This window comes from Opisthocomus hoazin, chromosome 2 (genome assembly GCF_030867145.1).
Source record: "Opisthocomus hoazin isolate bOpiHoa1 chromosome 2, bOpiHoa1.hap1, whole genome shotgun sequence".
NCBI classification, from domain to species: Eukaryota; Metazoa; Chordata; class Aves; order Opisthocomiformes; family Opisthocomidae; genus Opisthocomus; species Opisthocomus hoazin.
This window is the reverse complement of record NC_134415.1, coordinates 24,504,135-24,573,534: the sequence shown is the minus strand read 5'-3', so window position 1 is coordinate 24,573,534 and position 69,400 is coordinate 24,504,135. Positions and strand designations below refer to the sequence as shown.

At 40.7% G+C, this 69,400-nt stretch overlaps 1 protein-coding gene and 1 non-coding gene across 3 annotated transcripts; one reads left to right on the top strand and one right to left on the bottom strand.

The window, feature by feature from the left end:
- Positions 1–13,098: 13,098 nt before the first annotated feature.
- On the bottom strand, positions 13,099–50,806 carry HAAO (3-hydroxyanthranilate 3,4-dioxygenase). Of its 2 annotated transcripts, XM_009932850.2 has the most exons (10): positions 50,611–50,806; positions 46,317–46,395; positions 37,996–38,079; positions 36,262–36,368; positions 33,286–33,375; positions 32,533–32,576; positions 20,905–21,050; positions 19,684–19,752; positions 15,642–15,724; positions 13,099–14,384 (listed from the first exon to the last, which is right to left on the bottom strand). In XM_009932850.2, exons 1-10 carry the CDS (start codon positions 50,688–50,690, stop codon positions 14,306–14,308), a joined length of 861 nt encoding a protein of 286 aa, XP_009931152.2. In that variant the 5' UTR covers positions 50,691–50,806; the 3' UTR covers positions 13,099–14,305. The 2 variants fall into 2 exon arrangements, with proteins under 2 accessions (XP_009931152.2, XP_075269011.1); XM_075412896.1 differs by lacking the exon at positions 33,286–33,375.
- Positions 50,807–56,616: 5,810 nt separating this feature from the next.
- TRNAI-UAU (transfer RNA isoleucine (anticodon UAU)) lies at positions 56,617–56,710 on the top strand. Its single transcript has 2 exons — positions 56,617–56,654; positions 56,675–56,710. It is a non-coding gene; the product is annotated as a tRNA-Ile (tRNA).
- Positions 56,711–69,400: the final 12,690 nt, after the last annotated feature.

Sequence of the window (69,400 nt, the reverse complement as noted above, 5' to 3'; positions counted from 1 at the left end):
TACTGAGTTAGGTTAGCTGTGCAAAGAAAGACCACACCACAGAGCACCATATATCAAACAGATGATATGTATAGAACGATTAAAGAGAAGATAATGTGGTATTGATCACTAAAATGTTGTCTAATAAATCTAACTCAAACTCTCTTAAAGTAAAGGCATAAATACTAAGGGGAATAAAAACCTATTAGTGTATGAGGGTAACAGACCAAGAAGCAATAAGCAGGACAGGCTGGTGATGGAGGAAAAATCATGTCAGATAAACTTGATTAATACTTTTGAGATTGAATTACAGATGGCTGCAATGGAACAGATGTAATTTGTATGGCTGTCAGATCCTGCTCCTATTTATACAGATGGAAATCCTGACTGACTCTGTTGACATCCATTGAGTTTTTGGTGATTGGACTCAGAACACGGAACACATCACTGAAACAACATTTTCATTGTAAATATTCATTCAAATGTGCCTATGCATGTTAGCATATTCAGGTAAACTTATATATCATAGAAAGAGGATAAATGTATAGATGTGTGGTTGTGGGGGAAGTAGGAAGTGAGCTGCGGATAAAAATAATGCAAGCTTGTTTTGACTTGAAAAAAACATGGTCCAAATGAGAACTTCCTGAAAGATAGTATGTTTACTGAGAGGACGTGATGCACTTGAGGAGCTTGTGCCGCATGTTTTATGGTCTGGAATGTGGTATGAGGGTATGCCAGGAGTGATGGAGAATGCAAACCGTGGTGGGGTAATGCCAGAGGATTGCAAAGATCGGGGCAAGACAAACCTGTAACCTCATTCATACTGCAGGGAGTGGTCCTTAGGAGTGCTCTTCCCTCGAAGTACTCCCGAATTTTGAAAGGTGCTAGCTGGAACACCCCAGACAGAGCTGGGGGCTGAGACTGTGGACAGCTCTCCGTCTCGCTTCCAGCACTTGCCTGTTCAGCAACAGAGACGCATCCTGAGTCACGGGGTAATCCAAGACAGTTTACTGAATGAACTTGTGCCATGCTCACAGTGCCAAAATCTGAGAAGGTTCCTTTTTGCAATGGGAATTAAGATCCCCTAGACAATATCTGAACTACTGATAAAGTATGTATTCAGATTATGAAGGCTATTAAGGTGTGGGGTAGTGACAGGACAGTAATATTGCAGAAACTGATCTGATTAAAGTAGAAATATGGGTAAAAATAGAAAATTACTTCACATAAATTTATTTTTAAATGCCAAGGAATATTAGGGTTATTCTGAAACTGGTTTGGATGATGCTGGATTTCAAATTCCCTGTAGCAGATTCCAGTGGAATGTGTGAGAGAGCCATCAGTGTACAAACACAGGTCTTGAAGTAACATTCTGGCTCACTGACTCCCATGCTACTGCTGCCAGTCATGGCATACAATTGTCTCTGTAAAATAGAAACACAAGTGCTGATAAGCTTCAAAGTTATGAAGTTAGTACAAAGGGATAGAATAATCAGAAGTTAATTGTGTCTACAGCATAGGGATATTTTTAAGTATACTTAGTGCACAGTGCGCCAAATACTGAGGAAAAGACAGCAGGACAGGAGAGTACATAGTTGTTTCTGTATAGCTGGAAGGAATTATTTGATTGCTCTATTACTGCTCACCCTGAGAATATAGCTAATTTGATGTTTACAGCTCAAGTGGTAATACCTTGGTACAAATGCAATTAAAGTGGCAGGAATCTTTGTCTTAGTCATCGTTGTTCTACTCTAGATGTCTTTTTCTCAGTCGAGCACCTAAATTTTCACAGCATAGAGTGATTAGAGAAGCAAAATTTTAACACAATAATTCCTTAACTCGGAGGGCTATGCAGTCTTTGTTTCTTACTGCTGCATACTTAGAAGTACTGAGCATACAGACCTTCGGAAATGCCAGCCCTGAGAAGAAACAAACATATGCTGTGGGTGAAGGAAATGAAGGGCTAATGAGGCTTTTGTCAGATGCTTTTCTCTGCTTGTTGTGTAGCTCCCTTTCTCTAGCTCGCTATTTAGCCTACAAGCCTCAGGGAAACAGATTGTCTCAATCTAAGTTTTAACAGTGTCTTGCTGAGCATGGGAGCCTTACATCATAGAGTATTTGCTTTATTGATCATTCAAATATAGTGGGATTTGCCTTCTGTGCAGCTTTTCTTTTCCTTCATGGTCTCCAGCAATAGCACAAGCCTAAGCAGAGGTAGGGTTAGCTTTCTCCCAGAAGACAGGGAATCCGAAAGAAAAACTCCTCTGAGCATGCAGCAATAGCAATGTCTACCCAAGCCTCAAAGGACCACACTATGTCTTATCCACATGCTTTGTATGTGGTAGTGAATGCAGTAAAAACCCTACACATAGCATGTTCAGAAACACAATATTCTCATCCCTGTTGAAGAAAAACACTTAATGAACTCAGTGGGAACAAATAAAGACAAGGAACATATACCATTCTCCAGTGCCCAGGTTGAGCGGCAGTGACATTAGCTGCGGGGGCCAGTGAGAATAAATATCCCCTCCCCACTCAGCTCTGGCAATGGAGAGGTTTCTGTGCCCAGTCCCTGCTTTCAGGACAATAGCTGATGAGCAGGTATAGGAACCTGTGCATTAGTGCTGCCTTTGTTCTTCTCATCCCATTTGAAGGGCCCTCATAGCAAAGGCTCTGCTGCCTATCACTGCAATCCTGGGACGAGTCCCTTTAAACCTTGCCATCTTCCTTTTTCCTGAGAGAGCAGAAGTTAAAGTATTTTTCAGTGCTAAAAATAGGCAGAGTAGAATTGTTGGAGTTCATGTGCAGCCTGGATGTACTTGGCTTCCTCCAGCTGACGTGTCTGCTGACAGTCTGACTCATTGCTCTTCCTTGATAGGTTTCTCCAAGACTATTATGTCTTTCATGAATGAGTCCTTAAATGTCCTTTAAAAAGAACAATATGGTTTTGTCATTGTTGACCAGTCAGAAGATAAGGAGATGAGATGGTATATCACAGAGAACATTTATTTTCAGGCACTTTCACTGTAAGAAACTCTCACTGTGAGCATAGCTCTGAATAATATATCTTCCCTTATAGGAAAAAAAAAGGACATTTGTTCAGGACTTCCATGAAGCGACAGTTATAGGAAATTAATGGAGAGAACTTCCAACAGGAGACTATTAAGCATTCCTGAATAAATTAATGTTATGCAGTTTTAATGGAGGTCTGAAATAGATGTGAGAATTAAAAAGACTATAAAAACTAGGTAATCTGTGGGGCTTTACTTGAGTTGATATAAAATTCTCTCTTTCAGATGATGCATAAAAGTAAATTGTATTTTTCAAGCTGGCTTTAATGACCTATATCAACTGCACTATGCTGCAGAAGGAGACCTTTTAAAGTATGACTTTAGCTGATGAGTAAAGGTATCAGCCATCGGCTCTTTCAGATGAATACATTCAGCTGGATCAGGCAATCACCGTGAAGACCAGGGCTGAGAAGAGTTAGCTGGGGCCAAGCAGTTTTAGGACTTGTTCCCTATCAGCCCCATCCCATTATAAATTAACCTTGGATTGTGTCTATGATGGCTGGTTGTGATCTCTAAAGAGTCTGCAGGTTGGGATTGGCAGAGTGTGCTTAATTTCTGCCCCTAACTCATTCATGCCTGGTAAAATCAAGACTGCACCTGGAGGGAAGGGAAATAGGTATGAAGGATCTGGCTGCTCCAGTTTTGTGTTTGCTTAGGAACGTATCAGATTATTCTTTTTTTTCCGCATTGCACCAATGCTTATTCATTTAGGTTCTCCTTTTTGCTGCTGTATCATACCAGAACTTCAATTTGTTGTAGCAGCTTCAATATACTGGTAAGTACTTATTTTTTAAAAAATTTTTAATGACCACTGAGCACTTGTCATCTCTTTGGAATCTCTTTGCGGGTGAATTTCAATGCACTTGGAAATGTTCTACAAAATCTGATTTGGTGCCTCTTTGGGCTTACCTTGGTATAATATTCTTCATGTAGACTTTCTATAGGCTACCTGATGTACTGTATACTAGGTAATTTAAGGAACTCCTTATTTCAGCTATATGTGCATAGGTAAATTCGTTATTGTTTCTTGTAAAAAAATTGATAGAAAACATAAGATTTTTTTAACTTAATGAATGATTCTGAAGTGGGTTCCCACAGGTGAAAAGAAAAGTTAGTTTACTTGGCCCTGAACAAAACATCTCTGTTTAGGTAGCTTACGTGGTATTATTACTGTAGCTGATCATGTCCCTGGGCTCTCAATTTCAAAAATGAACGCTTATATCACTTTAAGTAGTTGCCATGGAAATCCTCACAGCATGAACCTCTTCAGTGAAGACCTTATGGCAGATAACTTAATTATGTCTATTATTTCCCTAAACACATCAGGCTCTAGGCTGAAGGGGGTTTTGCATGCTTTTAATACATGTGCACAAGAACTACTGCTTGCTTGTTCTAGCATATGTTTCCTAACCTTAATTCTTATAATTGGATAAATGAATGTCAGATTACAATAGTGTGCATTTCTTTGAGAAAGCAACAATGAATTCAAAAATATCTTTTAGCTCCTAGTCCCCAAAAATAGTTTCAGATGAACCTCTTTCTTTTTAAAAAAGACTTCTGTATGCTGAGTTTTGGGGAATACAAATATGGGACACACTTCTGCATTTGAATGACTTCCGTTGCTCTACTGTAGAGTCTGCTTTGAGCAGGTATAATCTTTGCTAGGGCAGAGTCAAATCTAAAAAATGGAAAATATGAATGATATTTCAATTTATAACTCTTTTTGGTTTAGATGATTAACAAACTAATTTGTTGGTGGATGACAAGTAAACCATGATCAGTGTGCCCTTGTTGCCAAGAAGGCCAATGGTATCCTGGGGTGCACTAAGAAGAGTGTGGCCAGCAGGTCGAAGGAGGTTCTCCTCCCCCTCTACTCTGCCCTAGTGAGGCCCCATCTGGAGTACTGTGTCCAGTTCTGGGTTCCCCAGTTTAGGAAAGATGAGGAACTGCTGGAGAGAGTCCAGCGGAGGGCCACAAAGATGATAAAGGGACTGGAGCATCTCTCCTATGAGGAGAAGCTGAGGGAGCTGGGCTTGTCTAGCCTGAAGAAGAGAAGGCTGAGAGGGGACCTTATAAATGCTTATAAATATCTTAAGGGTGAGTGTCAGGAGGATGGGGCCAGACTCTTTGCAGACTTTTAGTTGAATTCCAAAATAATGAGAAAGGAGTTAGTTAACTGATTCTTTCTTTTTGAGATGTTCTCATTGCTCTCCAGTGCTGTCTTCTCCGGGTGTCTAGATGTTAATGTCGACATCTGGAAGCTGTTCCTTTTCAACAGAATGCAGCTAATAACGTCTGGTTTTTTTAACATTTCTGTAAAGACTAACTCAGCTGTAATACGGGTGATAAAGCACCAAATGTTTTGTTCTTTTATCTTGAATAAGGCACACTATTAGAGTGAAGCTATAACCTGCAGATTAGAAATGTTATATTGGGGTCTACCTTGTGTTAAGCAGCCTTCATGTGCTGATGCAGTTCTATCATTGTGTCAGGCTTTAGCTATAATGCCTATGTAGACAGAGAGCCAAATTGTCCTCTGTTGCAGTGCTGTGAGATCAGGGTAATTCCATTAGCTACATATTTACACAAATACAGCTGAGAATAGCGTTTGTCCCAATATAGACACATGAGGAAATTAATAAAATGGGTTCAATGCAAAATGTTAAGAAATAATTATGGAAAACAGCAATCTAATGACAAAATACACAGGCTGTGTAAAATAATCAGTAACACAGTTTTTCAAAATATTTTCTATGGTTTCTTTGTGTCTTGTTTTTAAGCAAGATGAATATTAGAACTTTTCATAAATATTATTTTTGAGTCCTGCAGGGCAAGGAACTTGAAGATGACTGTACATGTGATTATACGAACTGTATTTATGTCTGCCCAGCTCCCGCTGCACTGATACTGATGTCATGGAAATAGCATCTGTGACTAACCTGGTGCCAGCTGCAGTAAAGGCCAATCTCAAACACAAGTGGAGATGGCACCAGCGGCGGGTTAAAGCACACAGATGAGCAACAATAGAAAAGAAGTTTGCGTTGCCACTTAACACACACACACCCCCCCCCCCCCCCCGTAGCAGATAAAAGGAGTACTTCATTCTCCTGAGCTTTCAGTCTGCCTCTCCATTCACTATATTCCCTTTTAAAACTGAGTCTGTTTAGCTTCCCCTGCCAGACACTCTGGCACAGCTCCTCAGGCACTTAAATATCATTGCGGATTTGGGCTTCCGAGCCTACATCTTATTTCCCTCTGAGGGGGAGGAAGCTTTGCAAGTAGAGTTAATTTTGCTATAGAGGAAATAAATGCCATGAAACCTTTCTATTCGATTAAAACTGGTAATAAAAAACAACCTTTGGCCCTCAACAAGGAATGTCTGTGAGCTGCACGGCCCCACTGCCTGGGATGCTATGAAAAGGCTGGATTAGGTGGAGCATTTAGTGTAGTTGGCTTCCAGTGAAGCCCAGGATAGTTCTTCCCACTGGTACGATCTACTTTTTCTGTCCTCCAGCAGTATGTATGGAGTGCATCCAACCCACAGAGAGCACAGATGTAGCTGCTCCATAAAAGCTTCTGAAACATCCTGTGTCTGACATAAATAAAAATGACCTTTAGTATCAATCTCTATCTCTCTGACTGCCAATAATGGGCTAGTCGTGCTACAAAATGCCAGGCACACACGGTATGCTTGGCACAAATTTCACCAATATGGGCAAGATGCAACTAATTACTGCATAAAAATACTCAGACGGCATATATATATATAGGTGTCTTTGTGTGTGTGTGTATATATACAATATAAATAATCTCTATGCAACTAAGCAATGGTATTTTGGGGGGTGCAGAACACAGCAAAGCAATGTTTGCATTATTGTAGTGTGGGAGCCCCATTCTGTTAACATGCTGGCGTAAATCGGGGCAGCTGCCTCTGAAATGGCAAAGATGTAAGTAGCGGCAAATTGCTTACAGTGAAGAATTTGGTGCAAATTGCCTTATACCAAAAAGATGGAAGAAATAGCTTTAGATAACTGAACATTGTCTTCCCTGTTGGAAGTAGAAGTCAGAGGTGCTTAATTTTAATTTTAAACTCAAAGTCTGATGCGATAAGGCAATCTGATTCCTGATTCTAGTACATTTCCAATCTTGGTTTAAAAGTAAAGCTAATCTAGTAGTTTTTACCTAGTAGTGGATAAAAATAATGAAATGAGTTCTTGTCACTCTGTGAAGTTTTTACTCAGTTTCACTCATTCATTCTCCTCCTGAAGAGACTAAGAAGATGCTGTCTGATGAAGAGACCTGCACATTGGATATTTATTTGCCACTCGGTAATAAAGCAGGGTTTGAACCATGTGGGTTGTTAGTCACCAATACCAGGAAGCAATCAGTAACTGCTAACATTTTTCTCAGGTTGTCATAAACAAAGCTGATCTATTTGGGTTTGACAATCTGCTGATGATTTTTCCCCAAGTTAAAATGTGTTGTTCACCTTCTTTTGAATGTATGCCAAGATGCTATAAACAGCTCAGATCACAAATATGTTCAGGCAAATAACTTCCACTGAAATAATGGCTTTGTAATGATATGTGCTTTCTGTCAGTTCTTGCTTCTGTTTTATAGAGTAATATTTTCTGTACCTGTATTTGGGGAGTAAGAATTATCCTCTAGCTCACTAGCAATACTGTGGTGATTCCTGCATAGCTCAGCTCATCTTGCTGCAAGCTGTACCAAGAGGGGGTGGAAATGCTTCTAACAGCAGACCCTGTGACTGGGATGTTTCTGCAGGACAGCAAAGATTTGAGTTTGACTTCCTTCTCCTGTGCAGAGATGGGAGCTGTTCCTGGGGCTTTTGATTTTTGTGAGACTGCTCTTTTCCTGGGACTACTGGGTAAAATGAGGTTATAGATCTCTGCCTGTGATTTGCAAGAAGAAAATTAGCTTTGCTTGGCTCTTGGAAAAAGTTAAGTACAGGGCCCTGTGGCTCCTCAGTGGAGGTGGCTCTCTGCAGCACCCTGAGAGCAGAGTGTGGCAGGGTGGCATTTAAATGACCCTCCAGGCATTTCCTTGTGGCTCAGCCGTGGACGGCTGTGTGTTGTGTGTGCAATGCTCTGCTTAGCACAGTGGTTATTATGGAGCCTATTTGCAGGTGCCGAAATCTGCCTTCTGCATGGAGTCTAGGCACTGCCCTAGTTTTGTGTTTTGTTTTGGTTTTTTTACAGAAAGAGAGAGATATCAAAAAAGCTAGGTAAGGTGCAATGACTGTATTTCAGGATCAAACCCCAGTAGTATTACTGGGGACGAGTGGCTGGAAAGCTGCCTGGTGGAAAAGGACTTTGGGGTGCTGGTTGACAGCCACGTGAACATGAGCCAACAGAGTGCCAAGGTGGCCAAGAAGGCCAACGGCATCCTGGCTTGTATCAGGAATAGCGTGGCCAGCAGGAGCAGGGAGGTGATCGTGCCCCTGTACTCGGCACTGGTGAGGCCGCACTGCGAGTACTGTGTTCAGTTTTTTGGCCCCTCACTACAAGAAGGGCACTGAGGTGCTGGAGCGTGTCCAGAGAAGGGTAATGAGGCTGGTGAGGGGTCTGGAGAACAAATCTTATGAGGAGCAGCTGAAGGAGCTGGGGCTGTTTAGTCTGGAGAAGAGGAGGCTGAGGGGGGACCTTACTGCTCTCGACAACTACCTGAAAGGGGTTGTAGTGAGGTGGGTGTGTGTCTCTTCTCCCAACTAACTAGCGATAGGATGAGAGACAATGACCTCAAGTTGCATCAGGGGAGGTGGTGTTGGGTTGGCAGTTGGACTTGGTGATCTTAGAGTTCTTTTCCAACCTTAATGATTCTGTGATTTGTAAATTGCATTTTGAAGTTTCACGCTTCAGTTCTATGCATTGGCACATGTTTAGCTGCTTTACTCAATTGGATTGTCAAATTTATTTTCAAACTATAAAGCGTATGGTTTGAATTTATGGGCAACTTATCATATAGAAGAGTTCGAGTCTCTGCTATGAGTGAAGGATAAGCTTCATCACCTACATGCTTTAGTATTGCCTTCTAAGCAAAATAGTTTCCTTCAAGGGGAAAAACATTAAAGCATCTTTAAATAACATTTTTGCTATAGTTGTACAGCATTGCAGAAGTCCTATTTTTCTCTGATATAATAAAGATGTACTCGAATTCCTCACTGAAGCTCCAAATGTGCTTATGCTTAGTTTACTTTGTCATATGGAATAGGTTGCCCAGAGAGGTAGTAGGTGCCCCAGCCCTGGAAACATTCAAGGTCAGGCTGGACAGGGCTCTGAGCAACCTGATCTAGTAGTAGATGTCCCTGCTCATTGCAGGAGGGTTAGATGAGATGACCAGTAAAGGTGCCTTCCAACCCAAACTATGCTATAATTCTATGATCTTTCTCAGTGGCTTATGAGGTTATATAATGTCATGGTTTTCGAACTGAAATGATTTTGCTCCAACTTAAGTATAATTTATCTCCCAAATCAGGGACGTAATTTTTTCATTTAGCTGTGTAATGGCCAGGTACATGCATCTATTTAGCAACTCTAAAAATACAAAGCAGTGTTCAAATCTTCCAGCATGTGGTCCTGATGCAACTTACAATGAATTACCGGGCCAAAGATCTTGGAGGTGTATTTAACCTAGAGCAACAGCAATTTATAAAGAATTGTTCTAAGATTTGTAGACCCTAAACCAGAGAGCTGTGTCAGAAGGGAATCTGATGTCTGCATTGGGATTGATTTGCCTAATCACTTTGGCATTTCAGGGCTTGTTTCTGGAAAGGTGCTGAATATAAACTGTTTGACTTTGTGTGTGTGTGTATTACTCTAGCTTTCAAGCTTCAATCAAAATTCTAGTAAAATTTAAAGGGAGAGTTTTTATGCACTTCCATACTTTCTGGACAATCACTGACAATATTGCTCACTGGAACCAGCATAAGATCTTTCTGTTCCAGATAGCACTAGGACCTGTAGGTCAAGTATTGGCTCTGAGCTGCAGGATGGATATTAACTTTGTTGTCTTCATTATTACTTTAAAATCAACAATTTTACTTTGAGTCCAACCCACTATTATTCTTCATACTTTGATTTTGAAGAGTAGCTCTGCAAGTGTGAAAGAGTAGCTCTACAAGTACTTGTGTATTCAGTCAGAAACAGATGATGACCTTCATTAGCCTGAATTGGTCATTCAAGTGCACTCTGGATTATTAACTGAAAATAAAATAAATAACAAGAAACCCCAAAGCCACTAAATGCCTGCATTAGGAATAGAAGCTGGTTTTGTAGGATAGCTTGTTAAATAGCTTAAGTAATTTTCCTTCCTTTACTTGTATGCAGTGATGGTGGGAGGGTTGCTTTCTGTGCATCTGTTCTATAAAATAAATGTGGCTGGAGAGCTGAAATCAGAGTACAATGAATGCTTTGAAAATGAAATGAATGAAAGCATTTATTATCTTAATGCAACAGGAGAAGATTGGTTTATAGGTGTGACTAAATGCTGTGTGGGTTTGAGAAAAGAGTTTACTACAATACACCTGATTTTACCAGTTTACTGGTTCACCTAGCCTAGTTTTCTGTCTCTGGTAGGGTTTTTTAATTCAAAGGAACAACCAAGATCTAAAAATAAATAAGCATGGAGGAAGAGGAGTTCCTCTCTTGACTTTCACAAGTTGTATGCATTGCAAGATGAAATGTAGTTAGCATTAGATCATTATCTTGCCTTAGCTGTTCTGTGTTATTTTATTTTTTGTTTAATTGGGCAATCTTCAGCTGTGCTCTTGATCTCCAATTTGTTTACTACATGATCTGCGAAGGTCATTGCTTTATAGTTCTCTCAGAACCACAAACATATGTGTTTTGCATAAAGTTGTTTTTTTGTAAGTCTTATTTTCAATATTACAGAAACAGCTGGTGAAGACATAAGCTTTATTTACTGTACCAGGATTATTTCTTTTTTTTTAAGTTTTATGATTACTTCAAGCAATACCAGTTTTCTAATCGGGATTAAACATTTTAAAGCCACTGAACAGCTGCAGCCTCTTTTGATACCTTACTCAACAACTGGCAGGATTAGACCACGTCACCTCTTTGTTTGAAGAGGAAAGCTCTTGCTGACTTCCAGGATAGGTGAGATTCAGGCTTGGAATGACTCTCTGTGGATGCTTGTAGGTAGACTCAAACTCCTTTGTGTTTGTAAGCTTTCAAGTCAGCTCCAGCTTGTGATTCCAGGCAACCTGCATGTGTTTTAAGGCAATAATTCATTTATGAAGCATGGTGCAGGTATGGCTGGTCTGTGTAGGCTTTATTGTAATACTGCTTAGAATATATATTTGTATAAAGGCTTTGCTTTTGAGTCTTGAAGAAACAGTGATCAACAGATAGACTGTCTATGCAATACTGTACTAATGAGGTTAGCACAATCCTGCCAAAACATAATAAATTTATTAAGTATGAGGTGACACCATATCAATATGATTCAGATAGAAACTGGGTGCCTAAAACAGGGTGCAGATGCACCTTGTATAGAAAAAGCTATAAAGAAAACCAGTCATGTATACACACAGGAGATGGTTTTGCACTGGTGTGCTGTCATGGACATACATGAACAAGCACGCTGCCAACAGGAGTGCATTAGGGCACTATGCAGACAACATGCCTAACCAAGCCTTTGCCACTGACCTAAGCCTGGAATCAATCTTTATGAGGCAAGATTAGCACTGGAGTCCCTAGACTGTGATCCTAACAGCTCTGGTGCCAAAGTATCTACTGAGCTGACCATGCATACACAGATACAGCGTCTAACAGCTAAAAGGACTCCAGGAATCAAACTTCCATCTCGCCAGCTTCCTTGTAAACAGAGATGCATGGGTTCATCTAATTATAATTTACCATTTTTGGGGCAGTTTGCAATATATCTAATACAGAGGAAGAATAAAGCACCTGAAAAAGATTCACTGACTGATCAGGAGTCCCCTGGAACTATCTGAGGACTTGGAAGAGGAGATGTGCAGGTTTCTAAATCACAGTAGTTAAGCAGCTTGGAAAGAGTGAATGACAAGTTCTCTTTGCTCTCATTTGTGCTGTGGCTATCAAATAATTATTGAATTGCGGGGGGGGGGGGGGGGGCAGCAAGGAGTGAAAAAAAACAACTGAAGTAATTTTCAAAAGAAACACCACAACACAAAATTCTCTTCTCCCAGTACTTGGTATCTAAGCCTTTTTATAAATCTCCTCATACTGGTTTGATCCTGATTCTTAGGCATACTTATGAGACTGGATGCCTCTTACCTAGTTTTTAGATGACAGCAGCTCCTCAGAACTTAATTGATGACCTGCTCACTCCTGGTTTCTGAGCACCACAGGCAGTGGCAGAACTGCCTGGTCAGGTCCTTGCTCTGATTTGAGGCACCTAGCACAGGACTTTGGTAGAATTCAGATGTTCAAGAACAAGCTGTCATAAAAGGATGTCATCACAAATATAGTTTGAGTGGAGCCTTTATTTTAAATCCTGGGACATATCTACTCCAGAGGTGCCTTAATTTTTATTCTGAAATTTCCATGGCGCTCTGCCTCTGGATCAGTGAAGAGCTGTTGATTATTCTGGACATTGTTCTATGTGTTGCTGTGTTTTATTCACTTATCATTCATTGTGAAATATGGAAATAGTTCTGTGGTTACCCTCTAACTGGTGGACTAAAAATATAACACTTTGGTACCCTGGATCCCTCAACCATAGATGTTCACTCAAGGAGCAGGCCATTTTGCAGATGCATAGACACACCAATACCAATGGTAATCAAGGGACTCCCTTGTTCAAAGCAAATGTTACAGCTCCTTTTCACATGTCATACTTCACACCCATAATAGCCTTAAGGACTAAGCTCAATTTCTCAAATTAGGTTCCTCTGTTATTAGGAGGATGTAGCAAAATTCTACTGTATGCTTTACTAGAAAAGCTAGTGAACTTAAATAGAAGTTATAGATTAAAGCCAAGCCATCTGAGACTCTCTTCGGAAGAATGAACACTTGAATAAAACACATATGACATCTCAGTTTAATAAGCTTTGTAAGTGATAGATATATTAAAGAAATATTTTCTGAACTTAGAATGACAAAAAAAATCAAGAAATGTAACTTTCTTTCTCAAACTTGTAATTGATAATACCTGCAGACATTTAAGCAACCTGTTTCCTGATGTTAGTAATGTGAAAAACAATTAAAAAACAAACAAACAAAACCCCAAAACCAAAAAAACTAAACCCCCTCTGGAGAGTTCCTGGAATAAAATCAGGAAATGATAATTTGACACTTGTTATTTCTTCAAGAAAGCTCATTGTTCAAAAAGAAGCAGCACTTAGTAGAAACTGACTATAATAATTTTTCTGCTGCCTTGTTCCCCAACATGCTTCTTGGGCTAATTTGACTTGAGATTTCTGCTGCACAGGAATACCCATGACCTGGATGCCTCCTGCATTAGTCATACTGTAGTGCTATGTTCTTGATGGTGTAGTGTATAGAGAGCATCCAGCATGGTGTGCGTGACACGTTACTGATAGCTGTGATTGATGCAGCAGTGCTGGATTCGGTAAACTGGTAATAAGTTACCTGAAGCAAGTACAGTGATAATCTAAGTAATGCTTGATGTTGTTGCAGGTGCTGCTTCCTCCTTTACTAATGCATCTTCCTCCCTTTCACAAAGCACTGAGAACCTCGAGCAGTGCAGCAGATAGTTTGCTTTGTTTTTCAAAGGGCCTTTTAGCCAAATATCTGTGAGCTACTGCCAGTTAAAGCTCCCTTACTGTGGGCTGGGTAACTAATGTTATACCCAGTTTATTACAAATGACAAAACTGAGACAAAGAAATGAAGGCTGTTACCTAAGTAGGCATAGCAGTATCTGTCCTATCTCCATTTCTACATCTTGTGGCAGAGACTTGCATTTGAAAAGCCTTTAACTTATTCTAGATAGTATCATATGTATTACTGTATAAGTAATCCTGCTACTTGGATCTGTTTTCATTTCCTTTCGGATAAGAACTATTGTTCTGTTTGTTTTTAAAAAAAATTACTGATGGTAGGTTGTATTGAAACTTTAACTACTCAGGGGGAAAAAAGCACGGCACTTGACTCCACTTAATTCAGTGTAATCATTGTGTTAGACTAGTCAAAGTTCCAGACATTCTGATTGAAAGATCATTAAGATAAGTAGGTTAAAATGAAGTTGTCATCAAAGTCAACTGGCACAGGAGCTAGGTATAAGGCTGCTTGCGTTTTGGATCCTGAGCAATGCAGAGCGCAACACATTCTTCTGTTCTCTTCCAGCAGTACCTGGAAAAATAGAGAGATGATCCAATGTATATGTATATTACTCTTTGCCATCACTAACATAAGCCAAACATCACGACATGGTGGGGAAGAATGTGTACCTACTTATGGATGAACCAAGGGGGAGGGCATCTGTTCTGATTCTGGTGACGTGAGGATTGGAAGGGAATCACCCCAGTACAGATATTATTTTAATGAAATAAGAAGTTCAATAGTATTTTTCTTGTGGTCATCACTTTTGTATTAGCTGTTTCTGTGCCAGTTGCAGATATGGCCAAAGATCAATCAGCGTGCAACAGCGAATAAAAGGTTCCTGCTGTACAGATCTGATAAATGTCTTAATGCAGTATGGACTGTGCTGGCAGATCTCTGCACATGCACCGTGCCATGATTTTGAAAATACAGGCTCATTGACTGGACTGCAGGACTGGGAATTAATTTAAGTGATTTCACAGAAGAGATGGAAGTAATGGTGAAGGGGGGAGGTGGCTACCTGTTGGAATCATAGGTGCAGAGAACAGTTTGTGCACAGCTGGATGGTTTCAGCTCTTTCAGCAATGGTTTTCAGTGCTGTACAAAAGGTGCAAATGTCAGCGCTACTATTTATTAGATTTTTTTTCCTGTAGGAAACAAGGCCATCTTTATCACCTGTCTATAGTCTGCTGCATTGCATTACCAGTGAGTATACATCATCCTTCATCTTCTTCATGGTGGGCACTTTATCAGCTTATGCCACTCCTCACAAGAGCTGGCAAGTACTTTCCCTTTCCGTTCTCTCTGGAAACTATTTTCACTATTTTTTTCTTTACATATATCACATGTGTCATGATTATGAAACAGCCATATGCATCCTGCTCCAGGAAGAGAGCTGTGTTCTCATCTTAAACCCCAAATCTTGCTGCACTAATGTTGATTATGCATGGTCTGAAGCTTAGAGGATCTGCTGTGATTGCCAATTGGTGTATTCGTGCCATCTACATTTATGCATGGTCTTTTGCATGCTGCTTTTTCTTGGTAGTGCTTATCTTTTTCATTTTCCCCAGATTTAATCGTAAGAGGTGAACTAGAATGAATGTCTGGCTTTGTTTCCTCCTGAAGACACTTCTGCCCTGAGGAATAATGGAGGCTATTGCAAAGGCTGCATTCACAGACGTGTTTCTGCACCAGCTGGTGCCCAGCCTGATGTGGACCAAATAAACAGAATTTATGTTGTTGGAAGATGGGAAGTCATGCACTGAACCGCTGTTCATCTCTACTCACGTAGACTGGGCACGGACAAGCAGGCTGTCACCAGCAGATAGAGTCAGGGTTTTACCATCCATGGTGACAGCTGATGCGCCCTCCTGAAGGGAAAGAACAGATAAGCAGCTTTTAATTTTCTATGTCCTCTCGCTAGCAGAAAGTGCTGCAGGTAAGCATGGAAATCTTTCCAACTAAAAGAGTACTTCAAACCTGCTCTGTTTCATGAGGCCTAGCGAAATATGCAGCTGATCTTCCCTGTACGACACTATTAGCATCAATAAAAACATGCTTCATGGCTCATTGTTCCCCATCACAAAGCAGCAACCCATTACAGAATCACAGAATCACAGAATAGTAGGGGTTGGAAGGGACCTCTGTGGGTCATCTAGTCCAACCCCCCCTGCCGAAGCAGGGTCACCTACAGTAGGCTGCACAGGACCTTGTCCAGGCGGGTCTTGAATATCTCCAGAGAAGGAGACTCCACAACCTCCCTGGGCAGCCTGTTCCAGTGCTCCGTCACCCTCAGAGGGAAGAAGTTCCTCCTCATGTTCAGACGGGACTTCCTGTGCCTCAGTTTGTGCCCATTGCCCCTTGTCCTGTCACTGGGCACCACTGAAAAGAGCTTGGCCCCATCCTCCTGACACCCACCCTTCAGATATTTGTAGGCATTTATAAGGTCCCCTCGCAGCCTTCTCTTCTTCAGGCTGAACAAGCCCAGTTCCCTCAACCTCTCCTCGTAGTGGAGATGCTCCAGTCCCCTCACCATCCTTGTAGCCCTCCGCTGGACTCTCTCCAGTAGCTCTTCATCCTTCTTGAACTGGGGAGCCCAGAACTGGACACAGTACTCCAGATGAGGCCTCACCAGGGCAGTGTAGAGGGGAAGGAGAACCTTCCTTGTCCTGCTGGCCACATTCTTCTTGATGCACCCCAGGATCCCATTGGCTTTCTTGGCAGCCAGGGCACACTGCTGGCTCATGGTCAACCTGTTGTCCACCAGGACGCCCAGGTCCCTCTCCGCAGAGCTGCTCTCCAGCAGGTCCACCCCAAGCCTGTACTGGTGCATGAGGTTGTTCCTCCCCAGGTGCAGGACCCTGCACTTGCCCTTGTTGAACCTCATCAGGTTCCTCTCTGCCCAGCTTTCCAGCCTATCCAGGTCACGCTGAATGGCAGCACAGCCTTCTGGTGTATCTACCACACCTCCCAGTTTGGTGTCGTCAGCAAACTTGCTGAGGGTACATTCTAACTCTTCATCCAGGTCGTTGATGAAGAAGTTAAACAAGACTGGGCCCAGTACTGACCCCTGAGGGACACCACTTGTCACCAGCCTCCAACTAGACTCAGCGCCGCTGATGACAACCCTCTGAGTTCTGCCATTCAGCCAGTTCTCTATCCACTTCACCGACCACTCATCCAGCCCACACTTCCTCAGCTTCCCCAGGAGGATATCATGGGAGACTGTGTCGAAAGCCTTGCTGAAGTCAAGGTAGATAACATCCACGGCTCTCCCTTCGTCTACCCAGCCAGTCATGTCATCGTAGAAAGCTATCAGATTGGTCAGGCATGATTTCCCCTTGGTGAATCCATGCTGACTACTCCTGATAACCTTCTTTTCTTCCACCTGCTTGATGATGGCCTCCAGGATAAGCTGCTCCATCACCTTTCCCGGGATGGAGGTGAGGCTGACCGGCCTGTAGTTCCCTGGGTCCTCCTTCTTGCCCTTTTTGAAGATTGGAGTGACATTGGCCTTTCTCCAGTCCTCGGGCACCTCTCCTGTCCTCCAGGACCTCTCAAAGATGATGGAGAGTGGCTCAGCAATGACATCCGCCAGCTCCCTCAGCACTCGTGGGTGTATTCCATCGGGGCCCATGGATTTGTGGACGTCCAGATCGCTTAAGCGATCCCTCACACAGTCCTCCTCGACCAAGGGAAAGTCGTCCTCTTTGTAGGCTTCTTCTCTTACCTCCGGGGCCTGGGATTCCTGAGGGCCAGTCTTAGCACTGAAGACTGAAGCAAAGAAGGCATTCATTAGCTCTGCCTTCTCCGCATCCTCCGTCACCAGGACACCCTCCTCATTCAGCAGCGGCCCCACGTTGTCCCTAGCCTTCCTTTTGCTGCTGATGTAGTTGAAGAGGCCCTTCTTGTTGTTTTTGACATCCCTTGCCAGCTTCAATTCCAGGTGAGCCTTGGCCTTCCTCGTCGCATCCCTGCATGCTCTCACTACGTTTCTGTACTCTTCCCAAGTGGCCTGTCCCTCTTTCCACATTCTATGCACCTTTCTCTTCTGCCTGATCTCCGCTAGAAGCTCCTTGTTTAACCATGCAGGTCTCCTGCCTCCTTTGCTAAATTTCTTTCTCAGGGGGATGCATTGCTCCTGTGCATGGAAGAAGTGTTGTTTAAAAAGCGACCAGCACTCATGGACCCCCCTGCCTTCGAGAGCCCTGGCCCACGGGATTCCTCCCAGTAGCTCCTTGAAGAGGGCAAAGTCAGCCCTCCTGAGGTCCAGGGTTTTGATCCTGCTTATCGCACTGCTTCCTCCACGCAGGATCCTGAACTCGACCATTTCATGGTCACTGCAGCCGAGTCTACCTCCAACCTTCACGTCCTCCACCAGTCCCTCCTTGTTTGTTAACACGAGGTCCAGCAGCGTGCCTTTCCTTGTTGGTTCCTCCACCACTTGCATCAGAAAGTTATCATCGATGCTCTGTAGGAACCTCCTGGATTGCGCCTGCCTAGCTGTGTGGTCTTCCCAGCTGATGTCAGGGTGGTTGAAGTCCCCCATGAGAACCAGAGCCTGGGACTGTGAGGCTGCTTGCAGCTGCCTGTAGAAGGCCTCATCAACCTCCTCCTCCTGGTCAGGTGGCCTATAGTATACACCCACCGTAATGTCACCCGTGTGGGCCTGTCCCTTAATTCTAACCCACAGGCTTTCAACTCCTTCTTCACTTGCCCCCAGGCCAAGCTCAATGCATTCCAGTTGCTCCCTCACATATAGAGCAACTCCCCCACCTCTCCTTGTTGGTCTGTCTTTCCTAAAGAGTCTGTAGCCATCTATGACAGCATGCCAGTCATGCGAGTTGTCCCACCACGTTTCTGTGATGGCGACCAAGTTGCCTGACTCTTGGGAGTACGCTGCTACCAATTTAACCTAGCAGCCTGCAAGCTGGTACAGCTCTGGGAATTACAGAGATAACCTCCTGGAGTACTTCAAGCTCCTCTTCAACGTTTCTGATTGCTAATATCTTTTTAAGTCTTGACATGCAGTTCACAAGTCAGCAGGGAGCTTACAGAAATCGCTAACAGGAGTCCATCCACACTGGAATAGACTCGTCATTATCTTGTCAAGCAGAGGGGCCAGGTTCTTGCCAGATACAAGGTCTTGAGTGCATAGGCTGCTGTAAGCTGCAGCATAAACAAATATCTTTCAAGATTGTTATGTCTTTAATTAGTATTTGATGGTCCCTGAGAATTGCAACAGAACAGGAGTGGATAGAAATATCTGCCTCCCAGGCTAGCCTGACTTGTGTAAATGAAAATTAGCTTTTCTGTTTTTCCCGTGGCTGCAGATGCTTCCTAGGAGCTAGCTGGATGAAGGGCATCTATATCACCTACTGCTGTGCTTTAGTATAAACAAGTTCTCAGTTAGACTTTTTTATTAGTTTATTCTACCTGATTCCAGTTTGACTTCAGTATGAGAGCAAATGCTTTAAGGCAGAAGTAACAGGTGATGCTTTTCCGTCACTTGGAGGCATTCTGATATATTTACAAGATATACCCTAGGGAAGGGTATATTAAAATCCCCCACCAAGACCTGCTGGAGGATGCCAGTATGTCTGTCCTCAACATACAAGATGAGGAAGAAGAGAGACTATTTTTATGATGGCCGTAGTTTACAGTTATTTTTCATGACAGTTTAAAGCTGAAGGGTAGTGACTGTTGATGATCTTTTATGTGAGAAGGAAGGCAATTTTAATTTCCCTTTCTGGTGTTAGAAGGCTTTACTACTCTTCAGTCTGAACTGAAACATGAACTCATCAGTTAACAAGTGTGAATCGCCACGTACCAGCTGCCATATCCAGATATCTGAATTCTTTTTACTCTTCTCAGTTGTTCCTGGTCCATAAGCTATAACCTTAGAGGAAAAAAAAAAAAAGAAACAGGGAAGAAAAGTAACGGATCCATGCCAATGACCAAAGTGTACATATTCATCTTTCTACAGCATTTAAAATATGCTATTTTTACAGAAAAATATTCATAGAAGATGGCGTTATTTTTACAGACATTAAAATTCACATTATGTTTGGTATTCTCATATTGATTCCTACTGATAAAAAGGGAACTGATCACACCTGCCACTCCTTATGCTCCTCTGCGTCCTCACTTATCTATTCCTTCTGCCTCCTCCCACTCTCAGCTTTGAATCTATATCCTTCCTGCTTCTGTTCTTGGAACAGGCACTTCCTCCTCATGAACTCTGGGCCCTGTCAAGAGCCTGTTGAAGTAGAAAACATTCTTCTATTAACATTACAAAAAGCTGCAGACTGGACCTTAATTTTCTCATTATCTGCCCTTTCTGTGTTCTTCCTGACAGTCACACGCTACCTGTCACTTTGCTGTCAAATGCATTGGATTCCTCAGAGTGTGACTCCAAGTAACCCAGGGAGAGAATAGGTTTTGTAAACTGTTGTGCATACAGCACAGATATCAAATGGTGACAGCTTCATTTACCCTCAAACTAGACTGTGTTTGACTAAACTGAGAAGTGCGATGCTTTAGCGCAGCCCAGGCTCTCTGGTGCTGTCCAGTTTTCCTTGTTTCCACTTCATGTAGATTGAAGGGGAGGGGAAAAAAGAAGTGTGTTTACACACCCAGATTAGACTTGGCACCAAGAATGCTGTTCAAACATGTAGGGAAGTTGAACACGCTTGTGAGTAGTATTTACATCACACTGGTGTTTCTGATTTGGGAAATATGGGGGGGTATGGGGGTGGACAGTGAGCTGTTTTAATCCCAAAGGAAGTGAATGGAAATAAGGTACAGGTTGATTTTGCAAATGGAAGTATCTGAGCTAGGAAGCCCCTGCCCTAGGCGAGTCAAGTCAATGGATGAAGACAGGGACTTCTGAGGGGCAGGCTAAGCCTGAGTTCTGTTCGGGGTGTGTAACTTTCTCTGCTGACTGCATATTGTTCCCAGGCCTGGACTCGCTCAGTCTGAACAGTGGGCACCTATTCGCTGTATCTTTAAAAATACCCTTCTCTTTCAGAGAAATTAGACCCCCCCCTACCTCTGTTTCAAAGTTATCTCCAAACATACTCAAGGATTTCTTCTGTTTTATTTCGCCACGATGATCATTCAGCCAGCCTTGGAAGGAGAATGGCTCCATCACAGAAGTGGAATTTAGAGGGAAAGGTGTTTCTTTCAGGAGCTCATCTGTGAGCAAGGCAAAGCACTATCAGTGACACTTGCTTCCCCTGATCTTTGCAAACATTTTACTGTTGTTTACAGCTTGAAGGGTTCAATTTACAGGTGTTATCTAGTCAAAAGTCAGTTGTAACAGCAAACAGTGCTATGGTCATTATCAGGACTTCTTACATGAGGTTGTAAGATGCGTGTATTCTTTGTGTATCTTTATGGAGTTGCTTCTTTGAAGCTGTTGTCAGAACTGTTGTGCACCTACGCTTGTTAAAAGTGCATTCAAACAGTATACAAGAGACTACCTAGTTCTTGCTGGTATATTCTTCATTCTCTTTCAGCCCTGCTTTTGGACTAGTAAAATCTGATGTACAGTCTCTCAGCATTTGCTGAGTCACCCCTTACATATCCCCATATAGGCGGAATTAGACCCGTAGAATCAGCTTACTCTTTCATGTTGTTAATCTTTCATGTAGTTAGTACTGGCTTTTATGTTTCTTCTCCCCTATGTGTTTTTAAATACACTGACCACAGTGAAGCAAACTGGTTATCACAATGTTAAATTTAATCAAATGCCTTTTTTGTGGTGTTCCTGGACTTGTAGCTGGATTTATTTTACAGTGATCCTCCTTCATAACTGATTGGATTTAAAATAGCTGGAGGACCAGTGTAGCTGACGAAATTTGAGATTTGTGCTCTGTGTTGCTGGTATATGAAATTAGCTTTAGTTATTTACCAGCTCACAGTGAAGTGCAGAGACACCGCAATTGCCTTGGTGATCCTAAGTAGTTTGTTCTGAGATGCCACGGGCGAACACCCATAGAGTAATTTCAAGTAATAATGCCGACTAGATGTCAGAAAAACTTGCTAGATGGCTGTCTCCCCAGTGCATTGAGGCAATAAACTCACAGCCAAATCTTAGTCTCGGTACTAGTAATAAAGTAGGTCTTTTTAAAGTATTAGTGTATTCATTATACAACGTTCTTCTGGTTCTTTTCTAAAGCTGTATTTCACTGCTTTGCAGTGTTTTGAATGTATCATTTCAATTTTTCATGGAAGGCCATTTTGTATGCAATCTCTGAACAATATGTGAGAAGGTCAGCACATCCAAGGGATAGCACTGTACTGAATAAGCTACTGCTGTCTAATGGATCATAATAAGCACTGAGTATCTACATCCATCTCTAGACAATCTGGGTGCGATGCTAACCCTTATATTGTAAAAACGGGTTTCGCCATTCAAATTTGTTCTCCATTATATTAAATTAAATGGAAGAAGTCCATGTTTCTTCAAATGACTTGTCTCAGCAATGCCTCTTTCAGGAAATACTGAAAGCAATCTGAAGAAATCTGCAGCAAAAGAAGGAATTTTTTGATTGAAAGATTTTTTCCTTCAAGTTTTTTCTATAAAAAGGCTTCCTACTTTTACACTATTTAACTCAAATACTTAATATGATTTTATTGAAAAGCAAACCCCTCTAGAGAAATTAAGAAGCACTAGAAGGAAAAAGAAAATCTTTACATTGGATTTATTCTAATCTGGGTCTGGAAGCATTAACATGATCTAGTCTGAACATTCTATATTATATTGTTTGATAACACTAAAATGCTGTGTTAAGGTTATTGGTGATGTATTTTCACACTGCAATATGTCTGCTTGTTTGGGGTTTTTTTCCTTAATTTTCAGAGGTTCATCAAACTTGCTTTGGAGGGAGTTAGAAATACTTATACACTTTGTTCTTAAAATATGGAATGCTCAACTATAGATGTTTGGCTAGGGCAAGATACAAAATAAAGGTCTAAAATATGATATATATTCACACACAGCAGAGGAGAAGAAAAAATTAAGACAGAGGTACTCAGTGCAATTAGTATTCCAACAGATTTTTAAATATTTTGTTTCACTAATAGCAATCTTTACCTTCTAAAGTAATATGAAGACAACAGAGGTTTTTTCTGTTATCAGAACAAAATAGGTCAGTCTCGAATTTAGAAAAGCTTTTTGGAATGCAAGAAAGTTACCCATTGGTAGGACTTTCTACTAAAACACATGTCCTAGCTGAGATAGTTTAAAAAACAAAAAACCCCTAAACAAACAAAAACCCCAAACAAATGCAAACAAAAACTACCAATCAAACACACATTTCCCACCCACCCCCCCACCCCCCCCCCGATGGTATATAACACCCGGTAGGGTAAGAGACATATACCAAGAAGCCATGGGTATCCTGTTCAGCTCAAAGGGATACATCTTTTTCACAGGTTAAGAATTCCAGCATCAAGCTAACAAATAAGTTCAGGCTTCAAGTGCTGGAGAATGGACTGCAAAAAGCTGAGTCTCCATGGTGGGCACTGTGATGTGCAAGCAGAACTATGAATGCTCCCCATGAGTTGCAAGGAATTTGGGGTAAAAAAACCACAACGAAGTACTTGGCTTTGTTCCGACCAAGGAGCAACACAAATCTAAAAAAGAAAAGTAACTATAAACTTCAAAGTTTGTAGCTTAACTTCTGTCCCCTATTCCCTATAAACATAATTTTTCTAGTTTTCCTCTTTCTAGTGATCTCTGACTCCAGCTGTCCTGATAAACAGGGACAACATGCACAGGACAACAGTCAACAGTGACCTCGGTGTACTTGGAGCCAATATAAAGTGTAATACATCCTACACTGACTATGGAGTGCTGTACTTTCTTGGTTGTGTTGTACAGGCACTTTCTTACAGTTTCATTTACTTCCAAATAAAGGTGGACTTTTTTAATTTACACTTGAAGTTCTTCAGGACAAGAGCTGTCTTGTGATGCTTGTCCTGTCAGCGGGCCCTAGTCTGTGATAGGGTTTTAGCTTATTACGAATTTTGATGTTAATGACACTTGCCCAGGGATAGAATAACAGCCTTTGAAAACTGAGTCTGCATGAAATGAACCTTTATTGTGATCCAGTACGATGGTTTGATTACCTGTTACTGCAGAACAAATAAGAGAGCACCGAGATGATGAAGTACATGACATATATCTGATGTTATTAATAGCCTACTTGACTGAGTCCTCATTTAACCCTGATACTTATCCCTCGCATGGTGCTGAAAGCTGCAGGTGCACTTGTGAACTTGAGCTAACGAGCTACAATGAGAAGGACCCAATATTTTGCGATCCCACACCTATCAGAGTTGAAGCCTGGTGCTTCCTAAGGAACTGAGTGTTTTTTATCAGGCTAATGGCTTATATTTAGATATTGTTGCATATATTTCTGCTTAGCCTGTACATTAGCTTTCAACAGTATCTCATGAAGCATGAGTTGGTGTGTTCCTGAAGTTCTTATGCGCTAGTAATACTGTGAGGCAAGGAGACAACACGTTCAGTGATGGTAAAGGTAAAAATATGCCAGCAAAATGCAAGAAGATGGCAATTCTAAACCAGTCAGCTAAAAGTCATGTGTATGTATCTCCAAGTAATATACCACAAAGTGGAACATCAAGTCTAATATTCTCTTACATGTTCAGGAGATCTATTTAAATACTTCAACAGTAAAGTCCATTTTTGTAAATCATTACTATTAAGTATTCAGATCACAGCAATGTGTTCTTTATGGGTTTTATAGCTCTTTTCAGCTTTAAATTAGATTGTGGTAATATCATGTTAGGCTGAAAAACACATCATGTTTACCGAATTAGTTTGTAAATATTTAAAAAAGGAAATTACAGGTTTTAGAGGAATTTGATTTCAGTTAAACAATAGAGACTGTACTGAGACCAAGAATACAAAGCTGTGCAAAAATGGAGAGAACAGCTTGCAAGAAAACAGCCAGTGCATGTGCAGGTAGCTACAGCCTCAACAGAGACAATCTAAGGAAGAGTTTGAAGTTGCTGGGAGTACTGTGCTTCTGATAGTGATAAAGAGGACAGGAAAAAGAGGACTGCCACTGGCCTACCAGGTATATGTGGGTGTATTTGCTTACCCCAAACTTGCATGTTACATGGAAGCTCCCCCTTCCCTACCCCAGTGACGTGCCTAAGCTTTCTTGTCAAGAAATCGGACGCCCTCTTTCTCCCAGAATGTTTCTTGAGCCCTACTATCCCCAAGCTCTTCCCATAGCTCTCTTGCAAACCTTGTTTCTTCAAGATTTGTTGCAAAGGAAAAGAACAATAAAGCGCATGAAATACAGTATATTGAAATAGTGTCAACTAACAAACTGATTACACGTTGGCTTTATGAAAAACTGTATTTTTCAGTGACATGCCATCCTGCGCTTCTAGGCAGCACATACTAGATGGAACAATCTTCAAATCTTTAAATCACCTTATATGTTCTTACTAATTATGAAAGCCCCTCCATCCTAAGTCACTGGGCTGCCTCAGAAACAGTCTGTCCCTGCATGCTGTGGCCCCACCTCCACGCAAGGCCGTGAGAAAGTCCCCTCACAAATGGTGTCTCCCACTGTAAAAGCAGAAGACATCCTTATCCAAAGTGGAGAAGTCAGATCCTATTTATTTTTTCATCGTTTATCTGAGCATAAAATGGTCCAGACTAGGGATAAGGAGCTACAAGTTATTTTAGAATTATGTATTCATTTATTTTTGTCCACTTTCTAATCATCCCTTCCATCTCTTAAAGAATATTATATCATAATGAATAGTTCTGATGTGCCAGTTTTGCAGCTTTTCATGTTTAATTGCCAGTGCCAGCAATAATATACACCCTAGGATGTTTTTCTCCTATGTGCCTACCTAACTGCTGTGAAAAGTCTGCTTTATTTTCAGTGTTAACAGAAATGTCAATGAGACTAGCAGGAATTTAATACCTCTGCAAATAAAACCTGTGGACTGAGGGACATAATTTCAGGCACCTGGGTTTTAAAAAACAAGTAGTTAGCTCATTCCATATAAAAATCCAGAGCGAAAGCACTGATGGTGACTGATTACTTTGGGTGTACTTGGTTCATTTCACTGTTGTTGAGTATAGATGCAGAAACATTTAGCTGAAAATACAGCACTCACTTGGTGTAATCTTACATTTCCCTGTGTAACTGTATTTGTTTTCGTAGCATTCCCTGAGAATTGGCATGACTGCTAATTTATGACTTGTCCCTGTAATTATTTCTAGGCACATTATTCTTTGTGTCATTAAATCTATGCTGGAAACGAAAAACATTTTTTTTTTCCTAATTGAAACAAAGAAGTTTGAGAAAAGCTTTGAAAAATATTTTTGTAATAAAGAAATATAGCCTCTTCAAAAGGAGGTATCAGCAGCCAGAAGGAAGGGAATAAATCAGAACAACAAAATTGCAAGATTTAGGCCATATTTCTGTTTAAAGGCTCTTCACGATATGACTAGGTCATTGTAATTAGGAATGACAAATTGTATTGAGAAATTCTGACCACTGTTCCAATCCTATAATCAGGAATCTTAATTTTTGTTTCTGAGTCTGTCTTTTACATGACTGTGGGCATTTCATTAATCATCTTTGTGCATATCTTCTGCTTCCAAAGAAAAGGAATAGGATGTTTCATTATAACAAGTGTTGAGACCTGACTACATTTGTGAGACAAGGATCTGTACAGCATGTGTGAGCTATTACTACTAAATAGCCTTAGAAACACTAGTGAAAATGGCAGACTGACTCCATTAGTGAGTTTTCTGTTTCAGATGTTGTTGTCTGGGGAGCATGTAAGAGTGTAAGGAAGAAAAAAGCTTTCATATTAGAGAAGACGTACCTTCTGTGAAACTGCTCTGAGCTTTAGAGCTGTTAAAAATATTAGATTCTTTTTTTCACTGAAGCCTGAACAGAAAGGAAAACAACTTCATAGGGAATTTTTTCCAATTTCCCTGATAGATTTATTACATACGTTATGTACTAAAGGTCAGTAGCAGCCTGGTTCCCATGAGGGAGTATTAGGAGAGCTCCTGGAGATTAGAGTTTATGTTCTGCCTCCCTTTGAGAAGGCTCAGCTGAGAGTATTGCGGGAGAAGTGAATTTCTTCCTGGAGACTTTTTTTTTGTTTTTGTTTGGTGACTGTGGTCCTTAGGAGTTCTGGGTTCTAGGAGCCTAATGAACTTCTCACAACTTTCCTGGCTCCACAGAAGGTGCAGCCTGCGGTCCTGGGTTTTGGATGATGTGTTGTAGTTTGGGATTAAAAGTTTAGCAGAAGTTTTCATATGGCAAATTATACAGGATTGGAGGTGTATATTAGATGATTCTATTCCCTTCTTCCACCTGTATATTCTTTGAAGTTCAGGTGGACTTCAGGAGACATACGAACATGACTTGCAAGTTACTTAAAGGATTTAGGTAGGATGGGATAAAGATGAATAGTGTATTTAAGTGGGCATCTTTGCCAGAATAGAGACAATGAGGTTTACATGAAAAACGGGTAGATTCAAGTTGTTGATAAGTTATAGAGACAGTGTCTTGGAGAATTGTACAATCATGGTGGGTCTAGACAGTTTAAAATTATTGACTCTCTGTACTGGTTTGAATGCTGTTCTGTCCTGGAGACCTCCTGGTGGCTATTTGCAAAATAAATTCCCTAGAGGAACACGCCTTAGCATCTGAATGCTCATATGCTGTTTCTTTTAATACAAGTACTCAAACCAGAAAGAAGTAACATATTACAGAAAAGAAGGAGCAATCTGTCTAGATATGTTGGAAGTCCTTAAAAGATGAGAGAAAAGGGAATCAAATATTCAGTTTCCTAAACAGCTTCATAGCAAATAGAACTTATTTGTGAAATCATCATTCTTAATTAAAAAAAAAACCCACAGTGGTAGTATCTTTAGAATTATTTCAATGTGCCTACAACAGAAAGGCACAAATATTTATACAGTTATTTTAAGGTCAAAAGAATGGCCCTGTATCTGCTCTAGTATAAACGAAGACTGAATTTCCTCCTCGCCTTGTTTTTATTTTTCTGAGGTAGTTTTAATTGAATTAGTATTGCCCACCAGCCAGTTACCTTTATTCTTTAGATTTTTCTTATTTTCATTTATTAACATTCTTCGCTTTTGATCTGATTGGTTGTATACATCAGTGAAACAAGACTGAATGGCAAATATGTCTGCAGAGGTTGCACTGGATTAGCTACAGAGGATGACAATACAGAAGCTGATTTTTAGAGCTGAACTCACCCTTATAACTTGTTTAATAGCACTACTGAAACCCAAAACCATTTGTTTATGGACCATGCCCTAGGCTGTATGGTATTCCTGCTCCAACTGACTGAAGAAAGCACCCAGTTTTTCATACTCGTTCAGATCCTTAGGTTTTGTCTGCTCTGAATCACAAGCATAGAACTGTGTTGTATTCTAACAATACTAACTAGATTTCACGTCCAGATTGTAAATTACCCTAGATACACCTAGAATCAATGAAAGTCTTCCTAGTGAAGTCACTACAGTTTTGTCCACTGACAAATCTTCTATGCGAATTAAATTTTCATTGATAATTAGAAGTAGATTAATTGATTTGGATAAACAAAACCCTGACACTCTACCTACAACATAAATGTACTTAAAGATAATTTTTAAACAAGCCTAACTTAGGAAAAGTGTTTTCTTGCACTTTTTCCCATCAAATTTCAGATAAAAGAAGCCTGGATTAGTACAGTGAGCATGGCAGGATAAACTTTTGAACTTCTGGATACTTTTTCAAACAATACTCAGCCATTGCTATTTATGAGAACCTTGGTTTGTCTGTCTGAACTCTCTCCTGTCCTCTTGACTATGAAATTGGGATGAAATAGAAACCTTAAGAGAATCTTGCCTTCCACTCTGATTCAACTGAAAGTAGCAAGAGTTGTTTTGTAACTGTGATTCCTCATGTCCAAAATTGTGCAAAGTAAACCCAACCTACCAATCTTGAGTGTTCCATGTTTAGACTGTATCCTAAACATATTCACCCTTATTGATAAAAGGATGGAAGAGTTTTGTCAGGCTTTGTTTCTACACATGATAACAAAAGAAGCTAGTAATGCAGTAGAAAACAGTTCCAGGGAAGATGCCTCCCGTAAGGCTTGCATGCAATATATGTTTCTGATTGTATTTCACCTGATGGTACATGAGTCCCTCTTCTAAAACTGTACCTTTTTAATAGCTACTGCTGTCTCTTCATATATTCAGAGTACCCTGCTTTCAGAGGGCCAAGCCAGAAACCATAAATAAATCAAGAAAAAGTCTGGACTTCAGGGTTGTGGGGGTTTTTTTTTTGTATGGTGTTTTTTTGAAAGCAGCTGGAGCTTGATTGATTCCATTTATAGCTTTCCTTTACAAGTGAGCTGAAATCAAGGGATTCTTTCAAGAAGTTCTTCTTCCATTTTATTCCATTTATCTCTAAAAAAGGGGAGGAACTAGTTCAGGCTTATGTAGAGATGAACCTGAGAGTGCTTCAGCTGATACTTTTAAACTGAGGGGATTCTGGATTTTCAGAAAAGAAACTGAAAGAAGAGGCTGAAACCTCGCCCTCTGCATAGGCGAGCTCAAATCTCATTAAAATACGTCTTGAGTGAAACATCATGAAAAACTGGTGGTTGCTTGTTATTTGTTGTAAGTGTCATGCTGGTTGTTGAATTCTGCTTCTTAAGAAAAAAGGAGAGCACCGATGAAGGGAATAAATCCAAAGCATTATTTCCCTACCAGTTGGCTATGCCTCCAGAAGGAACATATTACCAACTTACTCATATCTCAGTAAGACTTGGGGTTTTTTTGTTTGTTTATTTGGATTTTTTTAACACAAGTCTCACTGACAGTTACAGGTGGTGCTAGCTAAAACTTCTGTAACTAAAAATCTGGGGTATTTTCCTCACATACAAGACAACACTGAGACTTTGAGTTTCTTATTGTCCATGAGGACTAAAAATTGGAGAAACTGAACTGTTCTCCTGCCACGTAACTCTTGTTGACTGCTTTTTGCTTAAAGCAAGATTTAAGCCAAGAGCATTTCAAATATTTGTTGTCTTGATTTAGCAGCTAATTCAAGAGGAGAATCTATTCAGGGGAAAAGGATGTATTGAGCTCTGAGCAAAATAACTATGTCTACTTGCCTTTTTTTTTGTCTTGAAAAATACTTTTTTCTAGCTTCAATGGAAGTCTCTTATGCCTTTTGGCCTTTTTACAGCTTTTGAATAAATTACAAGGAAAGAGCTTCTGTAATGTATTTATCAATAACAGCTTCTCAGAATCCTGTGTTTAAAAAAAAGAAGTGTCAAGATGTATGATAGCTTCTGATTGTCAGGTTTATACTTTAGTTCTAATCTTCTGCAAAAATATTAACAATATAAATCTTTAATGTACTTTTTTTCTGCACTGATAATTAATTTGTTACTGACATATAAGCTCTTAGCTCAGACTGGTGAGGGATGCTTATTGGAAATCACTGTATTGAACAAGGATAGTATGTGCGAGATGGTATTTTTTTTATTACAGCAGCATCTAGAGGCTTTATCTGAAATTATATTTCCTCTGCTAGACACTGTATGAACACACAGCGACAGTACCTGCCCTACCTACACTCCCCCCCCAAAAAAAAAAACAAAACCCAAGCCACCAACACCCAAATATGTCACACAGGTGACATGCTCAAATTAAAATAAACACATTTTGATGGTGCATATAAAGAAAAGTAAGATATTGGAGATGACAGTCGTATTTTGTTTGTAAGAAACACAGGGTCTATTTCTGAGAAGTATGTTTCCTAGTCAGTCAAATAGCCAATGCCAAAAGCTGGTTCAGCCGCAAAGTCTTTCCGGCACGGTTTCTGACTGGCTTACCATTTCCTAATTGCAACAGACTGTAAGGTTGCTATCTTACACATAGGACTCTTCTGTGAATTTTTCGGTTTGGTGATGATGATTCAGTCAATCATTTTTAAGAAAGGTGATGGTCACGTAAAACATATCTTTCCCTGATTTTAGGATTTGAGTAAGAACTTTGTTCCATTGTTGATTGAGATGGCAGGCAGTGATATTTTTATGATGACTATCAAGCTGAGAAATGGCATAGATGTGGAAATAATGTTTCACTAGAACATTTGTCTTTATTAGAGTAATTCATAAAAATCATCTTACTTAAGCCATTCGGGAATGAATACAGAGATTAAGGAGAGTTGGTTCCAAAAACTTCTTAGAGAGGGGAGCTAAAATTTATCTTTAACTTGTGGCAAGACTTTGGAATTAAGTTATGGGTGTGACTGAAGGACGACATTCGAGTTTGTCATGTAGTTGCAAGAGTAGCATAGCTGGGCATTACAGGTGTGCATATGTGCACATGTAGTGCTCCTGAGCCATAAATTTCCTGGCTGGTGCAGGACATCCCCAGTCAGTCATCTGCAGAGATGAGAGCTCTGAAACTCCAAACCTAGCTGAGCAATGGGATTGACTGAACTGGTGGCCTTCACAACAACATTTGGCTAACTGGTGCAGGAATTCCCCAGGTGGGAATCTCAGGCTGTCCTGGAGATCCCACAGGCAGCTCTTGCTGTGCTCATGCTGATTTCTACTTTTCCATGTGTCGATTAAGAACCTGGCAATGACACAGAGACTCTCCAGGTAGTTCCTGCAGCAGAACTGATCAGGCTGCACCTAAATAAAGCACTTGCAAACAGTACATAGAAACTGTTCCTGCAGGTGCAGAAATGGTCACACAACGCAGTCTTTCGTACATAGTTAAGACAGGTGGGTCGTATTTTGCATATAGTTTATGTTAATCAATAGCAATGGATCATGCACATGCTGGATGTTCATGTAGAGCTGTGGGCCAACAGGATTGTAAAATTTCAGCAAAAGAAGTTTCCCACTGCAGATGCTGTTGCAAGTATCTTTGCAGTACGGATTTCGGCTGCCATACAGAAAGCAACTATCATGTCTGAGATCTGATTCCTAAAGATACTAATAAATTAGTTTTCTTTAACAGTCGCTCTATGTCCTATGTCTCCAACAGACTCAAGAGTGGAATTACAAATGGAGTATCTGCTCCAGTGTGGAAGTTGCAATCACTATCCACAAACCGAGGCAAAATAAAAAATAATGCAAGAAATCATGGAAATAAAATGTTAAATGAATCAGACTCTACATGAACTAAAAGTATCTGGCTTTCTCTAGGTGTCCTTGCTTCCCAAGAGTAGATTACAGTGTACAGTTATGGGTAAAGGAGTACAAGTAGGTATAGAGTGTATAGATTCAACTCACAAAAATCTCATTCTGCAAAGTCAAAAATGAAAATTTTAGTATAAGACTTGAACGGCATGCAAGGATAGAGATATTGAGATTTCACACTGTAAGGTTACCTGATAGGTCATTATGATGGCATCACATGAACACTCAAGATGCTGTTGGTAATCAGGTATACGGCATTTATTTGTGGTTGGGGTAATGAAAGGAAATACTTCCCAAAGTAACTTTAATTTAGACAATCAGAAAGAAAAACACAAACTTAATCATTTTATGTAGAAAGAATCATTGCTGTTCAATCAGATATGATACTTGTTCTAATTTTGAAATTAATTTGCATTACCTGGATTTGGTTTTCCAGTTTGATATTGTCTTGAGTTGAAAAACCTAGAATAATAAACATTTAAACACCAGTAAAAAGTCATGTTCGTGTTTAACAAAGACTATACAGTAATACTGGCCATTAGGCTTTGTGCTGAGAATGTATGTGCCAGATCCCCAGCTACTATCACATGTATTCAGCACGGCTATACCCATTTTATTGACAGAGGGTTTGTCTGAAAGTTGTCCAGAATTCATGTCACTAAACAATTTCCTTGATCACCTTTAGCAACCGTTTAACAAATTGATTAGTTAACTGATGACATTCACACATTTTCTAGAAAGCATCTCTCTACCAAATTTGCCACAGTGCTGATTTTCATAAACAATGTTGATTAAAAGTACTTAGATTAATGCAAGAGTGAAAGAAGCCCTATGGTAATTCAGTGTTCTACCTAGTTAACCTAGCATGAATTCAGTGTTGATTTTTCATTCAATTCTTATTGCATTTAGCAGCAGTGTGCTTTTACTTGTTCAAAAGTACATTTCAGACAGATGTGAGGAACACCTGACTTCCGTATTTTTTTAAAATATGGTTTAATGAGTTTGGGGTATATAAGATATGATTACAAATTTGTAGAGGAGCAATTAACTTTGAACAAGTCTATGTAAAATGCAGCATAAACAGAAAATTAACAATGTAACTCACAGACTGATGATGATCTATTAGATCATTTTAAATGTTCTTTTAAAATTTACACAGAAAAAAGCTTACTCTTGAATTATTGGTTTAAGCTGAGTGCCGAGGTCTTCACAGTGAAACCATTTTTCAAAGAGGACACTAGTTGATTCTCCAACATAGTATCTGACAAAGTAAAAACATTAGTCAATCCTTTTATTAACTAACTGATCAGGCAGTTTCAGTTTTTTCAATAAAATAGCTACTTGATGTTGTGTAAGAGCGTGTTATTCTCATGCCTGATGTACTTTATTCTGAAGAATGGTTGTTTAGGGAAGCTTCCTGTTTCCTTGGTTAGTGACTTGGTGGGTGAGTGCTGATTTCTGTGGAGGGCCTTGTACTTCTGCTGATCAACCTCAGATAAGTCACCAAAGTCCTCTAGCAAACTTTCCAGATTTAACCCTGGAAATGATGGGTGCCATAGTCCCTTGGGACCAATAACTCTCACTTTGGATGTAGTTACTGCAAAAATAACTGGCCCCAAATACATTTTCCAGTAACTGCTTCCATGCAGCTTTGAGATAAATTCTCATATTTAAGACAGTCAGCTTGCTTATTGCCCATGCATGGACTGATAAGAAAACAAGATGACTTATAGACTTGTTTGCAAAAAATAAATGGTTGTCAGATGTGTAAATTTGGGAAGTGTTGTTCAGCTCACCCCTCTGAAGAGGAACTTAGTGCTTCACTTGCATCATTTCATGTCTTAACAAATAAATAAATTGTGCTGAGATCAACAGGTCAAGGTTGCTTTAATCTATAGAATGGCAAAGATAGAATTTACCTACAGATTAAAAAGAGACTGTGTGGACTGGTAAGGGAGTTATGCTCCAGTACGGTCACTCATATTGCAACTGACTGTAAACAGGCCCTATGTGTCCTTTGGGTTAAAGTCACTGCAATGTGTGTTTAAAGAGGGGAATGAGGCTTATATAATTATACTGTGCAGATTTGTGTATTCATGTCTGTATTATGTATCTATATACATATTGTCCAGAAACGTTCTAAGAGCTCCTCAGCTCCTCATGTTTTGCAAAAACAGGGTATTCAGAGGAGAGTAATATTAATGCCTTCAAGATGGAAAAAGCTGTGCTACAAGCACAAATTTTGAACACAGAGAATCTGCAGAGAAAAGAGATATTAGAAATGGTTGGGAAAAAGCTTTGCACCTGGGAAACACTTTGCACCTTACTAGGCGTTAAAGAATCCAACCACACAAGTAACATCAAACTTGGTTGTTTCTGTACTTGTTTCCCACAAGATTAAGATTAGCTACTGCATTTTTCTTATAGTACAAAGCATGTAATCATTACTCAGGTCAAAACACTGGAGCAGGCTACTTATTCTTCACCTGTACAATGACTGGCATGCTGGGGGATCTGATTTATGACTGAGGTTTGTAGGCATGGTAAATAATGGAAGAGTAATGTAATATTAGCCCTTGAGTCTGCATACTTCAAATGTTTATTATGACTTCCTCTTATACAGTCTTTGCTGCAGGTGGCTGGGAGTGAAAAAAATTTGAGAAGATTAGAGATTCTGGTTGGAAACCCCCATCTCTCCCAGGCACACACACAGAGAAAATCTAGGTTCAAAAGTATGACATGATTGTTCACTTCCAGAACTTCAAGTGTCTTTGTTCATCATGTCAGTGTGAAAACAAGGGCACTAAAAACCTCTAAGTGATTTATTTTCAGGCACTTGATTTGATATTTTCAATTAAGAGTGTGCTTTGTTAATCCATTTTTTTTTCACACCTGCAAAACATATGATAGCTTTTAGTTTAATTTCTCCACAAGAGCATGACTATACTGGAGTGCAATTCTCTAGATCTACCTGGGATCCCTAAAAAGGCATTCAGCATCTAACTTGTACCATTCACAGACTTCATGTACAAGGCAGGTTATCTTACTTAAAGTTACCTAAAGCTACTCATGTTCCTTTATTACAAATAAAAACAGTTATCTGAATCACTAGCAAATTGTTTCTAGCTCAAAATATCTTTTTAATAATGTAAGTGCTCACGATCCACAGACCTGCAATGAAAGGGAAAAAAAGGACAAGTGCATAGATGAACAACGTTTTAAATGAACTGAATTTGTCTTTACCTGATTGGATTCCAAGCTAGTTTTTTGAATGGTCCCTTTCTTGGTTTCTTATTGCTTTTTTTAGTCTTTTTATTTGAATGAAAAAGTGTATCTTTCTAGCTCTGCATATTGGCAATCTTCCTGCTGTGACACCACCCATGCAACAATCAAAACCATAGGCAAAAGGACAGAAACAGTACATTACAGATATTACTGCAGTTTAAAACCTTTATAAATTACACTAATAGCTATAAACTCTCTATGGTCAGTTGTATCTGGTTAATATCAATACAGCTTTTCTAACTTGGCTAATGTTACTGCTGTGATTTCCCTTCTTAGACTTCTGAATTCTGTATGATCACAGGACAAAGCTTAGTCCTGCTCCCACTAGAATACAAAGTAAACCTCTCATTTTTTGGAAGATGTTGTTTTCATAAGGCAATAAAAGTTAGGCAGAGGTGTATACAATGTAGAGGGGTTAGTGTCAAGAAAATTTACTTTTGTTTCCAGCTTCCCACACACTTGCCAAAAAAGCTCTTCTTTATTTTTTTGCTTTTGGTGCTTACAAAGGAATTAATGTTCTGCTTGCCAGAACTGATAAAAAAATAATTTTTGATTCATATTGTTACAGAGCTCTGAGATTTTAAAACTTAAGGTGATAGCGGTAGGCAACACATAAGTAGAAAGCTATGACCACAACATTCATTTAAGACATTTCAACATGTTCCTTGTTTAACTAAATCAAATGCTAAATGAGATCTCTGTTTATGTGTGTATAGATAAATAGATGTGTGGATAAAATTAGTACAAAATTGCTGGGGTGAATCTGATAAATTATCAGGAAAGTAAAATACAGTAATGTATTTGACATGAGAAATCAGTTTGTTGTGAATCCTAACAGATTAGCCAACAGTTTATACTTCACCTGAGCCCATCAATTTCTGTCTTTAATCTTTCTCTCTCAATCACAAGACCCACAGTGTCTGTGTATCTCTGAGGAGAATGAGGTATCCTAGCAGGCAGGAGGAACATCTGTTCAAAGAAACAGGAAAACATCAGTGTCAGGAAATCTTTGTTCTTTGTGCTGTCCTTCCCCTGATCACCAGCTCGTAAAGCCCTCTGCTCCTTGCCCTACTTTTCCCCTACTCATTGTTGATCCTGTGTTGCTCCTTTGCAGCTGCACCCACTTTGGTGCCAACAGCGCAGCAGAGGCTGTTTCATGCTTTCTCAGTGAATGATGACGACTGACGCTGCAATCAGCACTGCTTCATCAGGTGCTCTGCTCCTGGTTTGATCATCATTGCTAGACACAATTAAAAGAAAATCTAACCAGTTACTCATCTGGAATTTATAAATTTAGTGTGATTTCTGAGTAGCTGAAATGGAAATAAAAGCAAGTTTGTTGTCAGCTCAGGAAGCTGACAAACTAAACATCCACAGGTATCCCTTCAGCACAGCGAGCACCTGTGATTGTGTGATGAGTGTTATTCTCTCCAGAAATAATTAACAAATATAAGGGGCTACTTATTCATGCAAGTGACAAAGAGAATAGGCAACATCTGGTTGGGAGGAGTCTATTACTGAAATTTGAGAATAAGCCTTTTTATGGCAGCTGTCTGACTATGTAGGAGGCTGGTGAGCCTGTGCTTTTCTTCAGTGCTACAGGCTTCTGAGTTGAGTTTGGGCGAGTCATTTGCAGTTTCTGTCTGGAAAGCAGAGCTAATGAAAGTGCTTCACCAGGACTGGTGTCAGTCTTCCTGCTACGATATTGTTGCTCCTCTTCTTTAATGCTTCTGGTACATGCTAAGATCTTGGATGGATGTAGTTCTCCGGTGTGAAGTGTATTACTGGAATCTCACAATCAATAGGTTTGAAAACTTAGATTTGTTTCTTCATTGAAAATGTTGTAATACTTCTGACAAGCCATTGGGTCTAATACATGTCTTCCATTTTAAAGGCTGGCCCCACTAGATCCAACAATCCTTTCAAAGACTGAGTGCAGTTCAAGCTTGTGACAATAACGAGGGGCAGTTGTAGCACATCTAGTAACTTGCAGTAACATCCAGTAAAACAGCTAGCCACACTCTCATTAAGAGCACTGCAATATATGCTTCAGCAAGTCCACTGCTACTAGGAAAAATAACTGAGTGCAGCTGGATAGATTTTATCCAGAAATTGCTCTTTTAAAAATGTTCTTGTATTGTGGTGGTTGCGAGGGCCAGCTGTGAGGACTAAAGGTGGCTGAAAATACCTGAATCTCTGAACTTTCTAAGTTCTAGGCAGTTTGCTTAATGATGTGCTTGGGTGGGTGGGCAGTCTGTACCCGACCGTGTAAATAAAAGACTGGCTTACTTGAATGCACATGCCAGATTCCATGCCATGCACTGGAATAAGAACTCCTCTCAGTATATTCCTGACTATCTGAATGGGTATCCCAAATGCCCAGAGACATTTTCATCTGTTATTGAAATCACTAAATGTTGAACAGAGTCTGCTGTAGTTTGCTGTTAATTACACAGAATTTGCTATATTGCATTCAAGATTTTAATGATGATGCCATCTCTTGCACAGCAGGGTAAAATTGATTTTTAAATACTTCATAAAATATTCACTTAACATACCTATGTAGAACCATTACAGAAAAACAACCCTGTTTTACCTCCCCTTCTCGGATGACAATGTCTTTTTGTTTTCCACTTTCAATTATCTTCAAACACATATCTCCTTTAACCTGGTAAAAAAGCTGAAGGAATAGGAAAATAACATTAAGGCAACTACTCCAAATCATTCTCTACTTCGTATTCTGTAAATAAAGGATACATGTACAAATACATTCGATCTGTAATTGCAAATATTTACAGATTTTTTTCTATTACTAAATAACGGATTTCTGACCTTTGCTTTTGAAAATGTTACTAAATATGTATCATTTCCACTGACTTACATACATTAGACAATCTATCGAAGAGGTTTGTAACTGGTTATAGATCTATTCTGGGAACCCAGTGGAATTCCATTGTGCTGTCTTTACTCCTGGGAATTACTGTTTGTAGGGCTGGGTTGTTATGGTTCAGACATCGGTTAATTACACCGTACCTAAAGCTTTATTTCAAATGTAGTAGGGTCTTCAGTATTACATTCAGTCAAATTAAATGTCACTTTTCTAAATGAGTTCCAAATATGCATGCACAGGCTTTTTATGTGTATTATTTCATTTTTCAATGGAGATTTCTCATATGGGAATAACTGGCCATTTGGAAGCTGTTCTGCTTTATTTCTGTGGATACCTTCAAAGCTCAGCAACAGCTGGGCCTCTTCCTAGTGTGTATGTAAAAAGATTACATTCGAAGCATGTATAAGGACAGAACCACTGAACCCATAATTCTCTCTTCAGTGACCTTTCCACAGGTCTGTTTTCAGAGTACCTTTATGGGGGCTCTGAGGTGCTCAGACGTAGCCTCATGTTTCAGGGCAGAACTGTGCTATGACCTGTAAGCAGGTCTCCCTTCGACCTGGAATAATGGGCATATTGTTCCTCATTTTATACAGAGCAATAATACTTCAAAAAGTCAACTTTAATTTCTGCCATTATCTGCCAAACTTCTATATGCTTTCCGTGTTCTGTTTGCCATACCTAGAAACGAAATGGATTAATTCATATAATTGCTAGCGCAGCTGAAATTGTCTGCAACCTGATTAAAAGTTAACTATAATGAAAATTCTAATACTTATAAAACTTATAAGTTATAATGACCTATAATGAAAATAATTTTATTTATAGTAATTGACTACAATTTCAGCAGAATGGAAAATAAATAGGGGAGAGAAGAAACCACCAAAATATAAAAAAACCCAAACTAAACCTTTTCCAACATTAGAAGAGCATGTCAATTTTTTCAATCAGGATTATTTTCAAAACAGTTTTGAAATATTAATACATGCCCCTGAGAATTCAACAAACACCTTTATGAACATAAGAAAGAATAAATATACTGCCAAAGGAATGAAACAGTAGACAGAACTGAAGATGTACTGTAAAAGAGCTCATGCTGAGAGCTATTACATGAGTGAAAAGTTCACCTTCTGCCAGGGACATGACCATGGATAAATTATAACTCTTGTCTAGATGGCCACACTGCCAGGCTGCTTATCCTCCTTGCACTCCATTTCCCCTTGTTCTTTTCCTGTAATTTTCTTTGGTGTTACTGAATGACCATATAAAATGTGATAGTAGCCCTCACTGCAGAGCCCATCGGGCAAGGCTAACTGCTCATTGTACAATACAAAGCGATTGGAGTGGGGAAATGATGTCTCCTTCATTTCAAAAAGGACTCATCTAAGACCATAAGGTCCTGATGGATTATCACACAGGCCATTGGTAATATGGCACTGATAATGCTGAAATTGAAAGATCCTTTTTGAAACATTGAGCTTTGGAGTGTTATCTTCCCTATAATTACCAAGGAAGCTATTACTGAACATATGTAGAGGACATGGAGAAGAGGGAAAGGACAACAGAGGCAGAGGCTTTATTCCGCTTGTGACCGTGAATCACACGGCTAAGCAGGTCTCTGGTAACGAGAGACTGGGGAGGGGAATGGGGCCATCCAGTTCAGGAGTCGAGCATCACAGTCATAAGGAAAGTTCCTGAACACTGAAATTTGAATGAAAGGAATTGTTTTGCAATGGGAAAGTGGGAATAAGGTGAGCTACGCATTGTCAGCAAAAGTGTTTTTCTGACTGAATTTAAATAGTACCTTTCACTGTAAATTATGGCCTATTCTTCAAAACCCTTTTTTTGAAAAAATGTCTGAGTGCTTCAGTCATCCATAAATCATCTGATGTAACTGTGATTAATACAAGTGGCAGTAATTATTGATTCTACTGCTATGCTTATATTATACCCTGAACTTTTATGAAGAAAGCTGTCAACTGTTTTCTTTGTGAGTTACAGTCCATGTCCATTTCACAGGACAATTTGGCAACACAGTATTGTACTGTCTTTTTGCAGGAATGTTATTTTTTCTAAATGCTGACTGAGCTTTGCATCCTGGGCAAATCTAACCTCTTCCTAAGTATCTCCTGGAAAAATGAAGGCCTGAGTAAGGAAGTACTGGTGTGTGTGTGGCTGCGAGCACACACATATATACACAAATACGTATGCATATATAGATAGACAGTAAGTCAGTAGGGTTCATGCCACCTGAAAATATAAACTTTTTTAGTTGGTCTGTTTTTACTGGGATAATCTGGTATCCATTCACCATAGTAATACTGAAAACTGAGGAAATTAATAACATTTTCACTCTGTTAGCATCTTAATGACAAGGTCTCTTGTTACATGTAATTTATATATCTCCTTGCAGAAAATCCTAGATTTGTACATTGCTGCTGCATAATGGATCAAAATCTGACATGGATTTGTCTTTCTGGGGGAAGAATGCGGCTCAAGGAAGATACAAAAGTTGCGCAACTTTCTTTTTATCCCTTCTGTTATTAAATGTGCTGATTTGGCATTATTTTATTATTTTTATACCTCCTTCTTTTCTTCCTTTCATTTTGCAAGACTTTTGCCTTTCATTTAGCTTTCGTGCTTACTATGTGGCATCTTCTTTTTATGATTACACTAGCCTTGCCTCTAGAAGTTAAGCCACCTAGAAGACATTCTTTACCCTAAGCATAACATTTTTTCATAACATTGCTCAATATCATTAAGACTGTAGTTATACCAATGAAAATGACATGGAAAGCCCCTTAGGACTGAGAATTTATTGTTTGAGTCATTTAATTGTCCTTAAATTCTCTTTACTGTAGGAGAATTACATCCTCCTCCTTAGTCTGCTTCACCCTTCTTGATCGTGCTTCAAACCTGACAGTATTGTGTTAAGCTGCAGTGAAAGGCAGCATGACCAGTGCTGAATCATTCTCAAGACTGTAAAGGGGTATTTCACTCAATTATGCAGACTCATAAAACAAATTATGCAGGCATTCCTGCAGACAACAGGTGGAGATGCAGAGATGTGGGAGTTCACTGTTCCCTTCAGTGGAAGCATCACTGAAGCTGCTTGTCTTGGTAGGTATTCATTTCAACGAGGTGGTAGAAAGTGTGGATACTACCTTAAAAAGAGTACTATCATCTCCACAGTATTAATATAGCGAGAATTGTATTGCTCCTTCATCAACGTATGTGTATCCTAGCAGAGTAAAGAAGAAAGCATGTAGTAGGGGCAGGACACAGTATTTCTATTTGGCCAATTAAAAAGCAAGGTTATTTTATGTACAGCAATGTATGTAATTTAATTTAAATCCACCTTTGATAGCAAACTCTGCCTAGATGTAGGAGCCCAGGGCTCTGTGAGGGTTTTTGTAGTGGAGAGCTTATTCACAGACCTCTAGAAATACCTGCAATTTGCAGTGTACTTTTTGACTACTGATGGCTTCTGAAAGTGGAAATTGGGATTGCTCAGCCACTTCTGGGATTAGGCTCTGACTTGGCATATCCTGTCTTGTATTGCTTGTCAGATTGCTAAGTACTAAATTAATTTGCAGAGCAAATCAAATTCTGATGTGGGAGTAGAGCCTGGGTGTTCTCCAGACTTCAGCGATGATTGATCTATTTGAGCACAGAAAAACAATTTTCTCCCTCTCTCCTCACAAGGTTTTTCAGCCATCAGAAGTCTGGGAGGCAAACAGATGAGGAAAGTAGAGAAAATTATGTTGTGGGTTGCTTTTTTTTTTTTTTTTTTTCCCCTCTCTGCTCATTTACATGTCATCTGTGAAACCTGAATACTAGCCAAGACTCACCCCAGTGATTTTATGTAGCAAACTTATTTCTGAAGACACAATCTCCTTCTGATGCAAAAGGATAATCAGTCTTATTACTTTGCAATAGGAGCTTTATTTCTTATCATAGTATTCAAAGAGTTTTCACCAGATAAATGTGGGGTTTTTTAAACGTAAAAACCAATAAAGTTTTTCTTGCTGTGCTGCAACTCAGGTTCTCAGTTCTATTTGGAAGATAAGCACCTCAATACCACCTACTGGACTGCTCATCTAGCCTCTCTTTCCCCTCCTTAGGTATCCAGTATCCCCATACAATGCAAAGGGAGAATTGACAAGCTAGGGAATAGTTTCTCAAAAGCTTGCTGCCTGGAGAGCAGCGCACACTAGAAGACGGGGTCAGGCTTGATTTAAGCAGGTAATTTGTCAGAAACTGGAGCCAAGTCTTACTTGTGGTGTCTATGTGAGTTGGAGAAAAGCCGAAATCGAAACTCTGGTTAGAAAACTCATGAGCTGTGGCAGATGTGACCTCAAATCTGCACGATGTTTCAGAGCAAGACATGACTATAACTCAGACTGCGTAAATACACCAGAAGAAGATGAAGAGATTGGCCAAGATGATCAAAGGAGAGTGAATTTCTGTTGAGAGTCCTCTTTAGGACTGCAGTGTGAGAGCTCTAATCTGTGGGGCTGCATCAGTATTTAGATGGCTGTGTCCATAGGAAACAACCTAGATGTTGAGTGCAGAAACTTAGGATAAAATACAGAAAGCACAATGAGAAGCAGGGCTTTTAAAAACAAGCAGAATATTGTGCCAATGCAAATGTTTTGCAGGTGGTAGATGAAAGGCAGATTTGAATTTCTCTGCACGGAACTGCACTGTTTTATGTAGACTCAACAGCAGAATATAAATTGTTAAGAAATCAAAGTAAGCTAGCTGAGATTCACTGTGTTTAAGTGGTGGACTGAAGAGGGTAAAGAGACAGGAGTCTAACTACTTTTGTGATCCTAGATTTAGCTGTTAGCATATCTCACTTTCCCCTAGAGCAGCCCACGCGATGCAGTAAATAAAATCTGAAATTTGTTTTACTACAGCTAAGCTTTGTTATGATCATGGGTTTTATCTGTCATTAACTTTCTCCAAAACATACAGTCTCCTTCAGTTTTCACTTACCTTCTTTCTTCAAAGTTATGTAGTGACTGTGTAAGGTAAGACTAGAGGTTTTCCCCCACCACCTCAGGCTTTGCAACACCGAAACTCACAAATGCTACTGTATGATAAAAAGTTCAAGAGATAAAAGTAAGTCCAGGACTGTTCCCTGGTACCTGGCATGTGCCTGCTACCCCGTAGCCATTGGGTTAAGCATCATGTCAGGGCTGCCACAGAAGCTTTCAGTGGTCTCATCAAGTTGACTACACAAGAACTGTAGTCACTAGATCTCCCTTGACAAGTGAGATACATTGGAATGACGATTTATATGAAAACTCACAAAAGTAGCTATACAGCACAAATACTTTCTTTTTAGTGCATATTAAGAAAGTTTTGTCTGTACAGCTATATAGGTGCATTCTCACAGCAGTAGTTTTGCCATGGTTCAACAGAAGATGCATTTCCCAAAGCAAGTTTCGCTTTGAGTGTGATTTAGAGGCAGAGAATGTCTGAGTAGATGTTTGTTGACTTAGTCTCGGTTCTGACAGAGAAAGGGGGAACTTCACATTTACAAACAGGAAAAAGCAGAATGAATACGACATACTGGTAAAGTCAAGCCAAAGAATGTGAATGGCTTATCTCTTGTAAGGTGCAGCTTGATTTGGCTCCTTATAAAACCCGTCCAGTGGAAAACAATGTCTAAGGTATGAGGCAGTACTTCTGTGCGGAAGGATGGCAATTAAGTAGTGTGCGGAAACTTAAGAAGGAAGTGAATTAGTACAGAGAAAATTAAGAAGGAAGAAAATGTCAAGTTACATATTTAGGAAACTCCTGCTTGCTGAGAGGAGGAAATAAATTGTGCGAAACTAGCTGCCGTTTAAGCCTAAACAAATGTTCAGGAGACAGTCCTAACGGGCTTTGAAGAGAGTCCAAATCAAGCCTCCAGTTTTTCTCATAATTAGCCAGTCACAACCGATCTTCCCAACACACCTGCAGGATGACAGTGCCAGCAAAGAACAGCTCGGCAGCGGGAAGATGCTCCTGAGCCCTCATCTCTGCATGTGAACTGCTTGCTGCTGCGAACGGCAGGCTAACAAGCACGAGCTGTGCCACAGGATGCACTGTGATAACAGGCATAAAATAATAATGAGTGAACAGATATAAACAATCCTAAATTTAACTGTCTTTTTTGCTATCAGAATAATACTCGTAGAATAGCATCAGGTAAATTTGAGTGAAGGATTTGTGGGGTTTCACATTCATTATTTGGCCTATTAACAGTATGCCTAAATAGTTTGTCTTTCAAATTATCACTCAGAACTATAAATGACCTTTTGCTTGCCAAAATAATGAGCAGAATGTGGCTTTGAATTTTTGGGTTTTTTTAATTCCAAGTCTAATTTAGGAATATGCCATTTTACTAGGAAACTCTGTGCCTCACAATTCTTATCTAATGAAAAACAAGGATCTAAAGGCTTAATTAGATGACAGGAAGGTGCAAAATGTGTCTGATAAAAAACTACGGTAAAATGCAATGTGTGACTGTATTGTATCTCCATAAAATCGGACAAAATTGGCCCATATGTTAAACTAACGCATCTGACGTGTGTATTGCCAATTTTCCTATGTGATAGGAATTTTATGTTTCCATTTTTGGTTGCTGAGTAATTGTGGGGAAAAATGCTAGGTAAATGAGGAAGTATCGATACCTCAAAAATCTTATATCTAGTTGAATTAGCAATAATTTACCATAGTTATATACTGATATAAATTATACGTTTATAGATATGGCTAGCTTTTTATACTGTTGGAAAGTAATGTAATGGATTTCGGGTCATCAAAGGTAGGCCAAAATTCTCTCATACACATGAATATCTTGCAAAGAAAAAAAATCCGAGATAAATGATATTAATCTGACTTTTGTTTTAAGGGAAGAAAGGTAGAGACAAATTTCAAAAATGAAACCGGACAGGAACAGATCAGGGACCAAGGATAATCCGCTATGAACTGGGAGGTGCAGAGAGAGACAAGACCATAAAGAAAATAAAAAAATACAATATATTTAGTATTGTAGTACAGACTATTTTACCAGTTAAACTTCAGCTTCTTTTTTGTGTGTTCTGCTCTTAGTTTAGAGAGCTAATGTATTCTTTAGAGCAAGAAAACAAATTAATTGTATAAAACCAAAAAGGTTAAGCTACAGAAAAAATTATTTGGAATCATTAATTTCCGTATGTACCTTCATTTTATGCTTTACCAAACCTTAAGGTCGTTGGCCTTGATAACAAAATTCATTCACCCTTTGTTAATCTTACATGTAATAGTAATATGCTGTAACAGCAGTGTATAGATTTTCTTTTCAGTGCTTTCTGAGCAGTCATACTACAGATGTGATTACTCCTTTCCCAGGGACGTAATCATGTTGACGAAACCACATTTTGTTTTCCCCAGCTAAGTATCTCTGGACTTTCCTTGTAAATATATGATGGATGCTAAATTCTTCTGGTTAGCAACAACCACTTCCCACATGCTTCTCCGAGACCTGACTTGCCTCCTTCCCAGGCCAAGCAACCTGCCGGCATGGTCCCAGGTGTTGCCAGCACTCCTCCTGTGCTGCCAATGAGAAGGGATGTAATTGAGCGTGTTGGGTAACCCGGTGCATGGCCGGAGGTGCCCGTGCCTACAGCCCTGGGTGGGCTGTGGGACTATGGTGGCAATCCGGAGCAGGCAGGAGTCAGGCTGCAGTAAGATAGCAGCCGCTCTGTCAGAGCAGTACGCCTCTAGCGACTACAAACACCTGCACAGCACAACTGTCACAGAAAATGAATGAAGGCTGTTGTGAAATGGTTGGGTTGGTTTTGTGAGAAATTGAGATTCAATAATGTGAAATATGTCATAACACTTTCTCTAGTTTCCTGTTGGAAATGAATTACAGCAAAATATATCTATTTTGATTGGCTTGAAAATATAAACTGTAGCTCCAAAACGGACTGCATTTTAGTCATTATAGATCAATTAAAACAGCGAAATATAAACAGCCTATAGGTTACCTCTTCTCCTTCTTCAATGTGATAATCCTTCCTTTCATTTGGCCCTCCAACAAACATCACATTTAATTGATGGCGATGCCTAGAAAAGAAAGTGACATTTTAAAGCTACCTCCACTCATTATGTCCTTTACTTCATACAAGTTTTTTTGTTTTTAATTCTTTGAGGACAGTGAGTCAACGAAACAATGCTGAGTGACAAGCAACATCCAGAATGAGAACTCAAAAGACCTGGGACACATCTCTCTGCTCTGCCACTGTCCTGCCCCAGGCCAGCTACCTCCCTCCTGGTGTTTCAGTGCCTCCAGCTATGAAAAGGGGACAGCAATATATAGCAACCGTGGAAAGAGCTTTGAACTGTAAAGATACAGATTGCTACATAATGTCTTTTCAACGTGAGTTAATTAGATCAAGTTTCTGTAAAGGTAAACGAGTTTTTAAGGTTAATAAAGGTAAAAACATGCTTGAAATTACTGGAGATATGGATGATAGGAATTATCAGCTAAATTTCCTTCTATTTATACTGGTTTTGCTAAGGTGAAACAACATTACAATGATTTCATTGTGCTTGTGGTTGATTCAGAAAAGGAGATTCAGGGCCTTTATCTTAATGCTGCCCCTTTAAGAGCCCCAGTGAACACCTCTCTCAGCTGACACAAAGAGTAGATATCATCCCAATTATCTATCAGTCCACTTACACTAATAAAGAGGTAAGGTAGCAGGTTTTCATTTGTTAAAAAACTGTAAATTGGGCCTGTTGGCTGTGATTCAAAATTTGTCCTAAAGCTCTTTTTCACATGTGAACTGGGGGGTGCTGACCTCCTCCTTTTCAGTGACAAGATTCTGGGAAATATTTGGGCTAACAGGAGACTCTAGTAACACAGAACCAGTAGAGCCATGCTCCCCTGCAACGTGGGGAGGAACGATGTGCCTCTGTGTCAGCACCTCGAAAGCCTTAATTGAGAGAAGCTATACTGAACTGCTGAACATACACATTTGATCTGCTACTATTATCATGTTTATCTTGAAAAGTACTTAAATGATAATGAACAACACAGTAGGGATTAATAAAGCATAAATAACAAGTAACAGAGACAAATTCCTTGGTCAAATAAAAGTCTGAAGAATTAAATTAGATTACAATTCTTAAATTGACTATTTTCACCATAGGAAGCTCTATACATTATAGCACTTGGCTTTGTGCCTGTATCCCAAAGTAAGGAACTGAAATCAGAACTGTTTGTACCATGCAGACTTAATATTCATTTTCAAGAATGCAGTGTAATACTTCTGCACTAATAAACCCTTCTACTAAAGAAGGACAGGAAGACGAAAACAGTAATAACACAGCTAATAATTAATGAAATAAATTAAAACCAGCCCTGGAGAGTAGAATAAGAGAAAGACAACCTATGGGTATATGTAGCCTACTTTTAAGATGAGTTAATTTTTTGTAGAAGCCCATACAGTTTCATTATGAGTTTGAAAGCTAAAAGTGAAAATATTGCTCTAAAAATTATTGTTGCTTAACTTTTTGTTTGGCAAATTTACGAGTCATTCTGTTACCCTAGGGATTTAGCTGGGTTTTACATAACAAACAGGCAACCATGGAATAATCATTCCTATCATTAACATAACGACACTATCAAAAAATTCCAGCTATCAAATAAAAATAGGAACTCCAATAAGTTTGTTTGTCCATATTGCTAAATAAAGTTGTCTGGTTAATATAGCTGCATTAAGTTAAGAAGAAAAATCATAAGGAAGGAAAGTGGTTTCAGTTAAGACTGCCAACATGCAGTTAGCGTATCACAAAGGTTTCAGAGGTGTGCAAATTAGTTGATTGCACTATTTTTAGAGTGAGGTGCTAATCAATGGCCTATTAAGTTTTACATTACTTTTAGATTTCTCTTCTTAATCACATAAAGAAAACAGTGCCAGCAGGCAACAGCTTAAAAAGCCTCAAGATCATGAAGAATCAGATAGTCCATAACCACAGTTAGGTCTCCTTATGGTAAGTATCACATTCTGAGCTCAAAGAAGAGCTTTAAAAGTGCCATAGCTACCCTGTAATTCAGCGATGTCAAGGGTTCTGATTTTGCACGAATTGCTCATTGTGAAGGTTAAAAAACATTTAAACTGGCAAGATGGTATCATTAAAACACATCTAATTAAATTGCAGCCCTTAAATTGCATCCTTTTCTTGACTTTGGTAAAACTCTAAGCAGGTGGTGATTCAGGAATCCAGGTTTTGTTTTGAAATCCCAAACAGGTATTTAAAACGTTTGATTCTCTCAAGTGTACAGAATGCAACTGAATAAAAGTTTGAAAGCCATAAGAAATGTAAATACCAAAAGCCCTACTGATTTGCTGTAAGACCTAGATTTTAACTGTTAATTCTCTCTTGAAACACGGGATCATATGTTACTTAAACATTTTGAGGTGGTTACCTTCCAGTGATGTAGAAGGCAGTGAGAAAATTGCCTTACACATCTCTACTCAGCACATAAAAAACAAAGGAAAAAAGTTGGAAAATGTTGGAAATCTATTAGTCACTTCTTGGTAAACTACATAAAATCTTTTTGGAAAATCCTGAAAACATTTAGGTAGCACCAGGAGCAGGTGGTAAGAGACTCAGAATCCATATAGTAGATGGCTTTCCTCTCCTCCTTTATAGGCTGAAGCTATGTTGGAAAATGGATTATATTTTCTTGTAATCTATGAAATTTTTATTCCCAAAAATGTTCCCTGTTTAAATGTGGCTTCTTGCAACGTTTATGGGGAAGACTTGTCAACACTGTATTTAAGGATCTATGTGACTGTCTGACCCCTGATAGACATCATGTTCCAGAATTAACTTTAGGATTACACAGAACTGCTGGTAGGGGCTGCAGAACAGTGCAGTAATGACAAAAAGGTTCATCTTACTGCTGAAGAAAAAAAACATTAATATCCCACATACTGTAAAATACTAAAATTTTACCTTATTGGTAAGCTTTAGAAATGGCTATGCGTTACCAAATGCTTCCTAAATCCATTTTGAAAACAAAAGAAATTAAAACACTCATAAGGATAAGACACTTTCCTCATTGTCTCCCCCCGTGAAACTACTGTAGTGACTCAAGTTTCATAATTTCTCAGTTAAACATATAACTGTATTTTCAACACAGTCATCTCAGTAAGGATGTGCCCTTTACCTTATTTTTGTCTTGCAACCATTACTTTGAAAAGTAACCCTTGAACTTGTGAATGGAAATTAATGTCACTGCTACCATACTGCCCATTCAGCTTTTGATTAGATGCAGTGTTTCAGGCTAGGGCAAGAGGCACATTCTTTGGTGTTTTTTTTTAATAACTAAAGTTGCAAAGCAAGATTTAAAAAAAAAAAATAAAAGCAAGAAAACCACTTTTGATTTTCTGTACAACTTGTAGGTTTATATCACTCTTTATAGAGAATATTTTCTTACAAAAGCCTTCTGTATGTGGAGTTATGGACAAAATATATTGTCCTCAACTTCACTGACAAAAGAAATCCTTGTTAACGTTACGACTAGAAGGTGCCACTTGTTGGACCATTTACAGTGGAATTTGCTCATGACCTTTGACACTGAGAATATGTGTGCTGTACAACTGCATAATGCCTGCTCTTTTTTCTTATATTAGCTGCCTCATTCAGAATATGGTTTGCAGCTCTAAAGTGCCAGTCAGTGCTCTGAAACACTGCCTCTTCAGCCTCCTGCTGAACAAGCCTGCCTTGACAGTTCTGGAAATGCCCTGGAAACCTGCTCCTGCAGTGCCCCTACCCTTCCCTTCTCCTCATCTTTCAATGATATGTCCCACTGCTTTTGCTTGCTCCTGCAGATTTGGCTCCTCTGCAATGCTGAAATGACTCTCAGCAGCTCTAGCAGCTGTTTCAGGATGTAATTAGGTAGCACTAATCTGTTAGCTAAATCTTATCATTTGTGGACGTGATGTTGTCTCCTCAGATTTCTATGAGTTTATTGTCACAGGGCCTGACACAAAGTACCTTAACCCAGTCTAACTGCCTTCAGGAGACTTGTCGTTGAGGCAAATATCTAATATTCAAGTTGATCTTTACAGCTTCTGCAGAGTTACTGAGAACCAGAATCACTTTCTGTCCTCTGACACAGCACTCTGACTGACCGCAGTCTGAGAGGAACTACAGTTCCTACTAATCTTTACCATGTATGCATTTTAGCAGCTTCCTCCTATAGCTAAGAATATTTATATATCTAAGAGCTGGGTTAAAAAGAAAAAAAGGTCTTCATTTACTTACATAAGCTTATTGCACACAGGCGGCAAAAAGGCAGCTTTGTTTTCTTCTATCCATGTTCTTACATTTACAAGAAGCTCCATGGTCCACCAGCTATGAAACCTTTGGTGAAGATCTTAGAGTTTGCAGAGGGCTCCTTCCGTAAGCAAACTGCACGTGACTCCATCCCCGGAGCCCAGGGGATTGGCTGGTAGAAGAGGTGTCTTCAGGCCCGAGTGTCAAGGGGGACACGTCCATCAGCCAAAGGTTACTTTGTAAAGAGTACTAATGCTCCAGCAGCTTAGCTAATAATTGACTAGTGTTTTTAAAACATGTATTTTCACGGGACACTTATTCTGCCCACAGGTTTCTTAATTCTCTTTACTGCATCAATGGGAGTGTGTATGTTACCTCTTTACAAAAATTGCCTTGTTACGTTGACAAACTGATAGTTAGGAAAATAGGCAGGACTTTAATATAGAAGCAGTTTAAAAGCTAAATGCAAGTTGAGAGCAGTTGCTCAGAGTTTAATCGCATATAAAATATAGAAGAAGTATTTTTAGACATGCATAAACACATATAGGTGTTTTGGGCTTGGTAAGAGCCCCATTTTCTGTTCCCACCTCCCCTCAACCTTGTTAGGCTGAACGTTTTTCGGGGGGGATGTTTGAAAATATTGGGAACTACTTCTGGCAGATAACATAAATAAAGATGTCTCTACCCTTCATAAGACCAAAAGCAGCTGTACATAAACGCTGTTTTAATCTGATCCTCTTTGCCAACATTGTAGCAGGGCTTGCTGGAGAGCTGAACACAGTTCAGCCCTTCGGGAAAGTGCAGCATATTGTCATCAAATCATCAGGCAAACAAGAAACTGAGAACTACCAGGTATTCTGGAGCTGTGCTAGTCTTTATTCCCTCACTAGCTTCCGTTCAATTTCCACAGAGTTCCTACAGGATCGCTCGCTCTTTTCCCTGCTCCTCCCCCCCCCCCTTTTTAATAAGCAAATGCATAAACATTTATTTCTCAGACTTGAAATACATGAAACGGATGGTAAACAAAAAACCCCAAGACATTACAAAATTTTAGCACTTTTCAGTTGCTCTTGACATAGCTTAGTCTTCTCATTAGATCTACACTGTGCTTAGTGGGTGAATGTGTATGGGTATAAGGTTATAATACGATTTGTTCAAATCGAGCGGTGCATCCTCCATGGCTTGTGCGTATGGGCAGTGCAGTTGCTGGACTAAAGAGTCAGTATGCTGGAACACTAAAAACCTGGGAGTTCTTTAGCTTATAGTGTTATAATTCTTCAATGGAAAAAAGCAACAGAGTGCAAGTTTGAACTAATACCATGCTCTCATTCAAGCATGTGTAAGGATGACTCTATTTTACCTTCATCTCTAGTACTTCTTTGCAATTTAGTTTGAACTAATTACGTCATTGATCAAAAAAAATCCATTTATTTTGGGATGAAAAGATCCACATGTGAATTACAGTCCTGCTAGATTAGTACAATCACTATGGGATAATCTCCTCTGAAATAAGCCCAAAGTAATTGTTATTTCACTCAATTATAAAAAAACCCCCACACCATTATTTATTTAACATATGAAATTTCTACCATCAGAATGGCTGTGGTGAGACACCAGTGCATAGCAAAGTCATTAGCCTGGTTTTGGACCTACAGACAAGCACATTTCAGTGCTTTTTGTACCATAGCCTGCTGGCACACAGCTGTGAAGGAAAGAGATCTATTTAAAAAGCACTTTCACTTAGAGGATTGTGACCCAGCCTGGTGGGACCAGGAGAACTGAGGACACTCTGCTTTAGTGACCATGCTTTTGTAAAGCTCTGCCTCATCGTTAGTAATATGTATTGCAGAGCAGGACTCCATTTGTCGGGCATGAAAACCAAGAGATTGTACAAAGCCACAGCAGGAAAAACCACAGATCCTGGAATTGATAGAGCCAAGCCTTGTTCACCACAATATTAACGTGCCGGTTTTAACTGCAGGGCTATTGTCTGCAACCCTTACTCTAATCCCTAGTCTCTACTTTTTGCCACTAGGCAGAATGCAAGGTACTATTACCTGCAGAGAAAACTATCTCAGTCACAGGCTGATAAATCCATTTTGTGGCTAGAGTGAGGTATGAAAACCCAATAGCTAGATCTACTCAGGGAGCAAACAAATGAAGTTCTCTTATAAAATTCACCATTAGCATGAAGCGGAGGTTATTATCACCAGGTAGCATTTTCTGCAAACTTCTGAAATCAGTGGGTTTTGAAAAACGCAGTTAATGGCCTCTCCATGCATATAACAGGTATAAGGGAACATTGCCCTTTTTTGAGGGGGAGGGCTAAGAAATGGTCTGCATGGCCTTGAAGTACTGGGGCATGAAACCCTCTTTCTATGAAGTATATCGAAGAGTCAAGGAGATGAGCCAGCGCTCAAGTCTCTGTGAGACGCCAGTAAATACATATCCCTCGTGACCTGATTGGGGCCTGGATTTATTGCTAGTCTATTTTGCAGCGACTCTTCACATCCATCAAAGGCTGTTCTAGCAGCTGGCGTTTCTGCTCTCCCTTTTGGCTCAGATCCTTTCCTTCATGCAAAGGTAAGGGCTTGATTTGTCAGCTTTTGCTGCCAGAGAAGCGTGAGACTACCAAAGCACAGAACTACTACACAGAAATAATCCATCTTTTGCATTGAGGGTGCAGGGAAAATGTGGTAGTGGAAAAAACTGAGTTTAGGACAGCGCCTACTCTATTTTTCTGCTTTCCTCAACCACCACACCTATTAGAGACTTAAATTTACTAGCTGGTCTCCAGCAGGCAGGCTACGTCAATAAAAAGCACATAAGCTAAATATTGTGTTTCTTGTTAGAAGAGGTGTTCAGGTGCGTTGGCCAGGATTTTTATCTATATTAAAGTCATATCTGGTCATTTTTTCATTACTCTTTAGATTAATTTTTTTTCACCTGAAGAACTGATGATAAAAACCTAGAATAGTTTAGAGCCCCTGGGGAGAGGGAAACAGACAGCAAGTCAGAAAGCATGGATGGTGCCTGCTCCGCTCTGCCCATTTTACTCTTGAAAGCAAACAGCATTGTGAAAATTGGCTCTTAAGCCTTGGTTTTTTTCGTAGTTAGTGCTAAGAAGTTTTCTGAAAAATCTTCACCAGGGGAGGTTTGCATTCACCAGCAATTTGAGGACAAAATCCTTTTAGTATCATTTCAAATTTGTCTTTCTGTTCCTGTGCAATACAGAAACTAGTTTATCTACATTGGTGCTAAAATAATGGAGCTACACTGAAGGGATAATCTGGGGATTCTGCAAGCAGCAGGAAGCAAGTAACTTTCTGCAGCATTAGCACAGCTTTAACTTCTGCTTTTGATTTTTTTTTTTTTTAATATTGTGAAGAAATGGAAAAAGGAAGACATAGATATGAATAAATAATCCATTTCACCCGGTCGAACACACTTTCTATTTTTGGTCAATTCTGTGCTTTTTCTGTTTCTTCTTTGAGAACAAATACAAATTAAGTACTTCTTTTAAAAATGAAAAATTAGTTATATTAAAAGACCCTATATAGCTGCTGAAAACAAAAATTCAGATCAGTAACAAACTTACTACTTGAACTCAAGTACAGTTATGTGTCCACAAACTAATTCACACAGCCAAATTTCACTGCTATGGTCATAAACATACTATCAAGGGTCTCAGTCTCCGTGGGGACAAACATAAGCAAGTGAACCATGTAGCGCAGTAGAAGAGTTCAAGATCCCACAAAAACTTCTAGGATCTTCACTGTTCTCACTGTTACTTTTATGGGAAGGCTGATTGAAATCCAAGCAGTGATTATCATCTATATAAACACCAAAATTAGACTCACTGAGTGCTCCATCTTGCCCGAGTCTAAGGTTAAATCTGCAATAAAGAGCTTGTCTGTATGTTCACAGCTTCAGCTATGATTCTTCCTCACTTTCTTGCATTTGCCAGAAAAGCACTTGTTTGGATGAAATTATGTTCACAGCAATTTTGCGTGGTATAGCATATTTTATTTTATAGGGTAATGATGCACTGCTAAGGGTAACGAAGGCAGCAGCCGTTTTCTGGTATGCCAACTAAACCTCTCTAAGCAATGAACTGTCAGTTTTCTCTTTTTCTCCATGGTGGCCACCTTCATCAACGGTCAGATACAGCAATTGCATGTTACTTTACCTGTCAATGGTGTGCACCGCCGAAACGTATTCTAAGAAACGCCCACAGTAACAGCACCAGCAGCAGAACAACTTTCTTGACAAGTGGGAAGCACCTCATCTCCATTCAAAACAGTCTCAAAAGGTTTCAGCTCATTTATGGATGAGAGGTGTGGGGAGAAGGTGATGAAGTCACATGTAACTGCCACTCTGTCTGCCAAAAGTAGTGGGGAGATCAGTGTTATTTACTTAAAACTGGCTGAGCACCTGTCTCCTGCTGCTGGGCCACCAGTAGTTAATTTTCAGCGGCCATGGAAATCCAAGCGCTGTGTAATGAACACATTACAAGATCCACCCCATAATGAAATGCCCAGAGCTTGTTGCTTTGCCCCCAGTAAAGCAACGGTAGAAAGGAAAATTCTTTCCAATACTTCCATCAGGAACCCCACAGAGCCATCTAGGAGAGTAAATATGGTGACAATGCCTAACCATGGGTGGAAAAAAAGAAAGTATGTCTCTGTCGCAGCTGTGTAAGACTATTGGAGCATCGCTTGGGTTTAAATATCTGCTGATGCCAATGACGTTTACCACCTTCCTGACACGTAAGACAGATCCGACTGCAGAATAAATACGTTAGCCGGATACTTCAACAATCAACACATGCATAAGGCGGTGTTTTCTTCTAGTAACTGTTTCTAAGCATATAGTACATCATATAGACACTGTGTTGTTTCTGTGTGTAAGTAATGTCAGCCTTTTAGATCTATTCAGCATTTCCCTGTCAGAGCACCTGATTCCACCCTTGAATTTCAGGAAAAAGCAAGACAAAACCTTCGGGTATTGAAACCAGCAGTTTAAACCCTGTATGCGTGACATCTTTGTATTACGGATGTTCTTTACTAAGTCCTTGTACTACAGTGAAGTAAGATGAAGTCAGTCCAGAGGAGAAGTAAGCCCTCAATGAATTAGCCATACGGGATAAACCCCAATAGTTTTGGTTATTTCTATTAAGCATCATTCGAAAATAATTCAGTGTGATTCCTTTTAACCTTTGTTTTGGAAGTGCGAGGGCATCCCTCGTGTCCCACACAACAGCGGCGGAGCAGAAAGGAGACTGCAGAGCCCTAGGGTGCGCAGCCAGTGACACGACGGGGACAGTAACCTCATTTATGGGCAGTACGCAGTCGCTCTTTTCTCTGCCCTGGACCCGAGCGCGACAGACGGACGCGTTCTTTCCCCACCGACGTGCGGACGAGCTCCGCGTACCCACAGGCTAACGCCCTCTGCCAGCGGCCGTCAGGAGGGCTGGGCCTGCCCGCCCGCCTCCAGAGCACGGAACTGCGGCGACCGCGTCAGCCGGCGGCAAGGCCTGAGGGCGGTGAGGGGGCCCGCCCGCTCCCGCCGCCGCCGCTGCCCCGGCCGGAGGCGGTGGGAGGGGGCGGTGCGGGGCCGCCGGGCCGCGCTCCCCGCCCCGCCCGCCCGGCGGAGGGGGCCGGGCTCTCCACGCCGCCGCGGCCTTCCTCCCCGCTCGCCATCCCGGCGGTCGCCCGCCCGCCCGGCGGGGAGGCAGGGGCGGGAGCGCTTTGTCCCGGGCACTGCAGCCGCTGTCCTCCTTCCCGCGCTCGGGGGTGCCGCCTTCCCCGAGGGGCGCAGCGTCCACCAATTCCCTTCTCCCGTCCCGTTAGTGGCGGGAGCGCGGCCCAGGCAGAGAACCGGGGCGGCCCAGGGCCGCTGCCCAGCGCGGGGCGCAGGCGAGTGGCTGCTGCCATTGCCCCGCCGGGGCCCAGCGAGCCCTTGATAAAGCGTTCGGGAGGAGTTGGTGTCAGCGCTCCAGTGGCGCAATCGGTTAGCGCGCGGTACTTATACAGCAGTACAAAGCCGAGCAATGCCGAGGTTGTGAGTTCGAGCCTCACCTGGAGCACAGTGCTTTTTGAGAGAAGAAAGTAGCTTTTTTTTCGGATTTGGCCGCGCGCCTCGGGGAAGAAAAAAAAGAAGTTCCTGGAAAAATTACTCGGCCGTGGCGGGAGCGTGGGGAGGGAAGAGAGCGCTGCCGTGCGTGGGGCCTTCTGTGCTGGAGTCTTACAAATGTGTGGGCCATAGCAGGAAGGAAAATAATTCAAACAGTTTCCGATTTCACAATTTGAGAGGTGGCAGGGCCATGGGGGGAGGGCAGCATCCTGAAAGAGAAACCTGGCGGGCACTTGCACGAATGTTGAGGCCCAGATCTTGCCAACGCCTGTGTTAACATCTAATCTGCTGTTGCGACAGTGCAATTTATACCAAAAAGTTCAGCAAGACCCTCAAGATCATGCGGCCAGGGGCGCCTTCGTTGCCCAAATCAGTCCATTGGTGTCTGTACTGCAGGCGTGAACTCCCTGAGGTACCACTTGAAGGTTTTTAATTACCACTTCTTCCCTATGCTAGTTACTGCTTTGCCCCCTCTGAATTTTGCGTTAATTTCGCCATTGGTTTCAGCGACAGTGTGGTCACGCCTGAAGCGTGCGCCATATCCGTGTAAGGAAGCCTGAATCAACAAGAGAGATCTGTAACACATCGAAGGGTAAATAAAATTCATCCTTTGCTTGTGGTGAGTTTCATGTCTTCTCCTTCGTCCAGGAGTGCCACGTTCCAGCGCTGAGGAGTACTGACAGCACGGAGGAGTATTTGCAGAGCTACTGGAAATACTAAAAAATGAAACTGCTGCTTTTGTGTAACTGAAAAAAAAGAACCCCAAACCCTAACAGAGGGAACGGGACTTCATTTTCTGGACAGAGACCACTTTTTTAAGAAACTGAGTGGGGAGGGTGCTGCTCCCTCCTCCCTCCCTCCCTCCCTTCCCCCCCTTCCCCCCCTTCCCCCAGGTGCCTCCAGGCACAGGCTCCTGCGCTCCCCGGCCATGGAGGGCCCACTGGTTTGCGCCTGGGGCCTTGCTGTCGTGTGCTGGGGGGGTGATCGCGCATGTTTCGCCACGTACGAGGTGCATGAGGCACACCCTGTCCGTTGCGTTCACAGCTTTTTTGCGGCTCACTCTGAGGGTGACGGAGCACTGGAACAGGCTGCCCAGGGAGGCTGTGGAATCTCCTTCTCTGGAGATACTCGAGACCTGCCTGGACAAGGTCCTGTGCAGCCTGCTGTAGGCGACCCTGCTTCGGCAGGAGGGTTGGACTAGATGACCCACAGAGGTCCCTTCCAACCCCGACCATTCTGTGATTCTGTGATTCTGCTTGCCTCTGCGGTGCCAGAGAGCAGCCGGGGTGAGCGGTGAGAGCTCGTGGCCTTCTCCACAAGACCTCCTTTGCCCCCGTGGTCCTACCTTGGTTTTTACTCTTGCTCCAGGATGAGTTTTGCCTTGCCTCTGGAACAAGAAAAAAAAAAGACGAAAATCACAATGTGAGGTGACACTCATTTGCATTCTCACAGCAGAGGCCTTACCTGCTGATTGACCCCTATGCCTGAGACCTGAGGGAGACACGTTATAAGATGGGGATTTCACACTGAAAATCCTGTTAAACCAGGACAATTGATGGGGATTTACTGGAAATCCCTCTACAATGAAAGAATGATATTTGTCTAAAATAAAGTGAAAGCTAAAGCATGAGGGCTTCCTGACTTCCATATTTACCTGTGAAATAAGACGGAATAAAGCCCCGTGGAGCCGTGCAGGCCGCAGAGGCCTGGCCCTGGGCACCCGGGCAGGGATGGAGGTGCTGCTGCAGAGCTGGCGCTGGGAAGGCCTTGCAGAGCCTGAGGAGGAAGGGTGCCATGCTGGAACTGAGGCGAGGTGCAAGGCTGCTGCGCTGGAGCTGAGGTTAGTGAGCCTGGTTTGTTTCCTTCCGTGGGGAGCTGCTGTGGGGAGGAGGCGAGGTTGGGTGGCCCTGGCAGCAGCAGCTGTGCCCAGGGGGGACGGTGAGGTTTGGCCATCGGAGCGGTTTCTGGAGGGCGCCTGAGGAACCTGTCCTTGTGTGGTGCTGAGCTGCGACAGCCATGGCACCGCCATCGTGGCCTCGCCAGCTCTGATGGGGTGACATGTGGAGTGCCCTGGGCTGTCACTTGTGTTTACAACTTTTTCTGAAAATTAGGTGTCTTACAGGCATATGGAAAGAAAGTATATGTTTTTGTTTACACTAAGGTGTTTTTTATTGGGCTTTTTCATCCTTAATGATTTAATACTAGTGGCTTATATATATGTATAAACATCTATATTTATACATGTACGTGTCTCAATATATGTATGTGTAAAGATACCTTTACACCATTAGGGGAGAGCTCCCAATGTCTGTACACAAGTGGTATCCTATTTTCTAAATCTTTAATGTACGCAGATGACGTGTTTAGAAAACACCTGTGTGTGAGTGATGCAAAGTGCCAGCTGTGCCAATGTGATCTAGAGACAGGTAATCCCTCCTACCCCCTCCCGCCTATTCCCCACATAATAAAGTGGTTCACCTATGCCTCATCTTCCTTTTGAAGTCCTGCTGCCAGACCTTGCTCTCCCTGCTTGGAGCTGCTGCCCGGCGTTAGTGCCTTGTCCTTGGGGCAGCTGTCAACTGGCCAGGGGCTTGGACAGGCCAGAGGTGCTCCTGAACTGCCCTCGGGAGGAAAGGCTTCCCTGTGGTGAGTCTTCCATGCTGCCTGGTTTATCTTGGTGCCCACCTCTTCTAGCCGATGCCTTGTTCTCTATTAATTTGCTTGGTGTGGATGTCATGCCTGCAGGCCTGTATCTCCCAAGCTCCTCTGAAATCCTTCCAGGGTCTCTTTTAAAAAGATCCCTCTTAAAATTTGTGTTGCTCCTCATTTAATGTTGAGTATGGACTCCACGTATGCTATGGGCTTATTCTGGCTGCTTTGTGTTCCCACTGATCAAGGAAAGAAAGAGGGCTTGCTTACAGATGCGGATAAAGTTTACATGCCTGTTGCTTATTGCTGGAGGGAGAATTTACGAAGATTTAGCTATTGCCTGATTCTGGAGAATTAATAGTTGTCAGGTTAGGGAGCAGGCTTTGTGTTTATTCCTATATGCTCTTGCTCAAACAGGGGGTCCCACTGGAGTGGGAGATGCCAGATCTAGAAGGAAAGACAGGCTCACACAGGATAGCCCTTCCTTATGTTTATTTCTAAAGGTTTTCTTTCTGGTGTATTAGTACAGTTTTGGTGTTTGTGAGGTTCTTAAGTGTTTGCTTGTTTCTTTGAATGAATCAATAGGGAACTTTCCATAATATTGGGCCTTGCACATCCTAACAAATGCCTGTAAAAGTCTGCAATAACGATTTGGCTCACCTAATTGTTTTGAAACCGAAGTAGTAAATATTTGTAATCTTAACTTTACAAATAGTAAATAGCCAATGAAAGTCTGCTCTTCATAATTTTTCCAATAGATGGCACTGTGGTCCCACAAAGGAAAAAATTAAAAAACAAAGCATTCCCAGACATCCTAAAAATAGAAATCACTTGCCAAATGCCCGGTTGTTCACAGCACAGAACAATAGGCAGAAATTCCAAGGGTTGCTTAGAAAACAAAGCCCACTGGAGTTATAGATATGTTTGTTTTTTATTTTGCCTCCTTCCACCCCTATATCCCTGCTTTGTATATAACATCTTGAGGACTTTTCTGAATTGAAGTCTACTGGTTAGTTGTGTTTGGAGTAACAGCAGAGGCTGGGGTGTATCATGTTTTTTAAGTCTGTATGAATTCAGTACTGTGTCAAAGTGCCAACATAGCAAGCCCAGCTTAGATTCTCTTGAATAAATTTTTTAAAACACAGCTGGTTTCAGAGGCTTTTGTGCAGTGCTTCCTAAAGTCCAGGTGGCTGCTTCCTACCAAGGGTGCCCATGCTGTAGAGGTGTTAGGCTTGGAAGCAGCATCTGGGAGGAAAGGAACAAAATGTAGGAGTTTGCAAACTGTGGGGAATGAGTCTTTTAAACTAAATAGAAATGTGCTCCTTTTGTGAGGGGAAAGATAACATAAGGATGGGGAGAAAAATTAAAAAAAAAAAAAGTCAGATGGTCCCGTGGAAGCTTCATTGGTGATGAGAAGGGCTGAAAGGTGAAGGGGATAACTGGGCTGATACAGGCTGACAGAAGGAGAAGAAGGGAGAACTTGTAGGATGGGTGGAAAAGCAAGCTCACAAAGAGAAAGAATTCATGAATTGCTTTCTGAAATCGGAGAAGGGAATGTTATAAGGTGGGAACAAGAACAAAAGAGAAAATGTAGGGAGACAATGAAAGAAAATGAGGAGGGAACAGAGGGAGCAGATAGAAGAACATAAGTAAGGAAGCTTTGGGGAAAAAAAAATCATGTTGTCTGGCTATAGCTGTACGAATGTGCTGCCTAGGGCAGTGAAAAGCAAATGAGTAAGTGTTAGCCAGTCAAGCCAACCTAAGATGGAGTTGCTGTAGAAAGCAAATTGGCCTGTACATTTTGTTTGAGCCAAGAGTGATCTCAAGAGGCAGGTTTTTCTTCTGTGTGTGTTTTGAGTGGTTACTTCAGAGTGGCAATGTAAGAGACCCCTTGGTCTCTCTAGGGATTGAAGCTGGTGTTGGGAGGGCTAGAGAGCTCAGCTTTCTGGTTTGGAGAAGGAAGGAAATGGACAATCAGTACAGGATTTTGTGCCCATTTAGTTTTCTTGCTTATGCTGAGTTTGCTGTGTTAGGCTCCGCTTTTAAGGCGGAAAAAGATTCTTGGTTTCTTCAAATAGTTTTGGTGCAGCCTAAATATTTGAAACCTTGGAAAAGTCTCAAAACACAGCAAAACAAATTAAACCAGACCCAGGGAAAGAACAAGCTGAGGAAGTGGCTGAAATGTCAGGGGGTAGTCAGAGAGTCTGTAATTAAAAATTTTGGAGGAGGGATGCTCCCTTGAAGGATGCAATGAGCTTGTATTGCCTGCTTCAGTTCTTTATACATGGAATAGCAGGTTAGTGGTAGTGCTAAGAAATACTTCTAGAAATTTTACTGTGAAGTTACACTTATGAAGATTGTGGGGAAGAATAAAGCAAGAATTTTTGAACATTTGTCTTCTGAAAAGACTGTATGGAATTCCTAAGAGGCAATTGTGCTGCAGGTCATGTGGCTGTATGGTGTAACTTAGATGGTTTTCTGGTTTTGTGAAGAGAGACTGTCGAGTAAATCATAAATATGAACATCTAAAATTATTGGCAAGGTCTCCGAGTCAGTTGACTTCACTGCTTGCATTGATTTTCCATGTATCCTATCCATTGAAATAAGGATGAGAGTTGGTTAACTGTACAGCTTCATTTTAAGCACTATTTATGTGCTGTTTAAAGGAAAACTTTACAGAAGGCTGTAAATCTCTCTTTAAGGAAAGTCACATCAGACTTGTGCTAACGTGTATGAAGGCTGTTTAATATTAGAAAGCTGTTAATTCAAACTTCTGTAGCTTTGTCAGTGAGCTTCATTCTGGAAAATGGCTGAAAATGTCTTAGAAGTGAAAATATGCTCACCTGACGTAGGGTTATGGGGAGTTTTGTGTGAAACTGATGCTGGATTTGAGGGTGTTTTCAGCCAAGGTGAGCGGAGGGGGGGTGTCTCTGTATGAAGTGACTGGATGCAGTTACTCTTGCATGCTCTGGGCCGCTCTGCCTCACTCTCCACTGACTTTGCTTCTGCCCCACCTCTGCCCTCACAGAGGGGCTCAGCCTCAATAGATAGAGGGTTGCCTTGAAGCTGACAGTATTTCAGGGAAGACAGAAAGCACCCATTCTGTTGCTTCCCTCCGCACCCACATTTCCCCATACTCTAAACTGCCTCCTGAGGGGCTCAACTTCTCTCCCACTTTGGTCAAGTGCTCTCAGGCTCTCAAACTGCAGTGTGAGGTTGCCTTGTCTCAGTGCAGCTGCAAACGCGTTTCTGTAAATCCTCGTGGAGTGGCAGGAGGTGCTGCGCTTCCCGGGGTGGCTCAGGAGGGGCTGCATGGACACAGATGGCTGTAGGCTGGTAGTGGCTTGGGCCAACTCAGAGGCCAAGTCTTTTGTTGGATCCAGCCCTAACACCTCAGGTGTACTTGTTGCTTCTGGAGACTTGCAAAGTCAATCAAGCTTGATGGCTGTGTCCCATTGAAATCAATGCCAGGAAAAATGGCTACATTCAGTTCTATTGAGATTTATAGGAGCTTGCATATGTATTTAAGTCCCTAATAGCTTTGAAAATTTGAGTGCTAATACTGAACTGTTTGTAAGGCCGATAGTAGCCTGCATCTGTTTAAAATACTGCTGTGACTGATGGGTGCATCTCATTGTGTCTGTCATTCTCATTAGCTATTCTGTGCCTGCAGTGTAGCCTAGCCAAAAAAATACTTACAGCTATTTATTATGATAAAGGAAATGTTTGGTGTGGTTGTGTCATTGTTTCTTAAGTTCTTAATGTATACTATCTTTGAAAATCCATTTTTTTCTGGAGTTGGAGACTTCTGTATCATTGGGGTTACTAGGAGTGCTATGGTGTGTCTTTGTATTTGAAGGCAAATTTCTTAATAGAGAACTAGGGTACTTGCCCCATTGCCTTTAGATTCCTAATAACCATAGCCCTTTTGTAGGATTCTTACAACACTTGGCCATATTTTCAGAGCTGTTTAAGGATGCCTGCCTGATGTTGATGTTTATCTACCTGCTTCTAAGCATCTGGATGTTGTAAGGAATATCTAGCAAACAGACATCTTGTTGCAAATGTAATGTATTTGAAGTATTCTTGCAGTATTAGCCTCTGTCATCTAAATACCTCTGAACATAAAAGCCAAGCTGTCAAGGAATGAAGATTGAGGTGACTGTTTTTGAAATGTGGTATTAATGTATAATACAAATGGGTGCATTTTCACTGATGTCGGTGAATTTGCTGTAAGAGGATAAAGATTGGCCCAAAGTAATGGGAAGCTTATGTCTGGCTGCGAGGAAACCAGAAAATTCAAGGGGCTTTAAAGTATGACCCACTGCAATATTCAGTATGTGTGATTTTTGGCATGATTCAGCAGTAAATACTAGTTGAAAACAGAAGCACAAATTATAGGGTAAATAATTCAGGCCAAAGAGAGGCCTCCTGCTTATGTGTTCATAGTAAAGGAAATGGAAGTAGAACCGCAAAATACAATTGCTGGGAAGAACAGCAGCAGTTTGGAACATTCACTGCTAGAACTGTAGTAATGATCCTCCTGGATGACACCTGAAATCAGAAGGGCATAATCATCTCCTTTGTATGTATGTGTGTGCACTGATCAGTAAATCATGTGAAGACTGCTGCGCTTGGCAGGCGTCATTTTGGAGGGGACTTTCTGTTCTGTGGCCGCTGGGTTGGAGGATATAATCAGCATAATGCTACGTTGGTAGATGATCTAATAAATGTCTGTGACTTGACTTGTAAAAGTTTCCCTGCCCCTCCCCCCCCCCCCCCTTTTTTTTTTTCTTTTGTGGTCATTGGGCTAGATGCATCATGAACTGGAAGAAGAGAACTACTTTATGCTAAATTGCTTTTCTTTCACTTTGCATTGAATTTGGTATTTAAACAGATAGCTTTGGCTGCTGACATAAGGCAGTGCTTGTCTTATACTCTGTACATAGAGAGCCACCTAAGCAATGTTCTTAGATGTCATTTAATGTTATAATGTTTTTACCTTCTGGCAAAAAACAGAGCCAAGGTAGTCCCAGCAGATGTATTTGGCTAGCGCTGTGGCTGAGTGATCTGGGCCTCCCTTTGCTCCATTTGGAATGAGGAGGACCGTCAGAAATCAACAAGTCCCTTCTACAAGTGAGGTGCAAATGAAGGCAAATAGCAGAATGAACCGTTAGCACAGTAACTTCTCTAGCTTGGGCATCTCTTAGTTGCTCTTGGAGCTTAGATTGCCTTGGCTTAATGTCTACCAGGCTTTTCACAATGGGGAGGGGTGTTACTGGTGTGTGACCCCTGCAGAGCCAGGAGTTGAGGACAGCTAGCAGCGTTGATCAGGTGTGACACATGGTGAGCTCTTGCTCCAGAGTTGCTTCCTTGTGCAGTGTGATAATTGGAAAACTACAATTCCATGGTGTCTCCAGTGAATGCTGGTTTGAAATACAAATCACACTGTATTTAATTTTTATATGGAGTATTTCTGCTTATTAAGTTGCTTGTTTTCTCTGGAAGCTAATCCGTGGGATAATGGGGTGAAAATTTCTGTAGCTTACTCCATTAAATGACTGCTGGACAATATAAGAAAGTGAAGTTTAAGGGTCAATTTGGAAAGTAACTTAGACCAGAGGTTTCCAATAACAACTGTGGTTTGGATACAGTTGAAATAAGAACAACACATCTAAATTCAATTGTACTTGCATGGGCTAAGTAATAGTCTTAGAGTAAATGAACTACACACATTGGAGACTAACAAGCCATATCCTGAAAGAAAATTATAACTGATACAGACAAACTGGGGAAAAAAACTGGTAGTGATTACAAGCTATGAAAGTGCTGGTCCTAGCTGTTCCACTCAATAAATAATCCTGAAGGAGTAGTAGCAGCATTAGTAGTAGCAGCATTTAGCCATCTGGCTTGGCTTCTGTGGGAGGTTTTTAAAAAACGAACAAAAAAAAACCCACACGCCCTCCACCCCTGCTCCCCCCCAAAAAAAAGAAAGCAAACCCAAAGCCCTCTTTCAGTGGATACAGTTCCACTAACATAATAGGAGAACTTGGCCCTGTGTTTTAATGTTGCAGTTCCTTGTGTACTGTACATCCTGCACTTGGATCTCTTGTGATTATTTGATTTGATAGGGCAGATGTTTTCTTGATGTTCGTGGACCACCAATGGTCCGTGAAGTCCTATTTAGTGGTCAGTTCAAGTTGTCATGCATCAGTCTGATGATGCTGGTGGTCTGCAAGAAACCTTGAGGTGGCTGCAGACCTATGAACCTTTGCCCTGTAGCACTGGTGGCTGCAATCTCAAGCTTGTGTTGCCCACGACACTGTGGACAAAAAAAAAAAAGCAAACTGTTCCTGTCTCTTGTGTAATCAAATCTACCGTCTTTCCTGTTTCCTTGGCTTGGAATTATAAACATGAGTGGTGATCTGGCAAAAAGGCTTCTCGCTCATTCTTTGTAGAGTGGATATTTATGAGCTACTCTGCGTAAATGAGTCTTTGCTGTAGCTTGATGTCGCTGTGACTGTGTTTCCCACACGTTCTCTTTGTGTCTTGTTTTACTGATAAACTTTTTATCGTGCCTGTGTTAAACAATGTGATGTTTACAAATTATCAACTCAAGTGTCAAATGTTAGCTTACTACATCTAATTTTTTTTGACTGATGTTTAATTTTTTTTCCTAAAATTTGGCTTTATTCATCCTATAAGAAAATGAAGCTAAGGATGAATGTTTTAATCTCTGAGCAGAGGCTTGTTTGCCTTTTCTTTGTGCTAGTGCTAGAAGTAAAACTTCCTTGAAATATATAGTTGATAGTATTTCTTGGTATGTGATTCATACCATAATCAAACTGACAGACATCAAGGGAGCACTTATGAGTTTAAGCTTGGAATTAAGTCCAGTAAAATGCTTCTGGAATCTCATGGTAATTTCCTTTTATCAATGTAAGTGATGCAATGTGAATCCATCATAATTACTGTGAAGCTACACCTAATTAGGCGATATGATTGAAGCTGAATTTTTCCAATGGATTTTTTAAAGAAATGAGAGATGGTAACAGAGACAAGTTGTGTAATAGTCATCATTTGATGCGTTTGTCCTCCTGTAAATAGAAGAGACCTATTTCTTCTATTCAGTGTTCCGCATTAGATAGTAAGCAATCTGTTCAAAATTATTATCAACTACTATTCTAATACAGTAGTGGTATATTATAATTCTGTTCTTGTGTACTTCCGTGCAAGGCATAGGCAAATCAGGCTTGTACTGTTAAGCATCTGTATCTGGTAAAGCCATGCGTGACTAAACTTGGTGCAGTGGCTCACATCCTTCATTTGTTTACACTGATAGAAATTGAGGTCCATGTTCACTCAGCTAAGCTGAGTTATTTCAAATTTATACTGGTGAAATGGGAACAAAAATATCTGGCGTGCGATTTAAGTATACTAGGATGAACTTATTAGTCTCATTTGTCTGAGAAGTGCCAGTCGAACAGTAGAGGACAGGGCATGAATGTCAGACTGCTTCATGGGTAACAGTTGTGCAAGACAGACCACACTATGCGAGAGCTCTGTATGTGTACCTAAATTTAGTTACCGCAGCTAATCTAGGTCACAGTGAAAATGATGTTGTGGTACTTTCACATGAGTTCCTTTTTTTTCCTTTAGTGACTTTTGCTAGGTGAACAACTTTGATTTGGTCTACAGGTGAAAAATGTTGTCTCTTGGCAGATTGGACATGAATTTTGACAATTACAGCAGGCCGTATCCATCACTTGGAAGAGAGGACAACTCATTATTCTGTGACTAGATGTGGGGAAATAAAAATTAATTGAGAATATGGACTACTGAGTTTTTCCAAGAAGTCTACTACCCTTGGGTCCAGCCCTGGTAACTGGAACACCAGCCCAAGCTGCTGGAGGGGATGGTGTCCACACTGATGTTCAGCTTGCCTTTGTGCATGGCTGGAGGAACCTGCAGTCTTGGATGTCGTATTCCAGAGTTGTCACTATGCGTGCAACATTACTTTTGGGGCCTGATGCTGACAGAGGGAACTTTATTCAAGGCTGTGGTGCTGCATTGTATGCAACATATGGAAATGTGTGGGTTATTACCAAGTGTTGGGTGGCCATCCCATTAGAGGGAAGTAGAGCTACTGTACTTGATTACAGCTGACCTTGTATCTGTATGCACAAATACTCGATACTCTTTCTCAAACTGATCAGATTAAGTAGGTCTAAATAGTTCAAAAGCCTGTAACAGAATCTTTGGAAATAGTAATTAGACCATTAAGACAATCAATTTTCAGCAGATGGCAGCATTGCACTCTGTAACTTCATTTTTCCAGCAGTGGTTTTGCAACTCTACTACTACTACTCAGCTGTCAGCCTCCTACCAGCATAAGTAATCCAAAACCACTTCTAAAATGATTTCAAATACAGGTCTTAGTAGATTATGATAATTGGGTATTGTTTCAGACTCAGGGCTTTCAAAATAGCACTGTGCTGCATAAAAAAATATTATACTAAAAAGCAGCTCGAGTACACCTAAGTCTTTTCTCTTAACTGTTTAAGTAATTGCTTTGAGATAGAGAAAGGCTATTTGATAAAAATGTTCTTATTTGTAAAAACATTAGCAAGTCACTTAAACTTGCAAGATTTCAAACTGGAGCCATGTGTGTAGAGCTGTAAGTGACTTCCTGCATATGATGTCTTTAAGATTACAACATTTCCCCATTCCTTCTTTGGAAAAAGTGTGCTGACTTACCTAGTCCTTTTTGTACTACACCTTTTAAACAGCATGCAGCCTGATTGTCAGAGTCCATAACTAGGTAGTGTACCAGTGGACATACCCTTGTTAAAAGTTGTCAACTGTTTGACAGTGTTCAAGTGTTCAGATACAGTAGTTAACTGAGTTCACCCTCACAAACTAAAATTAAGAATATTGCATTGTATACAAAGCATGTGCTTGATTGTACATTCAGTCTGGTTAATTTCCACCAATTATGGCAAAAATGGAGACGTTCTTCCCCCTGCCCTGTTTCCCTCATTAATTCATGACAGTTCCACTAAGAAAGCTGTTCCTGCTACTAAGGGAGAGGGCTGACTTCAGAGACCTCTGCAGAAAAAAACTTTCTAGTTCCAGATAGACATCTGTGTGTGATGTACTAGTATATACATAATCCTAAACTGCATAAGAGATTTCATTTTTCATGTATTCTCTTAAGGAGAATATAACGCTATTCTTAGGTTTGGCACAAGATGCGCTTTGAGAGTACTGCATTACAACCAGCTAGTACTGATGTAAATGGCAACACAAAATACAAGGCGATAATAAATGGAAACTAGGTCAGTCATTGCAGTCATTCAGAAAGAGGTTCAAAAACACTTCTCTTGCAGATCACGCCCCTGCAACTGTTGGGTAGAAAAGAGTATATTGATATCGATTAAATTAGTGGTCTTTATGCACCTACTTCAGAGTTTGGTTTCAGAGTGAATGAAGAAACCTTCATCCTTTCCATCTCCTTCCTTTTTTTTTTTTCCTGCAGGACAAAATAACAGTATAAGCAACCCCAAAGTTCAGACTGAATCATTTGGATTACACTCTGGTACAATTCTGTCTTTTGTCATGCAAGTGAATCATGATGAAAATTTTGAATTATTCTGTTTTTTGCAGTCAAAGTAGAATACTGCAGGTGCCAGATTATTTTGCAGAGATGACTGAATAGTTTTTCAGCTATACACTGTTAGGATGTGACCATCTCAGTATTCTAGAAGAAATTAAGTATATGCAAATTTCACTTGAATGGGAGAATTTCAGGAGTATGAGCAGCATGGGAATTAGTATTTGAACTGACAGGGCTCCTCATACTAACCACATCCTTAGAACATGGTCTGGTGGTCAGAGCAGTCTAATGCATACAATTTTTTTTCTCAAACTGCATAGAGGCATTGGTGAATTAAAGTTGTGTGTTATGTAGTAGAAATGTGTGGCAAAGGATTTT

Excerpts from the sequence above, each read along its gene's own strand:
- HAAO (XM_009932850.2), bottom strand. The coding sequence starts at position 50,690 with ATGGAGCTTCTTGTAAATGTAAGAACATGGATAGAAGAAAACAAAGCT. Across the intron at positions 21,051-32,532 it reads AACTGGAAAACCAAATCCAG|ATGAGCTCCTGAAAGAAACA; the intron begins GTAATGCAAATT and ends CCTTGCTCACAG. Across the intron at positions 19,753-20,904 it reads GAGATAACTTTGAAACAGAG|GTTATAGCTTATGGACCAGG; the intron begins GTAGGGGGGGGT and ends TTTTCCTCTAAG.